Raw genomic sequence first — 60,948 nt, forward strand, 5'->3', positions numbered from 1 at the left:
TGTTCTCTCTCGTCTCCCTCCCACTTGCTTATGTGCTCACTGTGTTGTGTGTCTATAACCCCTCCCCTCCCCCTTCTACTCAGTGTGCGACTTTAACAGAATAAAAGAGGAGAAAAAAACAAATCGGCTCCCAATCAAGAGCCGGTTCCCGTTGTTTACTTCAAAGAGCCGGCTCTAAGATCCGGATCGTTCGCGACCGACACATCACTATTGATGTGAACAATTGAGTGAGCAACAAGCTAATGAGAGGTAAGCAGATAACTGTAAGCTTTTGATACAAACTTGCACACTATTAGAAATTTGACATTAACTAAAGTTAACCTGTATGGTGTGCAGGTTGGTTTTTTTTTCGGGTCGACTTCCAAGAGGGGTCGGCAGAGGATCTTTAGCGAGCGGGACGGAAAACAACTGCTGTTGTCACGTGTGTGGAGTCAAAGAGGAGACGCCGCTGGATTTAGATGCACCAGATCTCCACTTGGATTTGCAGATAAGCTTAAGCAAAATATACAAAAAGAAAGGGGCCCAAATCCATATTTTTTGGGGTTCACTAAACAGAGTCTTTGGTTTGCTTACTATCCTCCTTGCAGGGCCCACACTTAAGATATTGGTGTAACTGCCTATTAGTCTCTTACCCTATTTCATTACAAATACTGGTTACAATTGTAAAGGCTAATAAATCTCAATTCTTTAACAGATCAGTCACATGACAGCTGGACCAGCTGTAGTGTTTGGGTCTGCATGTTTTTTGGGGTCCAGAAAAACAAGGATTAAATAATTATGATCAATAACATACAAAATGGACAACATGTTATATTTAACCAAAAGACCAGCCTGATGTGAGGTTCTGTCAGAGCTGGTTGGATATACCCGTGAGTAATTTTGCTCACGTCAAACTTCAGAAACACCATCTGATTCTGTTTCCTACACCCACAGTAGTGTTAGAGGGACAGAGGAACGAGGATGGGAGGAGGAGATGAGGATGAGGAGGGAGAGGAGAAGAAGGAGGAGCACAGACAGCCGCAAGTCGGGTTGAGATGGCAGCTTCACAGACCAGACTGGATCAGTTTGCCTCTCCTCTCTACTGCATCATCTCTCTCCCCGACTCCTCACTCCTCTCCCCCGCTCCTCAGCCAGTAGAGCTGCATAATAATGTAATGATCATTAATTATCAAATACAACACATTTTCAAGGTGCTTCAGTATAAAACATAACCAGTTACATATCTGTATGACATTTGCGGTTCATTTATTGTATTACTTTTTGCAGGCATTGATGTAAAATGAAGTAGTTACACATGAAGCTGCTTCGGAGATGTCTTGCCCTCTTCATATATTGCGCCCTCTTCTTGCATTTTCACTTCTTGAACCAGGAGATCTGTGTCATCGCTTTGAAAATCTTTTCTGTTTGTTTCCTTCTGGTAAAATCTGCTGTAATTCTGACACAGCTTGTGTTCTTGCTTCTAAAAGGTAATGAGAACTGACTTTCTGATTGGTTAATTGCATGCTTGGCCTAAACTCACCAGTGAATTAATGAGGGCACTTTGGGCAGACCTGATAGGTGTAAGCCCACTATGCGTGGTGGCACAAGGGGCAGGACAGGACAGCATACCCCTGCGCCCCTGGTGAAAGATGGACCTTGAATAAATTAAATCCATTACGTCTTCCGCGTGCCACTTGCACTTTAAACCAGCGTAAGATAGGGCCCATGGTGATCTTATAGAATATGATGCTTTCGGATTGGGCGAGATGGACAATATCAAATATCACAATATTTTTGACCCAATATGTCCATATTGATACTGCAACAATGTTATAGGGAAGACTATTGGTGCTTTCACAAAACATTTACACAATGAGATTTTGGATAAATAACCATCAGTAATGTGGATATAATAAAAGTAATAAAGGCAAGATACCCAGCCTTATATCACAATATTGATATAATACTGATAGACTGCCCAGTGCTATGATTGATATATTTTCACTAATAGGCAAGGCAAGGCAAGGCAATTTTATTTATATAGCACCATTCATACACAAGGCAATTCAAGGTGCTTTACAGAACTTGAAAATGCATTAAATTAGAAACAATAAAAGAGCATTAAAATTGCATTTGAGATAATTAAAAACAAAAGCTAAAAGCAGGACAATAAATAGTTTAAAACATTACAGAAATGCATATAAAGAGAGAAGCAAACATAAAACAAAAGCGGCAGTAGACAAATATAAAAACAATAGCTACAGATTATCCTAAAAATATGTAACGTATCCACTTCACTGGTAGGCTGCAGTAAACAGTAATGTTTTAAGCCCTGATTTAAATAAGCCGACAGTTTCAGCTGACCTCAGGTGTTCTGGAAGTTTGTTCCACAGGTGGGGAGCACAGAAACTAAAGGCTGCTTCACCTTGTTTGGTTCTGATCCTGGGAACACTGAGTAAACCTGTTCCAGATGATCTGAGGGGTCTTGGTGCTTCATAACGTATAAGCAAATCACAGATATATTTAGGCCCGAGACCATTTAGTGCTTTGTAAACTAGTAACAAGATTTTAAAGTCTATCCTTTGACACACGGGAAGCCAGTGCAATGATTTAAGCACTGGTGTAATGTGCTCCACTCTCTTGGTGTTGGTGAGGATTCTGGCAGCAGCGTTCTGGACAAGCTGCAGTTGTCTGATTGATTTTTTACTCAGACCTGTGAAGACACCGTTACAATAGTCCAGCCTGCTGAAAATGAAAGCATGAACAAGTTTTTCTGTATCTTCCCTAGACAGAAATCCTTTAATTCTTGCTATGTTTTTAAGGTGGTAGTAGGCTGATTTAGTAATTGTCTTTATGTGACTGGTGAAATTTAGGTCTGAGTCCAGAATGACACCAAGATTTCTGGCTTGATTTTTAGGTTTTAGCATCATGGATTCAAGGTGAGCACTGACTTTTGATCTTTGTTCTTTAGGGCCAAAAACAACTATCTCAGTTTTGTCTGTGTTTAGTTGTAGGAAATTCTGGCACATCCATGTATTGATTTCATCAATGCACTTATTTAACAGATGTAGGGGACTGTAGTCATCTGGTGACACTGTAATATAGAGTTGTGTGTCATCTGCATAAGTATGGTAGGAGATGTTGTGATATTCCATAATCTGAGCAAGAGGGAGCATATAAATGTTGAAGAGAAGAGGCCCAAGAATGGACCCTTGAGGAACTCCACATGTCATTTTTGTTCGCACAGATTCATAATTGCCAAGTGACACAAAGAAATCCCTGTCTTGTAAATAAGATTTAAACCAATTTAGCACAGTACCAGAAAGTCCCACCCACTTTTCAAGTCTGTCGAGCAGAGTCTTATGGTCGACTGTGTCGAATGCAGCACTGAGGTCCAGTAATACCAGAACTGAAATCTTTGATGCATCACTGCTCAGATGAATGTCATTCAGAACTTTTACAAGTGCAGTCTCAGTGCTGTGATGTGCTCGAAATCCAGACTGATAGACATTAAAGAAATTGTTTTGCACCAAGAAGGCATTAAGTTGCTGAAAAACAACCTTTTCAATGATCTTTCCTAAAAAAGGTAGGTTTGATATGGGCCTGTAATTGTTTATTACTGAGGCATCCAGGTTAGGCTTTTTTAAAAGAGGTTTAATGACTGCGGTCTTCAGGGCCGTTGGAAAAAGGCCTGACTGAAGAGAACTGTTTACTATCTGAAGTATATCTGATGCTATGCAGTTAAAAACATCCTTAAAAAAGCTTGTAGGCAGAGTGTCGAGGCAGCAGGTAGTGGACCTAAGATTTCTGACTATGTCCGTCAAAGTTGCATAATCTAAGGGGTGAAAAAGTGCTAAATTAACTGGAGCAGTGTTATGAGGCACAGGTGAAATAGGTGAAATAGCCACTGTGTTGACTGTCTGTCTTATCTTTAAAATCTTGTCTGTAAGAAAAGAGGCAAAGTCATTGCATCCCTTGGTGGACAGCAGTTCAGGAGGGACTGATGCTGAGGGGTTTGTCAGTCTGTCAACAACAGTGAATAAGGTCCGTGCATTGTTGTTATTTTTGTTGATAATCTCAGAGAAAAAGGACTGCCTTGCCCTTTTTAGCTCCAAGTTATAGATGCGCAGACTTTCCTTATAGATGTCATAATGAACCTGGAGTTTGTTTTTTCGCCACCTGCGTTCTGCTTTTCTACATTCTCTTTTTTGAGCTTTTATCAGTGTGGCATTCCTCCATGGTGCTTTTTTCTTACCAGAGACAACTTTGACCTTCATAGGAGCAACAGTGTCCATAATATTCATAGCTTTAGAGCTGAAACTATGAACCAGATCATCGACAGAGACTGAGGGCAGAGCTGGTGTAGGTGTAAAATCCTGGGTGAATAGTGTACAGGTGTTTTCGTTGATATAGCGTTTTCTGATCACCTCTGTTGTAGTTTTACTGGTGTTAGCGGAGATGGCCATTTTAAAGAAAACACAGTAATGATCAGAAAAGGCAACATCAGTCACCACAACCTCAGAAATGTTGAGCCCTTTGGAAATAATTAGATCTAAAATATGTCCCTTATTGTGTGTTTGATCTGTTACATGCTGGGAAAGTCCAAAGTTGTCCAGGATGTAGAAAAGTTCTTTTGCACTGCCATCTTTGGGATTATCAATATGAATATTAAAATCACCCACTATAACAACACAGTTGAAATCAATACACACAACAGACAATAGTCTAGAAAAGTCATCAACAAAGTGTGCATTATATTTTGGTGGCCTGTAAATGGTTACTAATACTGCTCGACAGGAGGATCTCAACTGCGGTGCTACATATTCAAAAGACTCAAACTTCCCATATGATAACTGTTTGCACTGGTAAACATCCTTGAATAAAGTGGCTACTCCACCTCCTTTCCTAAGTTGTCTAACTGAGCTGATAAAATGGAAGTTTGGGGGGGCTGATTCAATAAGAACTGCTGCGCTATTGTTTTCATTTAACCAAGTTTCAGTTAAAAACATAAAATCAAGGTTTTTGTTGATAATAAAATCATTAATTAATAGTGACTTGCCAACCAGAGACCTGATATTTAATAAAGCAAAGTTTAGTGTACTAATGCTGTTATCTGACACAGTCTGTGGCTGACGCATAACTGGAGTCAGATTAGGTAACGTAGCTGTGCGTTTTGAATACACATTGTTTTTCCTGATGCTAGTCAAAACAGGAATGACAGACCTTGGAGACGCGTCTGGCTGATACTTTTCAATCTCAAGATGTGTTTGACCATGCCACCGGCTATTTAAGATTGCCGGTATGTTTAAGGAAGCGGCATGGGGTCTGTCTCATCTCTGACAAGCAGCTGGGTGATTGGGTCTGGGGCTGCTATTTAAGAGTTTGTCAGTTTGACTAAGCTTCAGCGTGAGCTTGATTGGTGAGCGTGGTGGAGGAGGGGAAGGTTGATGCTGGTTCCATGGTGGTTGCGGTGGTGGTGGGGAAGATTGACGCTGGCTCTGTGGTGGTTGTGGTGGAGGGCAGGAGGGGGGTTGTTGGATCCTTGACTGGGACAGGGACATCCTCTGAATGCCTTGGGTGATGTGGAGCAGAGGGTCAGGTGAAGGGGGAGAGATGCAGGTTGTCTGTCTCTGTGCCCCGTGTTTGTCCTTGGCTCTTATCTGTCCATTCTTGTTTTGGTTTAGCTTTCCAAGAGCATGACGTAGGTTGGCCCCGAGTAGTCTGGATCCAGTGATGTTTGGATGAATCCCATCTCGCTGAAAGCGGTCCTTACAGTTCCAAAAGATGTTAAAATTGTCAATAAACTTTATCCCATGAGTGAAGCACGCCGATGTCAACCATGTATTCAGGGCAAGGAGTCTGGTGAAAGACTCAATTCCTTTCCCCAGAGTTGGAATGGGGCCAGAAATGAACACATTTTGTGACTGACAATCAGTCAGTTTCTCCAGGAGCAGGGAAAAGTCCTTTTTTAGGGTCTCAGAGCCAGTTTTCCTTCGGAGAATATCAAAAGACCCAGCGTGGATAATGATCCTCATGTTACTTGGGTGTGTAGAGAGGATCACTGGCAACAGCTCTGTTAGCTCCCTGACAGATGTGCCAGACACTGTTAGATTTTCAGTCTTTGCCATTCTTACATGCTTAGTTATTGAGTCCCCGATCAGGATGGTGTCTGGCTGATCAGATGTGGGGTTGAGGATATTTCTCTTTGCCCTTGGCTTCTCAGGTGTGGAGTTAGCAAGGTTTTTTCTGGCCCTTCGTCTAGCATTGTTTTTTGGGCTATTGTTTGGATTTTGGATAGCCTTAATACCACGAGTGTGATTGGCTTCCCTGGGATTCGTGTAGTTAGTATTATCACACATTTCATTTGGAGCCAGTGCATCGTACCTGTTTTGTAGAGACAGTTCGAGTGGAGGGGTGAGCATTGGGGCTCTCCTGACTGATTGCCTGCTGGATTTGCCTGTGGGTCTAACAACATCAGCCCAAGATCTAGCCGGAGTTGATGCTTTTGGTCGAGCACCAGTCCTGTGCCAGTAGGAAGAGTCGTTAGGAAAGGCCAGTTTGGGAGCCTCTGCAGCTGATCCAGTGGTGTTAGGACATATCCATGGGATTGTGTCAGCCAGGTCAGCAGTGGTATGCTCCACATTTGATGTATTTCCGTATATAGAAGTCTGTCCATCAGCACCTTGTATAGTAGCTGCCACAGAGTCAATGAACTGCTCACTCTCACGAATTTGTTGTAGTGTTTCATTCTTCTTTTGAAGCTGCCTTATCGTCTCGGTTAGTCGCTCACACTCTGTGCAGCTCACAGATTTTGCCATGTTGTCCTTGTCTTAATCACAGGCTCCAGTCACAGACACAGCAAAAGGCTTGCACTGTGCCTCAGCCCTGTTCGTACACTTGAAAAAAGTGGCAAAAAATATGGTAGTAGTCCTCTGTATCTATCACAAATTAAAAACCCAGTGATTTATAAGTATCCAGGATCTACTTTCTGTAGCTTTTAGCAGGAAAAAACAAGTATATCTGCAAAAGAATGTAAGCAAAGCGGAGCGCAAGCAGCAGAGCGTCTACACACCAGCGTCTAATAAGGACAATACTTTAATATTAAATTTAATACAAGCAGTCAGAGTATTACAATTGCCCTCTTGGCGAGGGCAAATGCAGCAATTGGATCAGCTGTAACACTAAAAAATAAGTAATACTAACAACAGTCAAATTTCACATGAAAGCACAACTCAAGTTAGTCATATTATTGGTGTAATATCCAATAATGTTACTTAAGTTCTTTTAGTATATGGTTCAAATTATTTCACATGCAGTATGAATTTAAAGTAAACATCAAATATTGTAGTGGTTAGTAGAATTTAATTATGTGAATCAGGTTAAATATACTTTTACATTTAAATTTAGTGAAATAGGTTGATTTTTTAACAAACAAGCATGTCAACACAGACAAACAAGGTGCTTACATTGGACCATGTGACTCATGGGCAATTGTAACACAGTGTTACAACTGCCCCCTAATCTTGCAGCAGTGATAAAATCTTGTATGGTAGATAGTAACACCTATTTTAACTCTTTCCAAGCTCCCCGAACTGTATACTGTAACCTGAGCTCCTCCACGTCCGCTCAGCGCCTCTGTGCCCTACCTGGCGGTGAGCGAAGAGCAAATTTCTTGTCATGTGAAGGCCCCTTTAGGAGTAAAAGGGAACCTTTAAGCTTGACAGAAATTGTGATTTGATTTATATTGTGATATATATCGACACTGACAGATAAGAAAAAAAATATCGTGATAAGATTTTTTTCCATATCGCCCAGCCCTAAGCTGGATTAAAGAGTGACAGGGTCGAACAAGCAAACCAGAAGTTGCAGTTTTAGCTTGAAATTTTGGTACTAAACCCAGTAAATGTAGATGTCCAATTCATAGAATTAAGTTTGGTTTGGTATGTGTTTTTTAATTTCTTGTATTGCTACCCCATAAGTGACGTGAGTGTAAACCAATTGCTAGTTATGCCCACAACTTACAAAGCACTGATATGTCACTGTTAAATTATTGAACATGTTCAGATACTGCGATTAGTATCCCAACAGCAATGTTCTGTACAGCATCAATATTAAGCATCATCAAACTTTATTATTATTATTGCCAAAATAACTCCAAATGTATGGCGGCACACTGCTGACACTCCAGAAAAAGAAAAACAGATCAGTATCACGTTGTACTGTGAAAAAAGCATTGTTCTAACAAGATGTCATTCAGGTTATAACAAGATATTTTCACTTTTATGACAGACTTTTCACATCATAACACAAAACTTTTCTTGTTATAACAATAACACTACTTATCTTATTATATGAAATGTTTGATGTTATTACATGTCTTTTATTCTTATAACATTATAACATCTCTGAAATGTTTTATATTACAACATTAAGTTATCGCGTGATAACTGCTATGGACACAGTTCTGATCATAGACTCTGGAGGAACAATAAAATTATTTTAAAATCTTTAAAATCATTTAAAGTTTTCATATTTTGTGTCAAATTATTTTTTTTACGTAAGCGTGTAAGAAAGAGGATAATGAGCAAAATAAAGCGAAAAATAATTTTAAAATCAATATTTTGTGTGAATTAAAAACATTTTCATGCTTTCTAACATGCTTCCTTTTGTTCTAACATGAAACATTTGATGTGACAGTTTTTAAAGTTATAACATGATAGTTTATGTTTGTAACATGACATTTATCACATTATGATGACATACCAAAGTAATCATATTAAAACATGAAACGTATTATTTATCTTGTTAGAAAATGAAACATTTAATATTATGGTGTGATTTATAGATATAACATGATATCTTTAGAGTGTCAAAACAATATGTTATAACAAGAGAAGTTTCTTATAACAATATGTTATTACAATATGTAAAATGTAAAACATTTTTGTCATAACAAAACTTTTCATGTTATAACAATATACTATTTATCTTATCATAACATGAAATGTATGATGTTGTAATGGGATAACTTTTGTAGTTATGACATTTATCACGTTATTAATGCTTGCAAACTTAACATGTTATAATGCCTAATAACAACATACTATTTATTTTGTTACAAAGTTAAACATTTGATATTATAATGGGATAACAATTCTAGATATAACATGACACTTTATGTTTATAATGTCATAACAATACAAGTTATCATGTTATAACACGAAATGTTTGACAAGATATATTTGTTATTGTTATTACAGTAACAAAAATGTTTCTGGTTATAACATGATAGTTTGTTTATTGTAATAACATGAAAATGTCTAGTTTTAACGTGAAAAACGTCTTACCGTGACAATAAAATTTTCACATTATAATGATACTGATTTCTTTTTTCTTTTTCTGACGTGGCAGCAGTTCACTTCCTCGCACGTTTCAGTTTTGATGAAAGTAAAATGAGTTACTGATGTCCAGTTTAAATCAGGATTTGTGAAAGTCAAGGCCATACAACAATGAAAGCAATCATATCACATCCATTCAGGATTAGTAGTGTTGGGAAGAGGAGGAGCTACATATGATCATTGGTAATAATTCATAATTAATAATATTAATTATGGATTATTAAAATATTTGATTAATTAATTAATAATAATAATTAATTATTACATAAGCATAATATTCAAATTAGCTTACAACGGGGCACCACCGGGAAAACCCGGACCAATGATCAGGTGTAAATTAAGTCTCAGTCTCAAAGTGGAGCGTAGCAAGGCAGTGTCTGCGACGCTGCAGGCTACGTCACGCGAGGGTCACTGGTCACGTCACGTAATGGCGGCTCGCCAAGAAAGCACGTGACTCACAACAAAGGAGGGGAGTCGGTAGCGAGGGAAATTCAAGTTACTCGGCTCCAAGTGTAGGTTAGTAGTGAGAGAGAGAGAAGGTGAAGCACTCAAAGGTGTGGTCACGCAGGCGGTATTGAGATGCAGTAACCCGTCTGTGTTACGCAGAAACGCGCTCAGCTCAGCTGGTGAGCGGCGTGAATCTGGACATTGAACCAACACAGCCGAAGTACTGATCAATCCCGCGTGCGGGGCGACACAATAGCGGTCCGATGAGGTCGGATCACTATGTAACACAAGCAGACACAAACGAGCGGAAGGACAATATGCAGCAGCAACACAGACAATAATTTTACAATACTGATGCAGCCAAAAACGGACGCGGCGGTCCGTATCAACAAGCCCTTTACAAACTTAAAAAGAAAACACACACTAGCTAGTATCTGCCCAGAGCTAGAGCCTCTACTTTGCAGAAGGTGGAGTGATGTGTTGGTCGTTCCTCGTGCGTCCTTTGTTGCGGCAGAGGTAACGGGGTTAGCGGCTCACAGCGGCTAACGGGTCCTCGGCGAGGGGGCAAGTCTCTGGCGAGGCGAGTTATTTCCGGCTCGTAGCAGGGAATTACTCGGGAAAGAAGGGGATCCTTGTCCTTATTCTTGAAGCGGGCAGTCCTTGTTATCTGCCAGGCTTCGCATCCGCGGGCATCCGGGCGAGAGGGTCAATCCATGGTCTCGTACTGGGCTGCTCTGTGTTCCTCGGCGCACAGAGTGAGGGAGAGGAGATCAGCTCGACCAGCGAGGGAAATCCGTAGGCCTAATAACTAGTAACTCTTTCCAAAGCGTCGCCATGTGGGACGAGTTGCTAAACTTTAGGCACAGTTACTGGTTACTTCCATTGACTATGGGAGTCACAGTCGGAAGCGTTTCCTTCAGGTACGCTTCGTGTTAATATAGCCTGCGTGACGTCATTGGCCATGGCAGATTTCACCCAATGGGAGCTGTGGATTTCACAGGATCCCTGCTGGTCAGCTGGGGCTCTGTGTTGGGGGTGAATCAGCTGATTCACCCAGAGAAAGGGGGTTGACTGATTCCTTTGTTCTTTTGGGCGCCAACATGTGGTCTCAGGCTTTGATGGTTACATGTAGGCCCAAAAGTTAACAAAGAAAGTGTAGGCCTTTTGTTGGAAATCCTTGTACGGCACAACAGTAGAATACAGCTGTCAAAGAATTATATCAAAATTATATATAGAGATTGTATTATAAAATGTGTGGTGATGGATAGGTTGCATATAATGGTTTTAGCAAAGCTTTCTGACTGAGCCAAAACTTTACTGTTGCCACAAACCAAAACAATGAGCTGAAATACACTAAGACATTCCTTAGCTGAGGCAAACTGCTGAGTTGAGCAATAGTTCTTTGAGTTTTCACCATTTCCATTACATGTACAATGTACATCCAAAACTATGGATTAGAGCAGCTTTAAATATTTTAGCTGCCAACTAACGTTTGAGTGGGATAAACTACTTGCTAGCCTACAGATCCCATCACATCCAAAAGCTACAGCTGGTAAACTACTCTGCTGGTTTAGAGTAAAATATTTCAGCACTGTGTTCTCGAGGGCAAAAAATACATTTAAAAGACAAATACAAAACAGGCTTTAGTTGGCTGAAAAAGCACAACCAGTGAAATGCCTACAAGCAACGACCTTTGAAGTCATGCTTGGCCTGCGTGTTCTGTCAGGGTGGCGGGCTCTGGATTGGAGAACCAGCGGTTTGTCTGGCCCTCACAGAGCGAACAGAGGATGGCAGGAGGGCGGATACAGAAGAGAAAAAGAGGCACGGCTGAGAGGAGGAGGACCTGATTGGATTGACGGCAGCGGGTTGCCCTGAGAACAATGCAGCCTCCATAAGTATTTGGTTCCCTGCTTCATGTGAACGCTTGCTGTCTGAAAAGAATGAAAAGGCACCACCTTGCTGTGAGGTCAAGGGTCAGTGTAGGTCTGAATGTTCATTTATCTCAGATGAGGAGAAGCTGAGGCTGGAAGACTCACTGCTTATGGTCAAGTAAAGATTCAAGCCCAGGATCAGCACCAGCTGTTCATAAGATCAAACTTAGCCTGGTTAAAATAAAGTACTGACTTGGTGGAGATTTATGCATCAATAATGCGTCACTACATTAATTAATGAATTAATCTGGAAATTAATCTTATTAATCTAGGTCTCTATCAGTTTTGCTAACATAAAACAGTAATTGTCAGGTGGAACTATTGTATAACTAAGTGGGCCAACAAACAAAGCTAATGGTAGTTTCATAAAATTGGTCACGTGGACTACGATCAACACATCTGACCCAACACTTGATAGAATTCTGTTCAAGTAATAGGGAAGCCAATTTCTGTAGAAATTGTTGTGTGAATGTTGGATGTTGAAAAGCTGGTGTTAAAATGCATTGCTGCCACTAAAAATTGGATAACATCAATAACGTATGACAGATTTCAAAGCTTCTTGAAAAGCTGACACTAAACTGACTTGCTGGCTTTAATTTGTATGAAGGAGCAGCTGAAAGAGTGTGAATAGTTAAGGCAGAATTAATATGAATGGGCCCGAAAAGTTAAATAAAAGTCTTACTTGATTATCTGTAGCAACTGACTGAAACTAGTCAAATGAGTGCACAGAAGGCCTATTGTTTGCAATGGGGATGCTTTTCTTTTACATTAGAGGTTGTTATCACCACCGGTACACACTGATAAATCAGTGAAGACACACTACAGGTGCTGTGTGTAGTGTGAGGAAAGTGACTGTTTAATGAGCTGTAACATGTACAGTGTGTTTAGACTCCATATTCAATCCTCCCTAATACTCCTTCTCCATTCCCGGAGCCTGGCCGCCACAGAAGATAAATCTCCACGGGAGCCACATAATATGCTTCCTTGTTGTTAATTGAGATTTAGTGCTTATATTAACAACATTCACTGGCCAGTGTTTGAAAGCTCAGATGCGTGCCAAGTCCTCTGGAATAAGGACTAAAATTGAAGAGACAGTAAAATAACTATGGCATGTCCCATTAAATCTAACCTATATCCCCCGCTCCTTCAGGCAGATCTCTCATTTCACCTTTATTTACACAGACAAGACGTGCACTCCGCTTCATATACTGAAGAATAAATACTGAGTTGGCTTATTGGCTCTGTAGATTTTCATGGGAGTGGAGAAGTAGACGGGGTTGGGGAACTGTGAGGTTTGAGTTTCAGACAGGGACGCAAAGGAAGTCAGAAAGCTAACTATCTTTAATATGAGACAGTGGATGATTAAAGCTAAATAAACAACGTTAGCCGACACAGGGAAGTTTAAGCACGACTGGATGTTTGGTTAAGTAGTGGCTCTGAATCACATCCACTGGTTTTCCCATAACATAGCAATGGATAAATTTTCTCTTCTCATCAGTGCATTGGGGCATGCATTTGGGAATTAACTGTGGTTCTTTTGAAACAAAACAATCTTGTTTAAAGCTGCTTTAATAGTTTTTTTTTCCACTTGGGGGCAGGGGGACAAGCTGATAACACGACACTGACACGAACGCAAATGTGTGGTTAAAGACAGCAAGTGTAGCTCTGATCTAAAACTGTTCAAGTATTAATCTCAGAAGATACGTAAGTATGAAGACTACACACCCAGCAGTCATGTACATTATGACATGATTTTCTACCTCCAAAATGTGCAGCAACAGTGCCTGTATGTTTTGGTACCAGGATGTAGTCACACAACAGTAAGTCTTACTTGTTCTTTCTCTTCCTGGCTGATCAAAGGACCAGGAGTTGCTGAATAAAAGGGTAAGTGATATTTGTGTTGATAATCTATATGTGTGACATCAGAGATAGTTAATTTACAGGTTTCAACAACCATACCACAGAAAATATTTGTCTCTCACCATAGACATGCATATTGTTTCTTAAGTAAGGGCCTATGGGGCACACTGAAAGGTAGGGCTGTGCAATATATTGATACTAGAAAATTTAAAATGAAATTTTGAATGTGCCTGAGGTTCGCTGCTGACTAGTATCCCCACCATGTTGCCATAAGTATTAATAGCAGTAGATGTATCATTGAGGTTGCATATGTGTGTGTGTGTGTGCACATGCATGCACCGTCACACACGTGTGTATGTATGCAAGTGTGTGTGTCTCTGTGTATGTGCATGCATTATCATGCATGTTTCTATGTATATGGGTGAGAGTGTATGTCAATAAAAGTCCCCTTACAGACTTAGAGCAAGACATTCAATTAAGCCAATCACAATCAGCCTTGTCAATTTCTGCCCAGTAACTGTGAGTGGACATGTGTCCACTGTGTAGGCAAGATGGACATTTCATGAATGAATGAATTTAACATTAACCAGCTCAAACATTCAATTTATTAACAGTTAAAAAAGACTGCAGTCTAAAATGTACAAGTTGGACACAGAAAGACACAGACAGAGACAGACAGACAGGCAGTGTTTTTCAACTGTTAATAACTTTACACTGAGCTGCTTCAGGTGTAATTCTCTCTGTATGAGGTTTTAACTGTCAAAAAACAGCTTTAGGTCAATCCACCAATCAGAAGACAGGACCAGCCTCAGGTTGGTGAAACTGGCTAATCGCCTGTATGTTACAGCACAGACAAATCTGAATACTGAAATGACAGAAAGAAAGAATTTAACCTGAAGCAGATCAAGGTTTGAATTTATAAACAAGTGAAAAACAGTCTAAAATGTCAAAATTGGACACAGAAAGACAAAACAGACAGAAAGAGACAGATAGGCAGACAGTGACAGAGAGAGACAGACAGTCATTTTAAACTGTTAATAATTTCAAACCTTGAGCTGCTTCAGGTGTAATTGTCTCTGTATGAGGTTTTAACTGCAAAGAACTCCGGCTGGTGAAATTGAATTATGTGAGACAAGATACCGTGATAGACTTTGGGTATCGTTATATGGCGATATGTTGTAAGCGATGTCTTCTGCTGGTTTTGAAGGGTGCATTACAGTAAAGTGATTTAATTATGTTTTTCTATATTCCTATGTTCTATAATTCTACATGTTTGTGTTTGCATGTCAGGCTGTGAGACACACAATTTTGTGCCCATATGCTCTGCAAATGACAAACAACTTGAATCTTGAATTTTCTGAACTTACTAGACTGTTAGAGCTGTTCTATTGTTTGCCTTTACCCACTTAGTCATTGTATCCACATTACTGATTATTATTCATCAACAAATCTCATTGCGTTAATAGTTTGTAAAAGCACCAATAGTCCCATCTACAATATTTGTCACACTATCGATATTGAGGTATTTGGTCAAAAAGGCAGTGATATTTGATTTTATCGATATCGCCCAGTGATAACACAACAAACTTGCTTTATCACCTTAGTTACAGCCATAGCATGGAATAAATAGCATGTTGTCAGTCATTACCTACATGATCAAAAATTATCAATACCAACTGATATTAAAATTCACTATCACGTTAGGTTTTTCAGCTATATTGCCCAGACCTACCAGAAGTGGCCTGACTCGCCCAGCTCGTTGGAGAGCATAACAAAGACGGGAGGTCCACACAATAACAGCTTTTAAACAAATAATTTATTGAGAATGAAGCAACATAAAGAACCAAATGACTAAGTATGAGAATCAGTGGTGTAATGAAGGTGTTGGGTGCTGTGAATGTGGGTGCTAACATAAACTATGTGTAAAAGGGAAACCAATGCTAAGCTAAACAAAGACAAACCAAACAAAACCAGTTGGTGCCTAGGTCCATCTGACTGAATCAAATGCCTTCTCTGCGTCTAATCCTATAAGCATTGCTTCCATCTTATTTTGATGAATATGCCACATAATGTGCAGTGTTCTCCTTAGGCTATCATTAGTTTGTCTCTGATGGATAAATCCTGTCTGGTCCAGGTGGATAAGGGATGGTAGGATTTTTTCTTTTCTTCTAGCTAATATTGAGATGTAAATTTTATAGTCCACGTTTAATACTGAAATGGGTCGATATTGTTTACAATCTAATTTATCTTTACCATCTTTTGGTATTGTTGAGATTATGGCTTCCCTCCATGAAGGGGGGATCTCTCCCTTTTTGAGTGCCCAATTGCAAGTCTGGCGCAAGCTTGGAGTTATCTGTTCGCTAAAAGTTTTATACCATTCAGCCGTAAAGCCATCCGAGCCTGGGCTTTTATGAGGTTTAAGTCTTGTTATTGCTGCCTTAACTTCTTTATCAGTAATTTCAGTAACCAGTGCTTTATTTTGTTCCTGTGTAACTAGAGGTAGATTCAGAATTTTAAAGAAATCATTTATTTCATTTTTCTATCTAGTCTTGGTTGTGAATATAATTCTTTATAGTACTCCTCAAACCTACTTTGAATCTCCTCCAGTTTATACTGTATTTTCTTTGTTTTAGGACATTTGTTTATAGACATTATTTATTTTATTTATAGTATTGTCTGCCTGCTGTTTCCTTAATTTGTATGCCAGAATTTTCATAGCTTTACTTCCTGCCTCATAATAAGCCTGTTTCAGAAATATCAATTTCTTTTTAATTTCATCAGAATATATCTCATCTATCTCATTTTGCAGTTTCTTAATTGCTACTGCCTTATCTGATTCTGCTCTACTCTTATGGTTTCTTTGTAATTCCTTAAGTTTACTGTACAAATTGTTGAGCCTCTCTTGTTTGAGTTTCTTTAGTGATGAGGAACAGGAAATTATTTTCCCCCTTAATACTGCTTTATATGTATCCCACACAATAGGTGGGGACACCTCTCCATTACTGTTTTCTTTGAAATAGGTTTCTATTTCCTTTTCCATTTCTTCTTTTACCTGGGGGTTATTTAATATGTTTGAATTTAATTTCCACAGTGTGGATTTTGGATTATTACTGATGTTAATTGTCATCTCTATCGGTGAATGATCTGACATATCAATAGTTCCAAAATCACATGATTGTATTCTGAACCTGTCTCTCTTAAATACAAAGAAATAATCAATCCTTGAGTAGGTAGAATGTGGTGAAGAAAAATGAGTGTAGTCTCGGCTAGTTGGGTGGAGATCCCGCCAAACATCAACAATACCATTTTCTTTCATCATAGAATCAAGTCTCGTGGAAAACTCAGACTTCAAACTGTTTATTGCAGTCAGTATTTCTTCTTTAGTTCCGGTGAGCTCGCCTCCGCTTTGCGCTGGCGTGGCCTCCATGTTAGTATTAGCCTCCTTGCTAACTTTTTGCTCCATGCTCTGCGCCCCAAAGTTAGTCAGTTTCGATTGCGTCGGTGTTTTCCCCCTCGTCTTTCCAACGTTTGGCATTCTCTAACGAGATTAAAACCCTCCTACACTTTTCAAGAGCGGGGTTAACAAGATTTCTCAGGATTTATCCAGGATTGTAGCGGAGCAGGGTTGAGTGTGACTGTCTACTTTGCGGCCATAACTGGAAGTCAAACAATGCACATTTAAAAATATTGTCAAAAGCTGGTTTAAAAAGGGTCCCCACTCCCACTGGGAAGCTAAACCAATAATACTTGAGGATAAAGGAGTAGCTCTCAGGGTGGCCAGTCAGATTTCAGGACCTGAAGATATTTTTTTTTTACCTGTCCTCTATCTTAAAGGGGCATTTCACTACATTACTCCTCTAACATGGTGGCCAGGCTCAGTTCTTCACTCCAGAATTTTTCAGACCTCTTTCATAACAGCTGACACAAGTTAAGTGATATTTTTGATGTCAATGAAACAGGCAGTGTTAGAGACACTTGCAAATAATTTTGATTACAGTTATATTCCAATTGTTATGTGAAGGCTTTATATCTGTTTTTTTTTTCACTTCCCCTCAATTTCATTTAATTATACATGAATTAAGACTCAAAAGTGAAGTTACACATTTGAGTTAATTTGCTAAAGATAAATTTACAATGTTTAGAGTTAACTATTAATAATTTCATGTTCACAGCAGCGTCTTTAAAAACAGTTACATTTTCTGAATCTGCCTCAAACATTTACCTCAGTCGACTACAGTATTCAAAGGAAAGTAGGAGAAACAACAGAAATCAGTAGAAGTAAAAAAGAGGACATTTGGTCTCACTGGTTTCAACAGAACATTAATGTATAAACCTGCTACAGGTGATGTGGACTATATGAAATGGTGGAACGTCATTTTATATTGCCTGAGAAAGACATGAGACTTAAAACTACACTTCAAATAAACCAAAGGACTCTAGACATTAGAGTACGATGAAGTCTGTCTTGTGCAGATTGGACAAAAGCTTTAAATACACACGAGTTCAGGACAGAGACACAATAACATTTGGGAAAGCTACAAAAGAAAAAGAGGTTATCCTCCGTTTCTCACCTCAAACATTAACACTCATAAACATCTCATACAATGAATTAATGAATTAATCCTTCAGTGTACCTGTGAGTCCATGAAAAGCCTCTTTCATGGAGCAGCTGTCTCTGTGTCTGAGGAAGGAACAAACTGTTGTCGTCTTCTTCTTCTTCTTTTCGTTTTATCGTGGGTGGCAACCAGCTTTAAGGTGCATTACCGCCACCTACTATGTTGGAGTGTGGACCAGAGGTAGAAGGAGGAAGAAAATGAAAAACACTAGATTCTTTTAATCAGATTTGTTTCTTTAACAAAATGGATTAAACCTCCTAAGACAAAGGCAAATCAAACAGTTGTGGAGGCAGCAGTGAACATATATAGTGACCAGGTCAAACCAAATGAGGCACAAGGGGAAAACAAGGTGGACACCAGCTACAACTAATACAAGGCAAAAATAACTAAAGCCTGACCTCCCCTCTGACTTGGCAGCACATGGTTTGGTCTGATGAGCTGGCCTTCAGATTTAAGAGGCCCCGCCTCTCAGACACATCTTTTGCTCAACCAGGAAGTGAACCGCCCCCAACAACCACAGTAAGTCAAAGACAAAGAAACACATGGTTTAATATAAGAGAAAAGAGCTTGTTTGACCCCACAGAGTGAAAATGTGTTCACTCCATTTAAACAGTGAGGATAAAAGCAAATCAATTTCATGATTCACATCAAACAAACTGTGTCATGTGAATTGTTTGGGTGTGTTTGACTGCAGATGTTAGTATGTTAGTATGTGTGTCGGTGCTCATCAAACATTGAGCACTCTTTTTAAACACACCACTCGTGCAGAGCAGTAAAATATTCTCTGCATCTCCAACTGTGTACAAAAATGTACTGAAAATGGTAAAACTACTGGTGTTAAAATGTTTAAAGGGACATTTGTCCCCAAATCAATTTTTTGCTCTCATCTGTTTATCCATCTAGTTTTGGTGAGTTGAAGAGTTTTGCAAATGTCTGTCTTCTCTTGAATATAATGGAACTAAATGGCACTCCAGTTTAAGAGCAATGTCTCATTCTCCAGTTTCATGTAGGAGGTGTTTACTTTCTGCAGTTTTATGTACAGGTTTAAGGAAGGTTACTTTAAAAAGTGTAGTCAGTAAACTAATCACACCAGTAAAGTCACACCATATGTTCAGGCCTGGACTATGTACACCAAAGTTAGTACAGCTTCCTGTGTTTTGGTGAAAAATTGAAGTTGGCAACACTGTTTGATGATGATGTCACAATCTTCACAATATAGCATTGCCAAGGTCTTAAGGCCTTTCTTGGTCAACCTGCTTAGAGGAGCACATCCGAGTCCTGCAGCTCTCTCTGCTTATAATTTGCCTGTTTTACTCCATTTGATTTGCCAAAGTGCAAAAAACAGCTTTCTCTATTGCTTAGTAATATGAATATGAACTTGCTAATGAACCCGTTTATGTTGCATATTACCCCACAATATAAACTTAATACCACAATGAGCCTGATGCCTTCAGGGCCTCAGAGGGTCAGTGGATTTACCTGTTTTGCCCAAAGTCAGTAAAACAAACACAGTACACAAGCTGAATCCCCAGTTCAGTTTATTACTGATCACAAACACATGACCGTCAACAAATCACCAGTTCATTGATCAACACCAGCTGCATGTGTTGTTTACATGCTCTTTTCCTCTGCAGCTTTTTGGTATCACAAAGTAAATGAAAGTTTCAAGTAAACAAACAAAAATATAAATATAATAAATCAAACATGTATATATAAAATCAAACATAATCTCAATGATTATCACACTGACATGATTGTTATTGATAATGTAAACAGTCTCAGTTTGAACAGAGATGTTTCAGTGCAGCACAGCACCATATTTAACCCTTAATGGGTGCAGTGACCAGATGGAGTCATTTATTAAAAATGCTCAATGCTGATTTCTAAATTAAAAACTATGATATGGTGAAAAAGTGGTGTACATTTTCAAAAAACAAAGAATGGACAAAGTTGTCACAATTCTTTTATGAGTGATATTATTCCCACCATTTGTGAAGCAACTGGAGTTGATTCTTCCACACAATTCACTATCAGATAATTTAGACTAAATGCATCAGTTCGGTTCTTTAACTATTTTACAACAACAACTGACACAGAATGAGCACAGGGAAGTTATACATCACAGCACAGAGGACATCATGTCTGCATCTCATCATGGACACCTCTGTTGTCTTCTCATTATGACACAAATATAACAAATCAATCTATTTGATCCCGTTTACTGAGTTTGTAGTGAAATTAAATGGTGATGACAAATTCTGTGTACTGATAAAATACTGAGAGAAATCATATTGCAAATATCACTAAATGTTGAATCATGGTCTTTCAACTCCACATTGTTACATTTCATAGAACAACTACACTTGACAACTCATAGATTATGTCTGGGTAATACTGTGGCTTTGGCAGAAGTTAAGCAGTGCTGAAGGATTATTCCAGCTGGTAAGGGTGGGGGACACAATAGATTCTTAGATGCATCATAATTCTCTTGTGTAAGATTATGATTTGATACAGAAAAGTCAATAATCACAAATTTAAAACCCAATTATTGACATGATGATCAAATGTATCTGTTTTGTAAGACTACATTCCTTACAGCTAAACCAACTGGATGGTGAAGCGTAACGGATATGTGCGTCATGTTTTTACGCTCTAGAATTGGCCACCTCATGAGTTTTGGTGACGATGGCTGAGGTTTAGACCCAACAGAACCCGACGGGTTCAGGTTGGGTCCAATTCCCTGCATGTATTGTCCATGTCACTGAAAACTCCTACTGTCTGGACGCTTGTTAAGAAAAAAAAATGTCAGGCTGAAATATGCTAATAAGGGTCGGGTACGGGTCGGTTTCAGACAGAACTTTGTTGGCACTGGGCCTTGACGGGCTCAACCTTTTAGGTGCGATTAAGGCGCTACTGAGGAATACAATCTGAACGGCACCCCCTGGTTTAAGAACTTTAAATTTTCATGTGTCAAAGTTGTATCGATAATTGTTTTATCATTGTATCTCAGTCCTCTGAATTGGAATAGAATAGGATCGTGAGGTGCCAAGAGATTCCCACCCCTACCAGCTGGAGTCTCTTTTTAGTGATGCCACAACATTCAAAGATCTAAGCAATTAATATGACTGCCTTTAATACTGTATTTACGTTTACTGATGTACGTTTATTGTAAAAATGTATAATTCTTCTGTTCTGTGTCTCAGTATTGTTATTCCCCTGCATTGTGGATAAAGGGAGCAACAGAGGTGCAGTGACATTTCAAGATGCAACACTGGGACTTCTGCAGTAGTTGTACAGTATGTAGATTCTCTGAGGACACAGAGGTAAGACAACAGCTGGTCTTACAATGTTTTTCACGAGCAGGATAATGCTGCAAAGGTTTTTCCACTGCCAAAATGTTCCAAGCTGCACATACACAATTACGTTCACAGGACTCAAATTTGAGGGAATTTACTCTGATTCACAAAAAATTTGTCTGATCAGACAACTAGAGTTAGACATTGAGAACATTGATTCCAAATAAGAATCGACTCCAAAATTACAAATCCAAAGAAATCATTATGAAATTCTAATTATGATTCTGCAAATTTAACTTGCCCTGGTTGTAAATCTGCACCTATAGAAATACAAGTTCTGTGCATGTCCTCCCGTCTCCTCTGTTGTTAGAGTGAAGTAGCCTCAGTAAACCCAAAATATTCAAGGGACCAGAAGAGACCCACCCATCATGACCACTTTCTAGCAAACGTTAGCTTAGCTTAACACTGATCAAAGTTAATTAGCGTTTAATGTAACTCTCCTGTGAAGAATGCAGGAAAGAATCTGAATCATTAAGAGCTGAAACTGATAAGCAGAATCAGAATTGTTAAAATCCAAATGATATCCAACCCTACAGACAACACTGAACCATGCTGAGAAAGCCTGGTTGTTTGTGGCAAGCCCACATTAATACTGACATTCTGACACAAAAATGCAAATGTTTAGGGGTATAGACGAATCAGGCTGCTGATTTATGTGTTGTTTCTCAAGCGACCGCCAGTACTACAGTGCCAGAGTGGAACCAAACACATTTTGTGTAATATAGATGATATTCATCACAAAGTAGAGAGCATGGATGTAGAGTTTCTGCCTGGCCTCCACAGTGGGCCTGTGAAAGAGCTTTTTATCACTTAAAGAAAATCGGAAACACATGACACTGTAAAAGTGGAATTTGGACCAGGAAACATAGTTCCAAGCTAAATCAGCGGGGTGGTGGTTAAAACTGGGCTGAATTCAGTTGATAAATTTAAGTTTTGTAGATTCTAACATTCATCTTAATGGCATCTTCACCAGTATTACAGGATCTCCTGGACAGATTTCTGAAAAAGTGCAATCCTTTGCATACATGACAGTGTTCAAACTTTACTCGTGAGGTGCCACTACAGTCATGGAGACTTCTCTACTTCCGCCTACAATCTCAATCTGGATTGTCTGTAAGGACCAAGAGGGCCAAGTGTATTATGTAATGGATATGTTTGGGGGAAAGCTGTTGGAGGAGACGTGAACACACGGAGTGCTGAGCACAGTGATGGGTCTGTGCCACAGCAATAGAAGCTCCACTATGGGTACAGCTTGGCACATGTGCACTGGAAAAACCCTTCACAAGGACTACATTATAGCTCATACACGATAGTAGTTTCACCAATGAACACTAGAGGGTGTAAGAGGGCTGCACTTGGTCTCATGCACACACACACTAACACATACACAAAGAGGACGGAGGGCTGGGGACTCTGGGCTGAGGCCTGGTTACTCGTCGAATCGTCCCTCCAGGATACTCTCAAACGAGAAGGGGACAAACTTGAAGCCCTGGCCTGAGTAGAACTTGTTCTGGAACTCCACCCTGAAAAATGAGGACAAGCAGTGGTGAGACCTGGGATTTAATGAGAATGGTTTAATATATCCAAATATACACATCACACAATGAAAATACCAAAGTATTGTCTGTGTTTCTGGTTGAATATTGTTCTTGTCAGGGTGAGCTGAGGAAGATCATTCTCAACATGAAACGCTGACTCAGTTCATCTCGGATCTTGGACTTCTTCTGTGCACACAAAATGTTTATTTCTGTCAAATTTTGCCCCTAAAGGTAGTATCTGTTGCCTTTGTTGGTTGGGTTGGTTAAGTTTAGGCATGAGGAGTGATTGGTTAGGGTTAAAGTAAGAATATCAGGGTAAGCCAATCAGAGGCAGCGCAGGGTGCGTCACTCAGTCATAAACCAAACTGGAATTTTGACCTGATGATGGGGCTACATGAAAAGTCAGAGGATCACATTATAATGTCATTAGAATTTGTCCTGAACAGTACATAAATGTATGAACCAAATTTAATGACAATCCATCCTCTAGCTGAGATGTTTTATTCTGGACCACACTGGTGGATGAACCTACTGAGCAGCATTGCCACGCCTAGAACCAAACAGCTGAGAACATTTAAAGAACAGCCTTGGAGTCTTAATGACTCTGTTAGCATCACTACAGCAAGATAAAAACAGTGGATCTAGTAGAGGTGCAAAGAGATGTCATTATTTGTATCTGTTCAAACAACAAAATTATCTGTGTCTGTATCTCTATTCATATAGAAGACCAGGAGTGGGCGTGGCTTATGCAGGAAATCATGTTAAATCTGACACGTTTAATTTTCTAACCTACTGTTCATTTGCAATGTGCCTTTAACACATCAAAATGAGTCTATATTGGTACATAATCAAACATGAAATATATTTCCACATCCTCATACTGTACCTTTAACCTCTCTCTTTTCTTTCTTTTTTATTTTTACTTATTTTTATTACGGGACATTGAGCTATAAGAAACTTAAAAAATGTACTATATATTTGAACATTTATATTAAAAAAGTTACACAAGTTGCACTTATGTTTCCTGATGTGGTCCTCTTACTGCAGTTCAAAGTACTAGAACACTATACATATACATACATGTATTATATTATAATAATATTATACTATTAAAATGAAGTACTTGTGTAATTTTTTACCCAATAATAACAAGTTTAGGTATAAGAAGTGCATTATTTGTGCTTTGCTGAACAATGTATTCTTATCTAGACAATAAAAAAGAAAGTCTTTTTCACAGCTAGGTTGATCTTGGATACCTACAGCTTTCTTGTTTGGACTACCATCACCTTCCTAGCTGAGCTGACTCATTGTTTCTGTTTTCTGGTGTGGCAGTAACTCAGGCTGTGGGGCTTCAAGTCCAGAACAGACCAGTCAGTACAGAGTGTAGACTGAGAGCTGGAGAAGGGCACTTGGCTCCAGTCAAAACAAAAAAGAAACAGGACAGGAACAAACCCTGCATCCTTACAGTACGCTAGAAACCAGGAGAGTCAGAATGTAAGACCTGAAGGCTGAAGTGCAATGTTGCAGTTTTAGCGATATTTATCTAATTCTTATCAGACTAAAAACAAGCAGAGAAATCCATTTGGCTGTTCTGTCTTTAAGGAAGGGCACATTCCAATAAAATAAGTCAAAGTCCTGTCCTCCCACATAACAATGGAATGATTCCCTGCTCAGCCCTCTGAAATGACTGAAAATGAAAAGATAAAGCTGATAAGAATAACAATAGTTTCCATCTTTATCAGCAGTGCATGGCTGATGTATGATTTTAATAAAATACATTTCATTATCAGCATCGTTCATCAGTGACCTGACACTTGGCCTGGTTGTGATAGTACCTGATGTTACATTAGTACAGGATGTACACAGAGTGCTGCTTCACTCCAGTAAACACACCAGTATTGTTTCTACATGTTGTCTGTGTGCTGACACTGCTGACGTAGGAATTAGACAATTTGAGAGTAATACTGCACTGTAACAATCACTATTGGCACCCCGGGTGTCAGTAACCAACAATGCTATTTGCACCCAGGGTTGAATAGCCCTGCCGCCACCGGTGTGGGGCCTGTCCATAGAAAATAACAGGGGCAGCTAATCTGACACACAGCATCTGTCGGCGGTGTGTTTCAGCCTTAATAGCTGCCAGGTGCAAATAGACACTCAGCATTTATAATTGCAGACTTAAACCCCCTTATTAATGACTTATTAACATTTATAACCGGAGATTTGATGATTAAAAACCCTAGAATGTGTTATTAACATTTATAACTGCAGACCTAATGATTAAAATGCCTTATTAATGACTTAGTAACATTTATAACACGACATTTGATAATTAAAAACCCTACAATGTGTTACTAACATTTATTACTGCAGACTTTAATGATTAAAATGCCTTATTAATGATTTATTAACATTTATAACTGACATCTGATTATGTGTTATTAATATTTATAACTGTAGACGTGGTGAATTGTTAGGAAGTGAAAATAGTTATTTGTGGTGACATAGTGATCTATAAAGCTGGTTTTAATATGTTCCTTCCCAGACAGTGGTAGCAAAATATGTCTTGAAAATCATGAGACTGGTTCATGTCCTTCCTGAACATGATTTTGTTAAAATTTCTGATAATCATTGTAGCTGCAGTGCAGAGCATGGCATTGGGGAAATCCAGATAGAAGTCTTTCCACATGCAGGAACCCACAGTGCTGGCTTTAATCAGTTCCATGTTCCACACTGAACACACATGATTACTGTAGTACTGAGCAAGTGTTAAGAACATAAGAGCAGCTGAGCCTTTTTAAGTCCTTGAACTCCTCACTTACTCACTTGTACAGAATATCATGTCTCAGACATTGACACATGCAGAGAGGACAGAAGTGTGCAGAGAGTTGATGGATGGGACATTTAGGAGGAATAGTCTTATGGTCTGCACAAGCTCAGATTTCTGTGTGACCAAATATGGCTGCTGAGAGCCAGAGCAGCGTGTCACTGACACCTCCTCTCACATCTCCACCAATAAAACCAGTCTCTGCTGGGGTTCCTGCTCATTGGGGAAAAGTTGTGTTCATGGCATCCTGAAAATGAACCTTTTGATTAATACGTGATTCTATGTGTAATTCTCACTTCAATGATAATTTTTCTGTTCAGCCAAAACAGCTCTATCTCAAAAACATTCTAGAAAATTTCTAGAAACACCTGACAAAACAACAAGTAGCACTAAAACTGCTGTACATAGCTGTGCTGGAATGAATCTCGGTCTGCCTAAAAGAAGTGAGAGTAACTTCAGATCAATTTTATGACAGATATGATCCACATTTCTCTCTGTGCTTCCTGGGTCAACGTAGAATCTGACAACAACAGATCCTTCACTAGATAATGCTGTTCTTTCGAAATAAAAAAGAAATGTCTCACACTTTACCCCACACAGCTGTGTTCTACAAACAAACATCAGTAATGTGTTAGTAGTCTTTTTAAGCTACTTATATGAGCAAAATTGCTAAATTTATATGCAGAAAAGTTGCAACCCAGTTAGACGTCCATAGCAACTCTTGAACAAAAAAACTCACAATGTCTTCGTCATTTTACACAATTGTTTTTGTAGATCATGTATTTTTGGCAACTTATGTGAAAAATCACTGAATTTATATGTTGAAAAGTCACAACCGGTCAGCTGTCACTACTGATGAGAGCCAAGTAAGTCCAGCTGTTTACTGATGGTGATTATATGATGTGATTTCCAACAAAAAACCTCTTTCTCATTTCACACAAAGGTGTTTTAGGTAGTATTTTTGGAAAATTATATGAGAAAAATCACTGAATTTATATATAGTAGTAGCGACCCGGTCAGTTGTCCCTCCAGACTCTACATCACACTTTTTCTCATATTGTAATACTCTGGGGATTATTGTAAAAAGACGACATTCCTGGGAACTATAGTGAAATATAGAATGGGCACTGTGAGGTCAAGAGGATTAAAAATACAGTTTCAGGACCAGTTAAAGGACCAGATCACAACACTGGGTGAGCGTAGGAGAAACTATGGTGGCTGTGAAACTCACTAAAACATGAAAGGCCATATCTAGAGCCAGTTTGGTTTGTCCATTTTATTTATTTATTGTTTTTTATTTTACTTTCTTACATTGATATAAGAATACAGTCTTCCTATCGAGTGGATTTAAGTCCATCTAAATATATCAATATCAATATCAATATCAATATGTTTTAGCCCTATTCAGTTGTAATGTTATAATGTATGTCAGGTAAAAGTTCTTTGAAAATCTAGTCACAGTTGCAGATGTGAGTGTATCTGCAAAAATACATGATAACAAAAACATTTAAAAATCATCATTGTTTGAAGTTACAATCAGACATGAACTCTCTGAACGTTAAATCTTGGAGTTAAGGCAAAGATTAGGTTAATAAACAACTTTTTTGGTTATGGTTTGGCTAGTTTATCCAGAAAGTGAGGAGATGACAAGTTTTACAGGAGTTCTGTAAATATAAATATAATATATAAAGGTCTCATTCTAATGTAAAGAAAACACCACATTTTACTTTTAGCTGATTATACACAAATGAAGTTATATTTATGAATATTATATTCCATTTCAGCCATATTTTGCCAACAGATCCCATAAATATTACACACTGACTTAACCTTTACTTTTTGCACATTTCTCGCAACTTTGATTTTGAAGTTCTTAAATTAAGGGATTCATATCTTAAAATGAAAAGGGCATGTCATAGAGCTTTATGACAATTATGTTTATTAATTACACACAGTGACATTCTATTTAATACCAGCAATTATTTTTTATGAGCGTTCCAGCTTTTTAAAATGGTAGATAACACATTTTGTCATAACTCTCTTAAAATATTACAGATTACAGACAAACTTCAAGGCTTTTCTTTCTGAGAACTGCAATTTCTGATTCATCTGCAGTAAAATGACAGTACTGTTCATTCACTAACTGTCTCACATTTCTTTCCAAGTTTTTTTTTTATCTATAGAGTTCCATATTTTCAGAATTTTCCTCAGCACAGTAAACTCACTTGTATCCGCAGTTAAGATACTGTAATTCTTAAATCCTGACAAGCTCTGATGTCTTCATTTAAGAGGAAAACACTAAGAGTAGGTTTGCAGTTCCTGCTGGTTCCTGGCCTCAGCGAGCGAGGGGAGTGCCCAGGAATGTCTCCCAGCCGTGGCAAATATTTGGCCTGCCCGAGCTGTGAGAGGGCAGCACTTAAAGAGAGGAAAGAAATGAGAGATCCTCTCATCTGCCTCTCCACACAGCTGTGGAAGTGGAAAAAATGCTCGTACCTAACACACACCGCACTCTGCTTACTCTGGTGTGTGTGTGTATGCGTGTGTGTTTGTGCAGATAACTCATCAGCATGTGTGTGTGAAGAGTGGACAGCAGAGCAGAGGGTCCAGGTTGACTGCTGTTTACTTTGAACATGACTATTTCCATTCACTCACCTCTGTGAAAAATACTCCACTACTCTTTTAACCTTAGCGGAGACCTGTTGAGCCCACACGGTGCTGCTTTATTAACAAAGTGCCTCACATTCATACACTTACACACACTGGAGCCTGAGAGCTGGCCAGCAGAACCACAGCCTCTTTCTGTGGCCCACTGGAAGCTGAAACTTTCACTTATGCTGAAAAGATCATTGACAGAATCTCTTTTTAATGTCTGAAGCACTGAGCTCCACTCTGTTGGCTCCGCCTCAGGGGACACGCTTCTTTTTCACTCAGTGTTTATGGCATTTGAACTTTCTAATTTTAATTCACAATCCATTTTAAATCTGTACTTTATAGATTTTCTGTTATCTCTCTATAAGCAGTACAGCTCAACCAAGTGGCAACCTTCCAGGCTGAAATATGAGGCCAACACGAAAGTGACACCACTGCAGTTTCTCAAATGGCCACTTGAGGCTGGCTCCAAAAGCAAGCCAATCTTCATAGAGCCTCATATTAAAATATCAAACTTAACAGCAGTAATAAACATGTTTCCAGCCTGGTACAAACAACAGTTTGGGTCTCTGTGACTAATTTCTCTGTTCATGACACCTGCACAGTGCACACGCCACCTTTTTGCCCATTCTTGGATTAGCTGGTAATTCGCCGAGTCAGGCTCTGCCAAATTGGAGATGGCTTCAGAAACCTCGGTCCATGTTTCATACAGTTTCTGAGCCCGACCAATACTGAATTTTGTTTACTGTCTGCCTGCTACAAAATCACTGTTTGAATCCAATGTGCACAAGGTAAATATGTTGGATTTGAACATCGGTATCAGCCCGATCAAACATTTCATAAATGAGGGCAGACAGTAAACAGAGATCATGAGATTATGAAAATGCACTGGGAGATACAATGCTGACATTAAAACAAAAAAAAAAAAAGTGCTTTTTTTGGTTCAACTATAAGATTTGTGTACATATTTTTCAAAGCACATTTACACTTTTTCATGGAAAAGTATAATACAAAAAATACGGTCCCAGATTGAAATCTGAAAATTTCGTGGAGCCAAACTAAACCTTTATTCACACCTCTGATCAACACACGAGACTAAATACTGATGACAAGACACAAGACGTGCTCCAGTGTTAATGTAACAGTTCACCCAATACAGTATAACAACTGTTAAACGAGGTCACATACATGAAGAACAACACACAATTTCCATGGCGTTGTTTTATTAGTTCTACCGTATTTTCCAGACTATAAGTCGCACTTTTTTTCATAGTTTGTCTGGACCTGCGACTTATACTCAGGTGTGACTTGTACAAATTAAAATATATAATTTCACATGTTCTTAAATGTTATTTCACACTGACCGACATGACCAAGGAGTAAATATTACCTACAGCAGCGAGAGGGCACTCTAGGCTTGTGACAACTACCGGTATCTGTTACTCCTGTACCACTGAAAATTAATTTAAACGTTAACTTAAAGACAACTGAGAAAGACTTAACACAAATGCCCCCCAAAAGAAAATCATATTCTGCAGATTACAAGCTACAAGTAGTGAAATATGCAGCCGAAAACGGTAATCGAGCAGCAGAAAGAAAGTTTGGACTGAGTGAGAAACTTGTGAGGGACTGGCGAAAAGTGGAGGTTACTCTTACTGTAATGAAGAAAACAAAGAAAGCTAATCGCAGGCTAAAAGCAAGATGGCCACAGCTGGAGGAACAAGTTCACAGATGGGTGCTTGAACAACGTGCTGCCAGGAGAGGCTTGTCAACGGTGCAGGTATGTCTCCACGCCCTGGTAGTTGCCAAGGCAACGAATATGAATGACTGAGTCCGGTGCGACTTATATATGTTTTTTTCTTCTTCATGATGCATTTTTTGACTGGTGCGACTTATACTCCGGAGCGACTTATAGTCCGAAAAATACGGTAATTACTTTTCTACTACTACTACTTTTTTTACTAATTATTTATGGTAAGTTCAAACTGAAATTTAAAAACATTTTATTAATTTAATTGTCATGATGTCTAATGGCCAACATTTTGGGAATCACTGAATTAGGAGTTTAAAAAAAAAAAGAAAAACTCTTACGGGCAACTGGTCACATTTGTGTGCCTACCACTAAGGAGAATGGGGATAGAGTGTTTTTTTTTCACATAAAGCGTGTCCTTAAAATAATATAAGGAACATTCAAGCAACTATTTTACATTTAGACATCCACAAACAATCTGTAGGCGGTGAGATCTCTGATTGTCTGGTATCATGACACTGGCTGGTATGCGTGTACTGCTTATGAAATTGACTCATGAAACATCATTCAGATTATGCCACAGTTCTATACACTTGTTGTCATGGTATAAAGTCATGTCATGTATGTAACATGCAATTTATAAAAAGCAGCTGATGGCTGTATATGCAGTATATCTGTCATCTCTGAAAGGTATTATGACACTTCTCATAGTTGCCCCCACTTGTCTGATGTGTCAATAATAAAGGCTGTACAGCTGCCCATATGTTGATAAAAGTATGTTGTTTGGGCTGGCGTCACTTTCTTTTCAATCTTACCCATTCTAGACTGACTGTGTTAATATTGCATCTGGTTCAACTCAGCTGATTACACCTGCTTTCATAACATAGTTCTGTACAGCATGGCCTCCAGCCTGGAACATACAGCCGCCCATGTGTGAAGCAGGTGGGACTACACAACACATACTGTAGGCTTCTTGGAAGAACAACACAGAGTGGATGAAAGACAGCTGCGCTCAGATTTGAAAGGTGGTCGGATCACTTTGCACTAGTTTACAGGAACAACAGGCAGACAGAGGACAGACAGACAGACAGCTTCTACTTAAACCTACTTACAACAGTCAGCCCTGAGAGTAGCAGTTAAGCATTAGAACCATACCTCTGTCCAACAAAAACACACAAGACATTCTCTCCCTGTCTCTGTTTATCCATCTCATACCCATGACGTCAGGCTTGGTGTTAATAGCAGGAACCAGATCAGAACGATTAGAGAACATACACTTATTGCTTTCACTTAGAAGCTTTAAATGAATGGTGTGTCAAGCAGAAATGCAGCAGGGCGCACCTGTTAATCTCAAATCCACTGTGCCACACACAGCCAGTGATAAATGGATGGACAGAGGCAGAACATGTCTTCATGTCTCCATACCAGCCAACATCATTCCTTTCATTCAACTCTCTTACATTAACCAGCACCAAACACTGTGTCAACTTTTGTGATACATAAGAGGGTACTGGAATTTCAGGACTGTATTGAGTTGTCAGGATCAATTTCAGTATCAGTTTCATGTTGCATGCGTTACATATGGAGCTGCAGTCAGCGTGGTCAGTGCTGCTGTACAGAGAGAGGAAGCTGAGTTCTCCTGCTGTAAAATCTGTGGTTCTTCTTACATGCAGTGATGTCACAGTGATGTCACGGTGATACAGTTGGCATTAAGGAAGAACTGTGGGCTATTTCAGCTCAGATTTCTAGTCTCTTCCTCGGAGTTGCTGAGGGCATGCTAGATGAGTATTTTTGTCACATAAAACTGTGTCCAGACTAACAAAGTATAGCTATAGGACAGGACTGCACAATTAACTGCAATATCACAGAACCAGAACTAAACTTTGATTTTTTGAAAAAGGAAAAATGTGTGAGAAAACAGCATCATAATGAGGTACTGTAGTGCTGCAGAGACAAACTGAACAAAAAATTTGTTTGGTACAGACCTCAGTAAATACCACATCATCATGATTTTAATGTTCTTTCAGTAAAAATGAAAACTGTGATGAAAAAATGTTCTTTCTCACTAATCATATCACAATCACAATTTCAGTCAAAACAATCGTAATATTACTTTTTTTTTTTTTTTTTTTACCATATTGTGCAGCTATAGGCTAAAGCAGTGATACACTGATCCTGGCACCTGTGGGCACTGCCAGCATAGTTCCACAAGCAGCAATTTTCTTGGTCAATACAGCAGCACTGAGGAATTTATTCCTTCAACTGACTACATTCACTATCAGCACCCACTGAAAATCCATATGAAAAATGCTGAATTTTCCCTTTAAAGGTCTCATAAAACATATTTTAACAAAGTGGCAGCCTCCAGGGGCTGAAAAATTAAGCCAATGCTTAAGTGTTGACTTAAGGCTGCCTTCAAACGCAAGTCAAACAAGCCACATACAGGTACTTTGCCAAAATTTCACGTTGTGCCTGGGGGAAACCTGGGGAGTCCATAGACAGCCATGCAATTTTATGTGCTTTTGAATCAGAATTAAAAAAAAAGTTTGTATGAAGTCATGTCGAGTTAAACAAACCTTTGTATTATGAACACGTCTAGGAATTTTTCTGTGACCTGCCTGAACCTGGGCATCCACAGTAACTTCATAAATTAAGGATAATAAGTCAGCTTCAGGCCACACTCTGTTTATATTGAATTATCAGGTATAGTTAGGCTCAGTGTTACCTGACAATAAGAAAACCTGGTAAGAAACAACTGTTCATCTAAACTAGACTGAGATTTAGTCAGACGACAGATGCTACTGTACTGTATCATCCAGCAGCCTCAAGCTAACGTTACCTCACTATCAGTAGTAATAATTAATGTTCTCTGGAGGCTCATAAATTCTTACCGCTTTTCTTTTGGGATCTTTTCGTCTCAAGCAAGCAGAGACTGTGACGGATTAGTATGTATATTTGTTTTACAGCCTGCTACACAGCAGCTTTTTGACATTTCCCTATCTCTCCTATTATATGAAACCCTGAGTTTTCTGCCAGAAGGGGGTGTGGCCTTGCAGATAGGTGCTGGAAATGTCCACCTCAGCTCCACCCACACTATATATACAATATATCCCAGTACTATATATATATATATGATCAACTGACAAGATGTTGCTACTTTTTTTTACTTGACACAAAGAACTATTTGACAAAGAAGCTCAGTGTGTATACGAATCAGTTCCTATGTACTTATAAATCACTCAATGTATATGTAATTACGTCCTCAGTGCCTAAGCAATGATTTCCATTCCTCATTCATCACTTTCACATCACCTCCTTTACATAGTTCTCTGTAGTGCTCCATCAGTGTACCTTCTCAAAACACTGTTACTGAGAATCCTGTCCATTCAAATGTTTCCATTAATATGATTCATGATTACAGCTATTACAGTAACCTCTGCTTATAATTACTCCTCACACATGTTAATACATACAGTATGTTTTTATGAAGTGGCTGTATGTCACTGTATACACTGAGTGTGCTCCTGCTGTAGGATAATCAGTGTCTTCTCTACACTGGATAACATCCTGTATTCCTAAATGTTTGACTCTCCTGTGTGTCAATGTACTTTACACCGGTGCACACAGGATCAGCAGGGTGGAGGCGGTGATAGGAGGCGATGGAACTGGAGGGTGTGAGGTTATCAGGAGTCCTGTACACTCACAGTTTGGTAAAGCACTCTGGGTCAGGAATGTTTCATGTTGCTAGCATTCCTCATGTGCATGTAAAAGTGAAGAAGTACAGCTTGGGCAGAAATAGTTGGCTCGCAGGTGAACAATGACAGCTTGCTGGCCGGCTGTGTGTTTTCTATCAATGTGGGATTCGTTGTATCGGCATAAGAGAGTATTTACTGACAGTGGTGGGTGTGTGAGTGTGTGCATGTGCTCACTTGCAAATTTGCACATATACTACACATATGGTCGCGTGCATGAAGGCTGTGTATGTGTGTGTGTCTCTAACCAGTGCAGACGCAGGGCGTGCAGGAAAGCAGACAGCCCCTCCATGACGAGCAGGATGGCAACAGTGAGGGTGGCAAAGGCTGAGAAGATGATGGACAGGCCGAAGAAGCCGCCGCCGCTCCGGGAGGACAGACCCAGGTGCATCACCATAGACCAGAGCACCTCAGACAGCTCTGCACACACACAGTGATGACAACAACAAGGTTTACACCAAAATTTGTCAAGCATGTTTGAAAGCATACAGAAACTCCAGCTGTCCTGTACTGATTAGAGAAGTGAATGACCCAGAGCTGCTCATCTTGGATCATGAATTAAAAGGTCAACAGGTTAATGGATGTTTCTTCTAGGAGTATGACTTTGGAAATTCTAGAGAAATTTTTAAATAATGCATCTAACTAAAATTTTGAATATGTTACTTGGTAATTACCACCCACTACATGAAAACACTACTTGTTAATTAACACATAATTTACCATGAAATTATGGGACCTAGAAATTGAAGCGTCACCAAAATTTGCTGTCAAACTGAACACTGGTTTGTGTTTGCGTTTCTTTACTCACGTGCATGAGCCAGGCTGAGGGCCCAGAGGCGCAGGTAGGAAGCTGTGTTGGAGATGCATCCCAGACAGTACTCTATGGTGTGGATGGCCTGGTGGACAGCTACGTCCCCAAAGTTAAACTGTGGTGGAAAGACCAGATGTTTAGTGCACACAGTGTGGTTATAGTAACATATTTTTGTTCTTTTTTTTTTTGTCTGTTTGTTATTTTGGTTGCTGTTTTGTACATCCAGTGGCACTGAGCTCACACTTTTATTGGGAAAAAGGAGAAATGGCTTCAGTGTCTTTTTATGAACACTATTTTCAGAGGACAAAGCTAATGCACTGCTGTTAACAGATTCATTACAAACTTTTTAAATCTTTACTTAAGGCAAGGCAGGGCAATTTTATTTGTACAGCACATTTCAACAACAAGATAACTCAACATAAATATAACATAAATATAAAAGGCAAAATGTAAAAGGAACACAAGGCAATACAAAATATATTTAAATCCAAAAGAGTTAATTAGAAAATAAAAATAAGATATAACAGGAGAGTACAAGTTACAGTGCATTGTAAGATATTAATGGTTTCATGTTGTCTGCATAATTATAGTAACATATGTTGTTGTTTCCATCATCTGAAATAGTGGCAGCACAAAGATATCAAACAGAAGTGGCCCCAGAATGGAGCCCTGAGGAACTCCACAGTCATTTTTGTCTGCTCAGATCAGTAATTACCTATAGACATTTAAGTATTCAGACTGCTGTGTTAAGCAAAAAGGTATCAGTCAGTACTTTCACATGCACACATAAAATCAGGTTGAAATCAGGTTACGCAGTGAAATCAGGTTATGCAGGCAACCACAACAACTACATTTAGTTCATACACTGCTGTAACCTGGTTATTGCAACTTCACGGGATCATGCAAGCCTTGCTCAATGGCTCCTCGGTGGTAACAGTGCAGGGAAAGCACTGCTGTATCTGACTTTCAAAGTCGTCAGATCACAGTGCTGTTCACACCACACCACTCTGCCTCATAATTGCAAGTCTTGAAGTTGCTGTGCTTTGGTCACTACATGACTGATCAGAGACAGAGGGTCACCAATTACAAGGTCATTCACCAGGCAGAATTCCCTGTCTGCTCTCCAAACTATGTTTTGTCACAAAAACACACTAGAAGGATGGACTGGCAACCTTCACGTCACAAGCCAGCTTCTCTAACTTTCCAGCCACCACTACATCCACTGTGTTTCGACTGTTGTCTCAATTGTTTTTTAAACAGTTTTTGTCTGATTTTAGCAGAAAGTATATCTGTATTTTCTTGTCCCGACATGCTGTTTGCTAGCCGTCACACCACAGACACTCGGTTCAGATAATGAGCATGTGCATGTGAATGTGGCTTCAAGCAAAGGATCTACAGTGAAGATTCAGGATGAAAACATGGTGTAAATAACTTTTTGTAAGTCAACTTGGCATATTGGGGTTTTAGGAGACTTGGATTACACCAGACGAGCAGTATGGAGGCATTTCATGTTTTTATTCTGTTGTTTTTTTACATTTGAAAACTGGTCACCATTCACTTCCATTATTTGGTAGATTCTGCAACGTTGTTTTCCTGTAAAACTCCAGCAGTGTTTTGTGGACCAAAAAACTAAACCTGACCTTCAATCAGCATGAGGGTGTGTAGATTATAACTGAATTATCATTTTTGGGTGAACTATCCCTTTAGCTCGGCTCCTCCAGAGCCACAGAAAACATTATGTAACTGTTGTTTTTGCTAAATTTAGCTTTTACTTACACTGCTATTGTGTGTATGTGTCTTTATTTTAAGAGTTTTGCTTGTTTTAAATATAAAAATTAGAGACTACAACAATAGAATTTCCAGTATGAAATGACTGACACATACGTCATCATAACTTATCAGCACTTCACTTTCTACTTTACATGGAAAGATGGTTATCACCCAGCTCTACTATTCAAAATGTGGCCAATAATAACAACTATTGTGTCAGTATGGCATTGACAGTGGAAATGACTCAGAAATTCTCTTATCATCTTAATGAGCAGCTCCTTTGACTTTTGACCCCTGCCTGAGCCTTTAGCTCTGATTAGACAGAAAACAAAGAGCAAAGACGTCTGCCTTGGTTGAGTTTGTTTCTTCTTTTTCCCTCAGCAGGATCACAGCACAGGGCCTTGTTTGTGTATTGTAAAGTCAACAGAGTTCCTCCATTCTCTCCTTCCTGCAGCAAGACTAGCCTTTCCTGTATGTGAGTGGGCAGGGAGGGGGAAACACTGAAGTCTACTGCTCTACGTTGTTCTTGTTGGGTTTGGCTTTGTGCTGGTCTGATTTCCTCTTTCCATGCTTCTCTTTTGTCCTTGGACCCGTGAAATAGAGTTCATGGAAGCAGCACTCATTGTTCCCATTCAAAGGGTCTCCGGCACAAGTGGCTAATGAAAACAACACTGGTTAACATGCCATAATGGCAAAATACACAGAGGTGAGTGGCTCTGATTAGAAATGTAGTGACACTTCAGCTGAGCAGAGTCATGTGATTTCACAATGTATATTTACAATGTACAAAACTTTAGATCTGTGATGAGAGGACAAAAACAGCTCAGTCAAAAGACAGTTTTCAGCATCCACAAACTGCTTTCAGACTCATTTTCAGTTGATACAGGTACAAAAATACTAGATAATATTTCAAAAGCAGGGCTGTAGTACTACTGACAGAGACACCACATAAATTAGGGTGTATTTCAAGGGCAGGGCTGTTGTATTCATACTTGTCTCAGTGTCGAGAATCTTATTACCCAGACCTGTCTCTGTTTTATGGGTGTTTCATTGCTGACTCAACGTGTTTTGTAGGCATCATCTTTTTCCCAAGACTGCTTCACCTAGTCCCGCCCTACTATGCTGTGATTGGTTAATACTATTGCACTGTGCTTGGGTAGTACTCATAGTCTTAATTCAACCAACCAGTTTTTGTTCCTAAACCAAACAAAGTATTTTGGTTCCTTAACCCAGTGAAGTAGTTGTCATGCCTACACCTAACCAGGTCGCTTTAGTGCCAAACCCTAACCAAGTAGTTTTGGTGCCTAAGCTGAACCAAGTCGTACTGGTGCCCAAAACTAATAAAGTGGTTTTGTGGCCATTTGTCTCAGCCTTGCAAGTGTTTGGTATATCTTTTGATCTCCTGGTTCTTCTGGGTTACTTGGCCTATGGGTCTCTCAGTCTCATGGGTGCTTTAACTCAGACTGATCTTGGTCTTGGTGTGTATTTGTCCCAGTCTTGTGCGTGTTTTAACTCAAACGTACATGAGATGATGTACTTAAAAGAGCATTAATCAAACCTCAAACAATGGAAAAAATGTAACTATGTCATGGAAATATGGCCATTCCACTTGTTTCATGTATTACACAGGAAACTAACTTTTTCACCTTAGACAGGTGGAAAGACACTTACTCTGATTGCCTAATCTGATACAGTGACCCTCTCAAAGGGTGAAAATATTGTGTAGTGTGATCCTGGGGCAAGATTACAAGATGAAGACTATTTAAAAGGAACTGTTGTTTGTTTTAGACATACTACTCTGAGTTGGACTTGGTCTTCTCTCAATCTCAAAACTGCTCATACTTGCATTTGTCCCATATTCTACTTCAGTGGCCTTCTATTGGCCATCTATTCAAGGATACATTGTCTCATGGAGTCTTATGAGGTATTTTCTTTTAAAGTGAGGACATTTGCCAAAAAGTTGAGGTAGTAACTGTAAGTTAAAACAGGTGACACTAATTGTCAAGATTTTTTTTTTTTTAAGGCATTTTGACAAGGCAATTTTCTTGATACCAGCATAATTACTGAACGTATTCTGTCCCGTTTCAACAAAACAACAACAACAACAAAGAAGACTCTCAGCATGACCGATAAAAAACTGCACTGGAAACAAATGAAACTGTGACAGTTTACTGTTGCATAATATGCTGAAAATAAAGACTTTAAGAATGAGTATCTGACTAAAGTGTTTTTTCAATTTGTGTAAGAGAGACAAACACACACCTTTACAACCACACACATACACATGCCTTGCACTGGGCGGCGGACAGTATAGAAGTAGAGGAGATTTGGACAGATCGACCAGAGTTCAAAGAAAGACAAAACACCACTTGGCACTAAACACACAAACAGATCAGGCAAGACAGCATCCAGACATGCTAAGAAGATACCAAACTCAGGTTTCTTACCGGCTCTTCCTCTGAATGCTTGAAAGTAAGCAAAGGTCAAAGGTTAGTGGAATAATTCAGGAACTGTATTGATCCAGTAGGCTCCATCTTTTCTTGGATTACTGTCTTGGAGTTTATTTCACTAGACTCTGGAACCTATTTCAAGCCTTGCAGGTCCCGACAATGGTATCCTGTTTCAGGTTTGAGACATTTAGTTGGGTAAAGGTTTGGGCTCATGTTGGACTGTTTCGTTTACTTTCAGTCAGTATCTCTGTCTTTCTCTCTCTGACTGTTCCAACCATCTGCATCCATTTGTGTCATGTGTTGAAAATATACATGAACTTCCCAATGGGAAGAGGGAAAGAGACAACAAGTAGCCAAAGAACTGCATTAGCCTGGCAAGCTAATGGTCGGTAGTCAGTTCAAATCTTAAAGGATAGGTTCAGATTTTTTTAATGTCTGTACTCTCATGACGTACATATTCTGAAACAGTTATGAGTCACTGTAATCAACGCACATCAAGTGAGTATCTTCCACAGTTTTTTACTGTCTTTTAATATATGTTTTCTCACTTTGCATGTCCTTACTTAGTCACTTCAAAGAGGTACAGGAAGTCCTGGAGGTCACTTGTAGGTTTGTTGCTGAGACACAGCACCAGTATACACTATACACGACTGCCAGGATGAAGGTACTCACTTGATTAGACTAATTCAGACTCCCACAGCCTTATATTAGCTTCAGCTGAACATCAAAATGTGTTTTTGCACAGAACAAGGACTGTGGATTTTGACGCTGATTGCTTATAATGCAGGCATGTTATAAACGTATCATTTCACAACCAGTATGGACAGAAGGAAAGATTACAGTGACAAAACTTCAACCTACATATAGTATGTGACTATTGCATTGAGACAGACTTGAAAAAATCCTAACCTGACCTTCAAAATCATGGCTGTGGTCCCAGTTTTGAGCTCATGCAGAACTATAAAGCACATCCCACCACAATTTGAACTAAGGTGCTGATCTTATCAACAACAGCTGAATATGTTTAGATTCCCAAATATCCAGCACTGCCAGCCACCACTGATTAGAAGATCAAATATCAGTGCATGTATTTTGAATGATACACAAACTCAAGGTAAAATAATTATTTTACATATACTTGTATCAATCAATGTATCTGGATGTTAGCATTTTCTGCAGTATTCACTAAAGTTTCAGTCAGTTGCTGCTCCCAACATTATGCAATATTCAATTCCATAACCCCGCTGATAAGTTATTCCTATGTGGAATATCATACACTTGGAATAATGATGACAAAATGCAGTCTTATTACATTACAGTTATGCAATATGTTATCACAACGTAAACACTGAGTGATTTAGTATGCAGGAGACCTGGGAAACACCAAACCTCTGAGTCACACAATGAAAAAAAACTTGTTTTGTTCAGAAATTCCACTCGCTGGTTCTCATAAAACCACCTCGCTGTTTATGTTTCTGAAATGGAAAATCCATCTCTTATCTGCTCCGGTCCATCCCTGCCCTGCTTGTCTCTCTGTGCACTGTTGTGCCAACATTACCCACATCTCTTGTTACTACTCAGGAGAAAAGACTGCGCTCTGATATGAAGGCACAACACTGAGTAAAGCAAGGTAATAGCGAATGGGCTGCACCATAAAGTTCTGTTAAATCTTATCTTTTCCCAGGTCAAAACTCTATTTTGAGTCCATCACAAAACAATACAATTCTATAAGCAATTATATAAGCTTAAGGTTATTTTAGCCATGTATTATATATGTTTTGGCATTCAGGATAATTGTGGTGTGAATGCTGGATGTTGAAGAACTGATGCTAAACTGAATTTCTGGCTTTAATTAGTATGTCGAAGCAGTTGAAGGAGTGTGATGAGTTGGAAATGTGGGTCTAATTAGTATGAACAGGATTTAGAAGTTGAATAAACTTCATAAAGTATTACAGACGTGGAACATTATAAAGTTTGAATAGTCTCTGGTTTAAAGAATGAAGAAGTAAAAATAAGTGGAAAAGACTATTAATAGCTGACAAAGTGTGAAAGGGATAAACGAAAACTGAAGAGCTAAACTAATTATTTCACTAATGGCTGCCACTAAACTCAGTTGTTGGCTTTAATTTATATGTTCAAGCAGTTGGAGAAATGTGAAGAGTTGGAAAAGTCCGAAAGGGTCTATCAGTGTCTTGCTAAAACTGATTGAGTAGAAGAGTTGAAAATGTATGAAAAACTGACCATTCCATAATTATTCTGAATGTGGAACATGATCCAGTATGAAAGGTATATATGAAGAAAATAATAGCAATAATGAAGTAATTGAACTGAATATTTGAGGTTTCTATGTTGAAAAATGTGGAACTAGTGAAAACCAGTGACAGAAGAATATATATTTATATATATATAATATATATTTTTTGCAGACCATATAATTAAAGATGTTAGAAAAGTCTTAGTTTATGACGGCTCACTTTTAAAGTGACTCATGAAGCTACCATCACAAGTCATGTAGTCATGTTTATATCTTAAGTATGGGGTTCCCACAGGCCTGGAAATCTCATTTGTTCATTTTCAGAACTTAAAACTCTTGCATGTTTGGTGATACATCATTGACTCACCTCATCTCCTTCCTCTGAGTGCTGGGAGAGCTGGTCGTGGTCCATGATGCCAGCCTCGTCCTCCGTGGGCCCGTTGCCCACCCGCACCCCTCCGAACTTCTGCGTGCCCTGTTGGGTGAGTCCGGTGCATGATGAGGACACGCCTGTTTGCTCTAAAGACTGCTCTAGATTCTCTGCAGGGGTTTCTTCCCTCTTCTGGGACTAGATACAGAAGCCACAAGAGCTGTGTCTAGCTTAAAGCAAGCCTTAGGTTCAACGCTTTCTCCTTAATTTACTTCAATTTAATCAGTAAAAATAGGGCACCCAGCACAGAAAGTGAAGTCATTCCAAAATGAAATACATCCACCACTTGTGAGACGTAACACTTACTACTACTGAAATCTTGCCACATAAAACAATTTTATTAAGAAATCAGTGTTACAGTATTAAATTGGGATACGCAGCCATTTATTTGAGGGCAAAATAATCTCACTGGTTGAGTTAAAGCTCAAAACACAGAAGAAAATCGTATTTATAGTACAGCTTTACTCCTGTACTACTGCCAACTTTAAATGACAAAGCTACCACCAACATCCATGTACACTTACATGTTTGTCAGCATACTAGTTAGCTCTAGTGACTTGTTTAGATCTGAAATGTCATCTGTCTAATTGTGATAACTTGATATTAAGTAATTCATGTTTATACTGCATTAAAGCAGCAATATGTAGTAATTGCGCATGAAAATTTGTTAAGCGGTCCAAACAGTGAGCTGGAGCCACAGACACTATATTAAATAAGTTGAGATCCTATTTAATACACAATCTATGGTTGAAAGAAGTTGTTTTGTTACAGTTTTTGTCAATGTAAAGCAACTATTATGTTAAAGATGGAAAAATAGACAAATGCATTAATTTCTGTTAAATTTCCGTTATATTGTGTCTCTGCTGTTTCTGTTCATATCAGCTATTGTTATCAGCTCCTGGAAGCAATAAAGTAAAAGATTTATAGACTAAAGTCACCTACAACCACAAGATGTGACTGCAAAACAAGCTGGGACAAACTACACACCAACATGTATAAAAAGCTAAGTTACTTCATCAAAGGTTGTGGATGTAAGCCTCAAAATGATTAAAACTGAACAAAACAAAATTAGACTATAGCTTCTTGACTTTTGGTTAACTGTAATCAAGTGAATACAATGTGAAGAAGAGTAATACATATACTTTTGTCAAAAGACAGAGACACTTTCTAAATCAGCTGCTCAAATTTATACTGACTGGCACAACTCATCTGTGGATTATTTTTTTCAATTAATCCATAAGTTGTTTGGTCTATAAAACAAAAATTGCTGAAAAACGTTGATCAGTGTTTCCCAGACCCCAAGATGACGTCCTCAAATGTCTTCTTTGTTCACAATTCACAGATATTCAGTTTACTGTCAGAGAGGAGATTTTTTTTTTCTTAAAAAATACTCAAATTGATAAGTTAATTATCAAAATAGTTGACAATTAATTTAATAATCAATTAATAAAGGATCATTCAGTTAACTGTTGCAGCTCTACTCCACTTACTATGCACTATGGTAAACACAACTTTAATTCTCTTAAACTGGTACTGATCTTCAGGCTGTTCATTTCTTTGAGGTTTAAGACAACCAGTGAGAGTATGAGAGCTACAGGCTGCTTAATCAGCTATTTCAGATAGGATTAGTTAGATATGTAATGTTCTGGATCAAATAAGAAAGGTGGAATATGAGAATATAGAGGCAGCTCATTAGCTGTTAGGGTGCCCTCAGTCTGTATTTCTACCACATTTCAGAATATGAGCGTTTCCAAGGCAGGCTTTAAGCATTTTTCATGGCAACACAACCAACCACATTACACATACAATGTGCATTGAAATGAATGGCAGAATAGGAGTGAAAAACAAAAGGTTATAATTGTTATTCATCAAAGGTGGCAATAAGGTTATAGGTGGGGTCAGAGTCACATACCAGGTGCTTTTTCCACAGGTGCTGACGCCGAAGCACCATAGTTTTCACAATCAGCATACAGGGTACACATGCAAGGGCAATCAGCACCAACAAAACCTGGATCCCCATCTACAGATTCAAACAGAGAGAGGTTAACAAGGTGTTGGTGATGTGTAGCAGAGATTCCCCGAACAGATCCTGGTGAGGCCTAACTCAGTCCTTCCTCTCACTGTAGTACAGAAAAAAACTGCTGATGCTTCTTTTGGCTCATATGAATCTAGTTAGTTACATGAAACTCATCAACAAATCACAAGCTTTCCTTTGCTGCCTTGAATTTGCCACAGTTATTTATTGTTTTCATCTAACAAAAATAATATGCCGATGTGATCTGATGACAGATTTATCAGATGTATCTGTAAACCCAAAGGCTGACTGATTATTTCTTTGTCTATTACTATTATATATTTTTAACAGCTGTAGAGTTATTAAAGGGAGAGCAGACTATTGTTCAAGGTATAGGCATATGAGTAGTAGTGTAAGCAAATTTTCAAAACAGTAATTATATTACAGTTACTATTCAGAGTAACGCTGCATTACACGATTTGTTTTTTTTGTCTTAGGTAGTAGTGATGCTCAAATGGGTTCTGAGTTCTTCTGAGTTCACATGTATGCATGAATCATCCACCCTTCACCCACCTGAACTGATCATTTTCTCCAGTTAATATTTCGGAAATTCAATAAACTTGCCAGGACAGAGGAACTCTCTAGAAAAAGCAGACTTAAATAATTAAAGAAGTCCTGCTGCTGTCTTGTCATGCATTAAGGCGCACACAGCCTCTGGCTCTCTCTGAGGAAATGCACCCTCTGTTCCACTAGCAACCCACCGGCTATTAGTCAGAAGGCAGATGGTGGAAAATTTCCCACTGCAACTATGGGTTGCAGGAGAAAAACCCTATGGCAGTTCCCAGCAACTTGAGTTGGAGTGGGTGTTTTATCACTATTAACCACAAGAGGCCATGAGAACAACCAATCTGGCTTGACACACGAGGGTGAAGTATAAACGATGCACTTGGTTTGAAAAATGTATATACGGTTAATTTTCCCACCTCTTAAAACGTGTAGAGCACAGACACTTAAATGTGAAGCATCTGGAATAAATGTTTGCCCTGTCACCCAGAGCTTCTCCAGAGCAGGTAAGCTACATGGAACACTTAAACCAAACCAGGTTTGGTAACTAGCAGGTAACCAGCCTTGCAAAAAAGTTCCCCAATAAGATGTTCCACTATATGCAGGAAGAGCCAGAATATTTTTAAACAGAAAGTTATTTTTGTGATTGCACTGTACATCTGAGTGGCAAAGCAAACTGCTACAGCAGTTTGAAAGCCTGTTGTTTAACCTGAGGTCGAGACTCATATCAGTAAGAATAACTCCTACAGAAGGATCCTGGAGCAGCTCCGCTGCTGCTGCTCTGTAGCTGAGGCTGACCACTGACCAGAAAAAAAAAGTATATTTGACATCTATTGTGAGTGTGTTTGATATGAGCTACTGTGCATCTTTCCAGCAGCATTCAACCTTACTAGTGCATGAGGGGAGGGGCGGGAACAGGAAGCTGGGAGAGGCAGAGGGGTGAATGAGGGAGGGAGCACCTGTCCTGCATAGAGGGGCTTGTTGGTGGGGTCGTTGTAGTTGAAGAGACACATGTTGATGAAGTGGATGAGAAGACTGGGAGCATCTTTGGAGGTGAAGGCATCATAAGCTGTCCACTTGTAGAAGACTAGCAGAACCAGGTAGCCAAAGAGGCTGGACATGAAGACAATCTCTGGGATGAAGCCCAGGAAGATGTTCAGAGGCTTCTTGAAGTACCTGCAGAGCAGTGGAATCAGTTAACAACACAGACAAAGCAAATATTATAGTAACACTAATATATTAGTGATAGAAAATCTAGTGTGGCATTTGTTGAGAAGCTTTACTTTGCTGATTTTGGCCTGCGGTGAAAACCAGCAGCTCGTGGATGTTAGCATGAGAATTGTCCACCAGAAGAGCTGCAACCTGACAAACCTGATCAACATGTCTCAATAACACAATATGGAGAGAGTTTCTAATCAGGGTAATAGTTTCATCATACTCCATCAGTGTTATTGTATCAGATGGATATGACAATAACACTATTACATCAGTGGGATTCACTCCTCTTCTTCAGTATTAACACTCATCCAGGTGATTATCTGTGTATGTGCAGTCATTAGCGATGCAACAGATCGCAGCTGGCCTATAGCCCATATATATCGTCCCATCACAATATGAAATACAGTTGCATTGTTGCATTTTTTAAAGTAAGAATCTCCAATGCAGAGTAAAGAAAAAAAACAAAAAGATGAGACAGATGCTTGCTGTGTTGTACTCTGACTTAAAAGGTGTCACTTTCATGTCCATGAAGTGAAATGCCAACTATGATTTTGGCATTTTCACTGAGAAACTGGACATGCTTTTCACAGAAATAGATAGTAACCAGCTGTGTGTTTCTGGTAATGTTCCAAACCAGATTATCTGGCTTCTCTCAAGCTCTTTCTTCCATTCTTCACACAACTACCTCCATCATCCTTCTATGTAAATAACTGAGCACAACACCCTGAATGTTAGTCAGCAAGACCTGTGAATGAGACTCAACAATCAACTATCTTTCTTTAGAATCACTTGTAGCAGCTTTAAAGGGAAAATTCACCACTTTCATGCAGATCTCCAGTCAGTGTTGATGGTAAATATAGCCAGTTGAAGCAATAAATTCCTGCTGCAAAATCTGTTGTTCTTCCTACATCCAGTGATGTCTCAGTGATGTTGCTGGTGTTCAGGAAGAACTACAGACTACGTCACTCTGAGTATTTTTGTCACCTAATACTATGTTTTGGCTAACAGAGTAATAGCTATAGGTGATACATGATAACATAAAATCATAAACTCAGCTTCCTCTGTCAGAATAGCAGCATTGAGGAATTTATTGCTTCCGTTTACCATCAACAGACATCCACACAAAACATGGTGAATTTTCCCTTCAAGAGATATAATGACTATACAGTGACAGGGTTCAGCTGTTAGTTTCAGCACTGGTGGTGTTGAGTGTAGCACTTACAGGTGGTTGAAGAGACTGAGAGACACTCCAAACAGCATGTGGATGACACCCAGGATGACAGACATCTTCATCTTGAAGGAGTTCAGGAAGGTCAGCTTGTTGGTGGCAACATTCCAGATCTGCACAGACAAAACAACACAGTCAGATGAGTTCAGCAGAGACGATTTGTCCATTTCTAACAGGAGGGATGGCCCTAGCTTAGTGATAAGATGACCAGTTCTTTTAAGTAAACTGCTATACATGCTGTATAGTTTCGAGAATATTATAGTTTTGAGATGAAACTGACAGAATGGCGTGACTGAGGGGAAAAGTCGCAATGACAAATCCATCTGCTACTTCAGCACCACCACAGACAGCTCCATGGATTTATTAACATACAGCACAGTTAAGATATTAATATTTCAGAGCTGTGGTCAGGGCAAAACCAGTCAGATAAAGGATCAGTAAGTCAGACAGACTAAACTCACATATTCTACTAGACAATGTCTCTGCCCTACACTTTCTCTGCTACTAGGGGATGATGAGGGAGGATGGCTGGTTAATACAGGAGATGCATATTGGTCATTTTGCGAACAAGAGAGATTTATCAGATTTTAATGCATACATAATACTTGCTGGTAGATGCATTAATTATTAATTTGTGTCTTTTTCTGTTGTTGTAGTGAGAGTACAGGTTTTACCGGGTCGATTCCAAGCGGATAAGGTCCGTTGAACACACCAGGAACGGCTGGGTCTAACTGTAGAACTGCATTTCCATCAAGTGTCTCAAACCTAGAACAGAACAGCAGGAAATGAATGAAAATACTGAAATGATACAGGTTTCAGAGGGAGCAGCAATATATTTGAACCAGTCTTTCTGCTAAGATAGGCTAACCATGTCCTAACTCTGGCCCTGTACACACAGACATGAGATCAATACCCATCTTCTCATCTCACTGCCAGAAAGAAAGAAAATATGCATCTAGCTATTGCCATTCTTCTGATATTCTTTGACAATTTTCATGGCAAATATTTTCAAAAATCAGGTGTGGTGCTCAACTTCCTCTGTTGATTTGAGAAAAAAAAGATGAACTTGGAGAAAACATTAATGAAAATGAGGGATGTGGAACATCATGGCTGACTTACGTCCAGTTGGCTCCCTTCGGACCAAACATGGGCCTGACGCTCCATCCAGAGCCGAACATGTTGAGAGACTTGGAGAAGCAGTCGTTGTAAATGATACCCGTGTAGATGGAGAAGATCCCCATCAGCAGGATGATGTAGCGACCCGCAAACACCATGTTGAACATCTACAGACACACACAATAACTTTGAAATATCCAGTGTTGTATTATGGCAGCACAATTTATCGATATCATATCATACAACATGATATTTGGATAAAATACATATTGTAAAAGCATATTGTTACAGCTAATTATTTATAAGCTGTATTGCCCAGCTCTGTGTTGTATGTTACTGACGTGTACTATGAGCTTGAACTGTTTTAGGTTTTACTGTACCTCGTTGTCACTCTTCTGGGCGAGAAGGCGACTTTCTCGGATGACCAGGTAGAGGGCAGCACAAGTCATGAGCACGCCGTGACCCATGTCACCAAACATGACCGCAAACAGGAAGGGGAAAGTGATGATGGTGTACGGAGCTGTAACAGGTGACACAGGAGGGACCATCACACAACGAGGCTCAAAGTCACATCAAGAACACACATCACCTCTCATGTACTTCACATCTGGCAAACAACAGAATTTTAAGCATGAAGAATCTAAACATATGGAGTCCAAATATTGAACAGTCCATATTGTGACATTTAATCAATGCAGAATTATAGATAAATGGATTCATGTATGACCTGGATTGATTTCCCGGTAGTTTCCGATGCCGTAGGCGTCAACGATGTTCTGGAAGCCCGACGTGAACTTGTTGGTCTTGTTGAAGGTGGGTGGAGTTTGCTTGGTCTGCATCCTGTTGAGGATGGACGGCACAGTGGAGCCACTCCTCTCCTGTCAAATAAAACCCTCATTCATCAGAAACATGCAGTACTGCCTAGAGGACTTAAAGGGGCCCCTGAACGGTCTCATCACTAATATAAAATCCATTCATGTTTCAAAATGTGTCACCTGACTGTAAGTAGACTTTGAATGGAATTAATCCATTAGTTGTCAACCTTAACATTAATCGCCAAGTATTTTGATTATTCGTTAATCCCTTTGAGTCCACTTTTTTAAGAAAAAAAATCCAAATTCTCTGATTTCAGTTTCTCAGTTGTGGATATTTTCTGGTTTCTTTACTCCTTTCTGACAGTAAACTGAATGAACTTTAGGTTGTAGACAAAAGAAGACATTTGAGGACATTATTTAATTATTTCATTTTTTCATCGATTTCTGACATTTTAGTCTGTCAGACTAATCAAATGAAAATATTTGGATGCAGCCCTACTGGTATCCTATAGCTTAGCCAATATCTAATTTATTTTATTTCTTTGTCTAAAAAGGGAATTATTTGAAGTAATCCAATCAGAATTTCAATCAGTTTTAAGCACTTTATCCAAAATCCAAGCACGTTTCAACCTTGACAACACCACATTAAATTCAAGTGTTTCCAAGCATTTCCAGCACCTGTAAGAACCCTGGTTTTGACTGTTGCTTGTAATTACTGAGTTTAAATTTATTTATTCGTGTTTCTGCAGTGATAGCACCAAATATTCTTTTCCAGTTGGCCTTGTAGTGACTGAGTGTTGGTAAATAAATAGACAAAGAAACAGAAATTCACTCACCGTCCCTCTGCGCAGAGCAAACTGGATGGAGTCCAGGTCTGAGACGGGACACCACACCTCAGCAATCAGACACTTCTGGGTGACATCAATGTTGCAGAGGTTGAGCGTGTGGTAGATGGCCTTCATCTTCCTCACCTTGATGAACCACACCCGCATCGTCTTGGAGGCGGCCTGCAGCACTCGCTGACGGTGGTCTTCTGTTTGGTTCAGCACCTACAGGAGTAGGGTAGAGGGATTTGGATAGTGTTAAGGCTTACTGCTGGTTTGTTAAATACTTTAATTTGAATTTTATATTATAGTTTTTTTATTATTATTATTTCTTTACTTTCCATTTGTTTTGTTCTGTGTGTGTGGCGTATCCAGTGTTCTTTAAGACTAAACTTGTTGCTTATTGTCATCATCTTATGATATAATATATAACATAATGTGAGTTCAACACCTAGAATGTGCTTTATTTGTGATGGAAATATGTTGGTATGTGGTACAATTGGACTGATCTCACCCTTCTGGCTCTCAGACCAAAGTCATGTTTACGCACAGAGTCTGATTTTCTCTATAAACCTGAGTAAAATGCTCTATTGTAGTAGAGTGTAATACATTGTATGTGGTTGGCAGGCTCAGACTTGAGCAGACCTCTCATGCATAACCAGGGTTTTTTCCAGGCTTAATAAGGGCAAACTTTGGGGAACCACAACATTATGAGACAGGACAAAGGTCTTTCACAGATAAGAACTAATGCACAAGAAAACAGCCACCTACACTGTGTGGGCTTTTGTGATTTGATTGGAAATAAATTTATGATGGAAAATTGAGCAGGAGCTTGAACACAGACATCCTGTTATGCAAAGTTTCTGATTAATTTCACGTTGTTTAGTGGCAGCAGTGTAACAAAGAGAACAAAGAGCCTTTGAAAGAATGATCAAATTAAAAAAGAACAGCACTGCACAATATGCAGGCTTTACTCCAAGATCAACCACCTCTGTGGAAACTCACTCTCACTTTAATAAACTTCACATTTTGGATTATTTTATGTGTGTGGTAGTAGTGATGGGAGGTAAAGATCCATGATAGTTACAAACATACCATCTGCAGGTCATCGATGCGGCTGTTGACTCCAGCCAGCATCTCCTTCCTCTCCTGCGGGGTCTCTGGACATGGGTAAAGTGAGGCACGGAACCTGGACAAACACACACACATAGCAGAGTCAAATCACAGTATCTGACACAGCCTCTACCTTCTTGTTTCTGTTCTGCTGCCTTCTTTCTTGCTCATGTTCATGACACAGACATGAAAACAGTTGTGGCATGGATAGTAATGAGTTTAAAAAAACTACTACAAGACAAGTATTGTACTACTATAGAGTTGGGGATTTGCAAGTGACAGATTAAAAGAAAGAAAGGTCAAAATTGAAGTGGCTATAGAAATATGGCTCAATTTCCAAAAACACTGACTCCTACATTTCCCTTTTTTTGCTGGACTCTCTCTGTCTGGTGAACACCCTCATCTTTCAAACTCTACACTCTGTTATAAATATGTAGTCTCTAAATGACATTTTACACCACACGCAGCACGAATGCAGCACAACCACTGTACATGTGCTGTGCAGCACATTAATTAGCGGATAGTGTGTATTTACAGCAGATGTGAATGCAGTACATTGTGGCTGCAGCATGCAGCAAGTAAAGAATAGAGTTCTATTTTTGCTACGTGCCACATGCTTTCTACAGCACATAAAATAGTCACAAAATGTCCATTACACACAAATTATCTGATTTTTTTTAACCACACGTGTTTCCTGTATTTTTACTGGCTGAAAATGAACATGAATATGTACCTTTCCTGCCTTATTTTGTGGAGATAGTGGTTGAACTTGAAAATATGTAACTGTTGACCACTCGGTTGATTTGGGTGCGTGATATCATTCACCTTTTTTTAGCCAAGACTTTGGGATTTCCTCTTCAGGTTGTCCCTGGTTCACGCTGCTTAGTAACCACCAACAAAAGCCCTAGCAACCAAGTGTGCCATACTCACAGCACATCCTGTTTGCTGTCATCCTGTAGCTGAGTTAATTTAGTTGAGAAATGGTGGAGAAACATTAAGATCCACAGAACTGGCTTTACCTCTCTTCTACTTGTTCTGGTGGGCACATGAACAGAGTCAGTTGTGTGGGTTGGCAGCTTGACGTGCTGCATCAGATGTACTACATACATATCACTGCCATGCTGCATGTGGTGTAAAATAGCTGCAAGGCCAAACCGAGATTATTTTATGTGTGACATCACTATGACGCTGTCGTGGTTGTTTTCTCAGACTTGGCATAGCTACTTGAGAGCCACAAAGGACCTCATACAACTGTTGTCACAGACTGAGTAGTACTAATCTTGATCAAACTGATCTTCATGGTGCTGTAACAGCAAATGAAAGGCACCCCAGCAGTATCGTGTGCTGCAGATGCTTTGATGGCCACTAGATGTTAGCAGAAAATGCTGACTGCACTATATTTCTATTCAGAAACAACATTTCTCTAAAAGTACAAAATATGGTCTATTGGAAGTTGCACTCCTAATAGTTTACCATTGTCTACCATTTATCATGTTGACCAAAGGTACAACACCAAAATATGTTTTAGACACCTTAATATCAATTATCAATCCATTATCAATTAGTATCAGAAGTCAAGTCATCATCAGTTTAAGTGTTCCCTATATTTAGAATATTTTCACTGCTTTACCATGCTATCAGACAGTCTTTTCTGACAGGAAATCACTGTTCAATAAGCCAAATATCACTCTCCAAACCAACCAGTCTGCTTTTACCTCTCAGAACACAAGCATTGTTGGTCTACTGCTGCCTCCATCTGTTATTTTGTGTTGTTGTGTGATTTCAGTGAATCTGAATTAACTTTTTAAAATACTGAAATCACACAATAACACAAACAAACAAACAGATCAAGGCAGCAGTAGACCAGCAAATCCTGTGTTCTGTGAGGTCAAATGATTGTTTTTGCCAAAGGAGTATGATTGGTTTGGAGAGAGTGATATTTGGTTTATTGAACAGTGGTTTCCCATCAGAGAAGGCGGTCTGACAGCAAAGTAAAGCTGTGAAAATAAACACACAAAACAGATTTTTTAGATGACTTTTTTTTTTTTTGCTGCTGCTATTCTTTTAACCACAGTAAACTTTTATATAACTGTTCACATAGCCTTTTTCACTGATAAACCTAAATGTATCAAAAGATCGCATCAGATTATACCACATTGTGGAATCTGTATTTCTGCAAAACACAAAGAACAAGACAGGCAAAAAATGCAACAAAATAATTAACACTCAAATGAAACACCCACCCCTCACAGATCTTCTTCACCCTGTTCTTCAGCTGGTCACCTTGGAAGAAGATAATGAACACTGATTTGTGGACTTGGTCTCCCTGTTGGAAAGAGAAGAAGTTGTTAGAAAACCTGCACTCACTCACACCAGTCATATATCTAATGTGTAAAATGCCATGTATTATATGTGACAAATATGTATGAGACTGGTTTTTGTGTGCTTTTTTGTGCTTTTGCTTATAAATATGTGTCTTTACTAGTCTCTATGACTGAATATGATGCACACTGACCGTGGTGGGGTCCTCCAGAGGGTCCTCAATCTCTGCCTTCCTTAAGAAGACATTACCACGACACACCCTCCACAGCATCCTCTCAAAGGTTGGAATCCTCTCCCTGCTGATCACTCCAGCCACAAACCTGCACATAAAACATATAAGTGCTCAGAGCAGATAACAAACCATAGAAAGGACAACATCAACCTTTGAGTGGAAAAAGAACACATTTTTATGTTACAATACTGATATATATAAATGGGCCCCATTTAGATTCTATAGTGCATGGTTAAAAGTGTGTGCACAAGTGCATTTAGGGAAGGTCCAACTCCATTTTGCTATTTAAACAGTGAATAATCTGAAGCTGGTCTTACAAAGATATGTTAGCCTAGTCTGTAGTGTTAGACTAGTCTTAATTTTGCTCATGGGTCAGCCTGTTGCAAGTTGACTGTTTCACAAAAATAAAAACATTAGACACTTGACTCCAAGGCTCAACTCAGGCTTAAGATGCATGTTACCATGGTAACAATCAGTGCTACCAAACCACAAAAAAGAGGACAACATCTTTTTTGTTGTTGTTGTTGTTTTCTAACACTGTTATGGAGAGAGCAATGACTATATAGCATATTTGATGCTCCTCTCAGCGATGGAATTAACACTGTTTACTGTCACTGACATTTTTTCCCATATCAGATTTTTTTTGTACTGTTACACTCTTTGTTAACTTTTCTAAGTAAAATGTCTTTGTAACTGTTGAATTCCTCCAACAGACACATATCGTCCGCTGGGGTAAACTGAGCTGAGCTGTTGGATGCGGTCATTCGGTCGGCCATTTTTTTATTCTGACAAAGGTTAATTTACCTGGAATTCATTGTTCCATAGTGCTACTTCTGATAGTCAAGAACTAAACTAAACTACCTGAAGTCTGACTATCTGTTGTATCTAAGTCTGTCTTTGTGAAATCAGCCCCTGTGCCCAAGGCACAAAAGAGCTTTAATTAGTTTCTTCATTAATTATAGGTGTGTTTTGAATTAAACCAATCAGAGCCTCACCTCCCATTTTCTTTAAGAGTCAGGTGAGCCAGCCTCTGGTACACTGCTATTTAAGTGGCAGACTTGACAAGTTGGAGAAGCAAACAGGGATGCTGAAATGACCTGCTTGTAGTGATCCCGGTTTCATTTTAAAATTCTTTTTTTTAAAAAATATTTTTAATATAACATCCAATAAGCTACGCTGTGTCATCTTTTAAGTATTTTTTTCCTTTGGACACATGCCACACCACAAGTAGGCAGGGTGGACAGAAACAAACTACTGAGAAAATCACTGATGCTGCCTCTGTTTTGATTATTTAAATTGAAAACTGATTTCAATCAATTTTAGATCTAATATTTAAATTCATCTGCTGAGGGACAACAACGCTGCACAAAATTTGAAAGATTCTTCAATTAAATAAGAACTAATTATTTCTCTAGTTGAGGACGTCCCACTGCTCACAAAAATATGCAGTCATGTGTAATGCGTCATGTGCAGTTCAGATGACTATTTCAACAGGAGAATGTCTGTTAGACAATATGATTCAGTCCTCAGGCTTTACCCCAGTCTGAGTGGGGCCCCGCGGCCCCCCTCACTGCCCTCCATCAGGGCTGATGACTCCTCCAGCAGGTTGGGATCCTCCATCTGTCAACATATTAGGAAGAGTTACTTGATTAATGGAAGTATATTGATTATCTGTTGTGCCTCTGGCTGTGTGGTGTGTGTATATGTGTGAGAGGGTGAAATAAACAAACCTCATCAAAGAACTGCTGTGTGCGACGAAGGATGTGTTTGAGCTCCGTCAGCTCCAGGAAGTTCTTCTTCAGTGCTTCCTGGTTGGTGTTGATCTCCTTCAGTTCGTTCTCCAGCTTCTCAAAGGTGGCCTGTCGGTCACAACCAAGACACTCTCACTGTGTGGATTTATCTACATCTGCTTTTTTATGGAGCACATTTTCATTAATGTGATGAAAAAAAGATCCTGTAAGTCATTCAAATGTTATCAGGGCTGTAATATTAATCAACATGTTATTGACCTTCTGACCTACAAATCTTGTCACCCAGATGTAAAAAAAACATATCTGTGAGGTACAGACCTCAACAAATGTCATGTCATTATGTTTTTTTTTTGTCAGTGAAAATTAATAATTTAAATGAACATTCACACTAATCATGAATCATATTGCAGTATCTGTCAAAATAATATGATTTTCTTACTGTATCGTGCAGCCCTGAGTCTCAAAATAATGAGAAATCTTCTCAGAAAAATGACCTAGTATCTCATATCAATGACGAACCTTCTTAAATGAACAAGTTAATTATCTAAATATTTAGTTCATATCTCAAAGTAATACGAAACCTTCTTAAAATCACAATTAAATATTTAAAAATAACAACTTAATATCTCAAAATAATAAGTTAGTGTCTCAAAATAATAGAAAACCTCCTCAAAATAAATAGTTAATATTAAAGTTAGAATCAAATCCACTTAAGTTTTTTAAAAAAAATGTATCTTCCAGTAATGAGCCTTATCTGGACACTGTGGGTCGCACTTCCAAACTTTGGCTTGTCTCTTTTACAGCCCTGACAAGGACATGTACGAAAGATGACCCTCATGTTTTGTGATGAAGGTGATGCTGAGAGGGACGTTTGTGGAATATGACTATTTTGAATTTTATCTCTAGCTTTCTGCCAGGTCATCAGTATGTATGTGTAAACTCACAGCCCTGTAATACATTTAACATTTTTTTAACATTGATTACCTCTAGATCGATCATGTCCCTGGGAAAAGGCACCTCTGGATTTTCTCCAGTGTCCACAGTTGGGATGTTTGCTTTCTTGATCTCCTTCTCTACGAACCCTGTTCAGCAGAGATCATCCATGATTCAGTATCTTACCAGTTTAAGTGTCATGGGCCTGGAAGTGCTAAGACTCAATACATGCATAAAAAACATATCAAAGCCACATTTATGTGTAGGGATCAGAAACTGAAGCTGGACTGAATCATAGGAAGGAACCACATTGTTTCTTTAGCTGGACCTGAGTGTTACTCACTTAGTTTCCTGTCCATCTCCTCACATCTCCTCACTTCATTGACAAACTTGCGCTGGAACACGTTTACATCTGGATTCAGCTGTGCATGGAAAAAAGAAGAGAAAAAAAAAATCATTTGAAAAACTTACCTGAAAACTTCTACATATGAATTCAACAATTATCACCAATGTGTGATGTCATATGAGAGACAGGCAGGCATCATCCACTGACTTTAATTGAATCCATGAGATTATTTCTGCCCTCAGAGACGTTCTACACCCAGGAATGACTGAGCATGTGAACATTCATACTTACATCTCTAAACTGGACCATGCCCAGTTCTCCCAACTCGCTGACGCAGCAGTAAGCTGCCTCAGACTGGAGAAAGAGCTGGGCCAGGGTCATCTCCTCGCTCCTGAACAGTTCCCCCATGATGAGAACCTCACTCCAACTCAGCTACAAGAAAGAAACACTGCACCTACAACAAGGAAGACACAGCCAACTATTAGATTTAAAGGTTTGTTAAATATATTCTTTCTTTTTTTATAGAGCGTAAAGGTCAAGGGAAAGGATGTATACAAAACTTTTTTTTTCCTTCAAGAACTGTTAGCATAGCACAGCATACAGTACCATACTATTATACTATGCCATAATATATTACATTGTGTTGCATTTTAGTCTAGACTGGATGGGACACAGTAGACAAATTTAATGATTATTTTCATAATTGATTCATCTGCCAATTATTTTCTTGATTAATCGATTCATGGATTTATAAAATGTAAGCAAACAGTGAGTCCTGGTCACATATTACTGACAAATAATATATTTGGGTCAACCAACAGACCAAAACCAAAAGAGTTTTCAGTTAAATGTTGTATATCACATAGAACAGCAACCTCACATCTGAAATTGACAATTATTAACTGATTATCCACACAGGCTAGTTGTGGATTAATGTTCTATTGAATGTCAACTGCACCAGTGCAACAGATCCTCACAGGCCCCAAAGGATCATTTTTACTGTGTAGCAGTACAGTTCTTCTTCTACTACTACAATTCAGTATAATATAATGCATTGTAAACGATTCAATACAGTATATGCAATTTAAGCTTCAACAACTGGCCAGTTAATGAATTAGTTAGTCAATTATCAAAAAATGAATCAGTAAATTTGTTTGATAATGTGTGCCAAAGCTCAATACAACTCTGAAGATCAAGTATGTTCAAGTCATTTATCAGGGAAAAAAAAACTTTTTCTGGTTCCAACTTCACAAAAGAATCAATCAGAACTGGCCTGATCAGTCAGTGCTTTCTGTTGGTCAAAATTACGCTGATGGATTCATCATCAGTTTTTATCGTGGAAATCTAAAGTGGAAGCTCATATAAAAATTCCATTGATTTGACCTGGTTCATGCAGGATTTTTAATATTACTAGTCATGACATGGTGACTGAACTGGAACATACCAGCCCCACACACATACACAGAGAACAGAGTAACAGACTGTTACTATTAATATGAGGGATAAGTAATATTGTCATTACACAAGGGTGTAAGTAACTAGTTACAAATACTCAAGTTACTGTAATTATGTAGTTTTTTTTGTAGTTTTGTACTTTGTACTTTTATGAGTAGATTTACAAGTTTGTACTTTCACTTGTACTTAAGTATGTATTACACTATGTAATGCACATAGTTATTTTTACAGTCATACTTGAGTACAATTTGAATAAATATTTAAACTTTTCATCTGTATTTTTGTAACCAATAAGGTGATCTGATCACAAACAGCCAATGAAAACAAGTACATATGGACAAAAACGCTGGACAAAAAACACTGCATAGCAGTACAGGTTTGAAGTAAGGATGTTAATGATTAATCATTTATTGTTCCATCGCCATTTAAGAATTTAACCACTTAAAAATGTATTCATGGATATTTAATCAACAGTCTAGAAGTGGCAGTAACTGTTTTGTCTGGTAGAGCCATTGCTGAATAAGGAAAAACTTAAAACGAAAACTTAAAATATCTAAAAATGAAAACGTGTAGAAGTCTGATGCCTCCGCCTGCAACAGTTTCATACAACTGTGACTTTTTGTGTTCCCTACACCTGATTGAAACCATTGATTCATTATAAATCCTATTTGCAAGTGTCTCAGGAGTTTGAGAATTATGGCTCTATTGATACAGTATACAGTTAATGAGAAAAGATTGCAAGGAAAGAGCTATTACCTTTATTACCTAATAGTATCCAACATAGTTATTCAAAAATATATTAAAGTCAATTAATCAGTTCATGTTCCTGTTATAGAGTCTTAGCACACAAGATTTGGTGCAAATCCATCCACCCGTTCAAAAGTTATTGCGCAAACAAAAAGTCGACCATCTTGAAAGTCGGCCATCCTGAAAGCGTTGGCCTCCAAAATTTAATCAGTTCATGTACCTGTTATAGAGTCTTAACACACATTTGTGCAAATCTGTCCACCTGTTCAAAAGTTATCGCGCAAACAAAAATCTGTGACGGAAGGACGGACGCACAGACTCATGTACGGCCGGACAACCGGAGAACAGTATGCCTCCAGCCCGGCACCTTCGGCAGGCGGAGGCATAATTATAAATGATAAATTATTAATGATTAATCAATTGCAAGCATTTTCAACTATCAAATACAAAGAAAAAATTGTCAAGCTGACAGTGAACACTGAGCAGAACAGAGGAGTTGGGGAGATTCAGACGAAAGACTCACAGACAAACACCTTTGACTGAATGCTACTACTAACAATGCATTAAACATCAACCGTTAAAAAACAAACTAACATTGAGTAGTTTTTCATATGAATACTTTGTCATTTTTCTTTGTAAGTACTTTTTAACACAATACTTTTACTTGTAATTAATTATTATTATTGTTGTTATTATTTTTTTATTATTATTATGATCATCATCATTATTATTATTATTATTATTATTATTATTATTATTGTTATTATTATTATTATTATTATTATTATCATCATTATCATTATTATCGTGTCATTAAACAGCGGCCTGCTGTAGTATCCATTCATTTCATATACATGATGCTTAAGCTTGATGCGGAAGAGACCGGCGCTTATTGGCCGAGGATGAACAGGCCTCTGTAATAACAGCTCACACGACGCAGTGACGTAGCAAAATATCACGCTGCTAAATTATTACTTACTAATATGATTGTAAAAACAGTTCCGCTCAATAAAATCTAGCTTGTTAAAAGGCAGGCTAAGTTAGCATGCGGAGCCTATCTGCTGTGTCGCAGCATCCCTCTGCTGCTGCCGCAGCTCCTCATCGCTCTGTCCTTCACTGCTCAAGGACGCCATGATGCTGCTGAGTCCTGCCGGCCTACTGCTTTGACATCTGTCACCTCCTCCCACCCACACACACACACACACACTCAGTGTGTCTGCTTTTAAAAATAACACACTATCCCTGACACACAACCATAAAGAATATTATATATATATATATATATATATATATATACTTTATACGTTACACAACAACATTGTACGCCCATTATTGCCCTAGTAGGATATAATCTCAGCTCCAAGATGAAGTCTAACATTACACCGTTAGGACGCTGTACTAGTACGACTCGTTTCATATAACAATCATATGTTTACTACGTAAAGAAGACATATTTACGAACATTACTCGACTGCGACGGATGCAGAGGTCTGTGTCACGTTATTATCACCGTCCTCACAGCCCACACATCCTAACATTATCATTCATACGACTGTGGTTCATCTACACTCTCTAACACACAGTCTGAACACTTAAAGGACATCTTTTCACTTCAAAAGTCTTTGTCCTCACCTGTGTGTGTCTCTGTCCTCACCTGTGTGACCTGCAGCTGTCAGCTCTCTCCCCCGGTCAAACCTCAGTGGATGCTGGATGCTGTGGTCCTGCTGGTCCAGGCTGGGTGGTGCATCGTCAAGTTACACACAGTCCACCGGAGATATACCCGGATTTAATATTTTCAAAATAAGAGCATGATTCGTTTCCATGACAAACATATTGTACTTTTTAAAATTAACTCGAAAATTGTCAATGATACCAGTGTATTTCAAATAAACGACATTATTAATCACATACCCTGATGCTTTCTGCTTGTCGAAATCATGCTGGTAGATTTCGTCATTCTAGTTTTTGATGTGGAAGCTCAACCGGAAGCTCATATAGAAATATATAAATTCCTTCAATTTGAAATGGTTCATGCAGGATTTTTAATGTCGCTCGTCATGACATGTGACTTAACCGCAACATACCATCCACACTGTACACATTTAGACACACACGACATTTTATAGATCCTAACACACACACACAGACACACAGACTGTAGACTGTAATGGAGGTCCTTATGACAAACATAAATTATGAGAACAGAGTAACATTGTTTTTAGCAAATACCTGCTTCATATATATATATATATATATATATATATACATATATATATATATATATATATTATTTTTTTTTGGTTAAATTTACACTATACTTATCTTTTATCCCCCTTTTATTTTTCCTTTGTGTGTTTGACATAAAGTGAATTTATCATAAACAATACAGAAAATCAGCTGTGATGGACCCAGGCAACAGCAACACAGTACAAATGGAGAGTTTTATTTTCTT

The 60,948-nt window shown here is 38.8% G+C and overlaps 1 protein-coding gene across 3 annotated transcripts; it reads right to left on the reverse strand.

Annotated features, from left to right (window-relative positions):
- Positions 1–22,664: 22,664 nt before the first annotated feature.
- Positions 22,665–60,250, reverse strand: atp6v0a1b (ATPase H+ transporting V0 subunit a1b). Of its 3 annotated transcripts, none has more exons than XM_084740794.1 (22): positions 60,151–60,250; positions 56,586–56,748; positions 56,292–56,370; positions 56,000–56,097; positions 54,995–55,123; positions 54,802–54,884; positions 53,226–53,352; positions 52,954–53,036; positions 50,693–50,786; positions 49,610–49,822; positions 48,686–48,836; positions 48,339–48,478; positions 47,962–48,125; positions 47,517–47,607; positions 46,837–46,955; positions 45,356–45,572; positions 43,731–43,838; positions 41,756–41,863; positions 39,132–39,149; positions 34,912–35,029; positions 34,352–34,523; positions 22,665–23,110 (listed from the first exon to the last, which is right to left on the reverse strand). In XM_084740794.1, exons 2-22 carry the CDS (start codon positions 56,700–56,702, stop codon positions 23,017–23,019), a joined length of 2,523 nt encoding a protein of 840 aa, XP_084596920.1. In that variant the 5' UTR covers positions 56,703–56,748; positions 60,151–60,250; the 3' UTR covers positions 22,665–23,016. The 3 variants fall into 3 exon arrangements, with proteins under 3 accessions (XP_084596920.1, XP_084596918.1, XP_084596919.1); XM_084740792.1 differs by having other exon boundaries at positions 41,756–41,956; XM_084740793.1 differs by having other exon boundaries at positions 41,756–41,956; positions 60,129–60,212.
- Positions 60,251–60,948: the final 698 nt, after the last annotated feature.

The sequence above is a fragment of the Lutjanus erythropterus genome, chromosome 17 (assembly GCF_056507025.1).
Source record: "Lutjanus erythropterus isolate fLutEry1 chromosome 17, fLutEry1.hap2, whole genome shotgun sequence".
Classification (NCBI taxonomy): domain Eukaryota; kingdom Metazoa; phylum Chordata; class Actinopteri; order Lutjaniformes; family Lutjanidae; genus Lutjanus; species Lutjanus erythropterus.

Excerpts from the sequence above, each read along its gene's own strand:
- atp6v0a1b (XM_084740792.1), bottom strand. The coding sequence starts at position 56,702 with ATGGGGGAACTGTTCAGGAGCGAGGAGATGACCCTGGCCCAGCTCTTT. Across the intron at positions 41,957-43,730 it reads ACCTGTGGAAAAAGCACCTG|TCCCAGAAGAGGGAAGAAAC; the intron begins GTATGTGACTCT and ends TTCTGTATCTAG. Across the intron at positions 23,111-34,351 it reads CACGCCCTGCGTCTGCACTG|GGTGGAGTTCCAGAACAAGT; the intron begins GTTAGAGACACA and ends CTCATTTTTCAG.